This window comes from Bidens hawaiensis, unplaced genomic scaffold (genome assembly GCF_021521415.1).
Source record: "Bidens hawaiensis isolate Kalapana, Puna unplaced genomic scaffold, B.hawaiensis_p1.1 tig00044006_1, whole genome shotgun sequence".
NCBI lineage: Eukaryota > Viridiplantae > Streptophyta > Magnoliopsida > Asterales > Asteraceae > Bidens > Bidens hawaiensis.
Window position 1 is genome coordinate 1 of NW_027497791.1, and position 71,739 is coordinate 71,739.

At 37.6% G+C, this 71,739-nt stretch overlaps 5 protein-coding genes and 1 pseudogene across 9 annotated transcripts in view; all 6 read left to right on the forward strand.

Annotated features, from left to right (window-relative positions):
- Nucleotides 1-2,567: 2,567 nt before the first annotated feature.
- LOC143594608 (protein DETOXIFICATION 16-like) lies at nt 2,568-6,708 on the forward strand (annotated as a pseudogene). The gene is made up of 8 exons (XR_013146365.1): nt 2,568-2,830; nt 3,899-4,441; nt 4,925-5,011; nt 5,259-5,315; nt 5,849-6,087; nt 6,148-6,266; nt 6,334-6,420; nt 6,512-6,708. The product of XR_013146365.1 is annotated as a protein DETOXIFICATION 16-like (transcript).
- A 643-nt stretch (nt 6,709-7,351) lies between these two features.
- On the forward strand, nt 7,352-12,235 carry LOC143594609 (protein DETOXIFICATION 16-like). 3 transcript variants are annotated; one of them, XM_077073870.1, is made up of 8 exons: nt 7,352-7,782; nt 8,709-9,253; nt 9,338-9,424; nt 9,493-9,549; nt 10,561-10,799; nt 10,892-11,010; nt 11,914-12,000; nt 12,085-12,235. In XM_077073870.1, the coding sequence occupies exons 1-8, from the start codon at nt 7,531-7,533 to the stop codon at nt 12,145-12,147; spliced, it is 1,449 nt and encodes a 482-aa protein (XP_076929985.1). In that variant the 5' UTR covers nt 7,352-7,530; the 3' UTR covers nt 12,148-12,235. The 3 variants fall into 3 exon arrangements, with proteins under 3 accessions (XP_076929985.1, XP_076929987.1, XP_076929986.1); XM_077073872.1 differs by having other exon boundaries at nt 7,352-7,656; XM_077073871.1 differs by lacking the exon at nt 11,914-12,000.
- Nucleotides 12,236-14,557: 2,322 nt separating this feature from the next.
- On the forward strand, nt 14,558-19,615 carry LOC143594615 (protein JOKA2-like). 2 transcript variants are annotated; one of them, XM_077073878.1, is made up of 7 exons: nt 14,558-14,730; nt 16,036-17,177; nt 17,262-17,391; nt 17,501-17,752; nt 17,823-17,972; nt 18,079-18,726; nt 19,485-19,615. In XM_077073878.1, the coding sequence occupies exons 1-7, from the start codon at nt 14,704-14,706 to the stop codon at nt 19,581-19,583; spliced, it is 2,448 nt and encodes an 815-aa protein (XP_076929993.1). In that variant the 5' UTR covers nt 14,558-14,703; the 3' UTR covers nt 19,584-19,615. The 2 variants fall into 2 exon arrangements, with proteins under 2 accessions (XP_076929993.1, XP_076929994.1); XM_077073879.1 differs by having other exon boundaries at nt 19,495-19,615.
- A 2,759-nt stretch (nt 19,616-22,374) lies between these two features.
- On the forward strand, nt 22,375-24,652 carry LOC143594610 (serine/threonine-protein kinase STY13-like). The gene is made up of 6 exons (XM_077073874.1): nt 22,375-22,764; nt 22,867-22,999; nt 23,094-23,289; nt 23,369-23,493; nt 23,571-23,729; nt 24,294-24,652. Exons 1-6 carry the CDS (start codon nt 22,634-22,636, stop codon nt 24,606-24,608), a joined length of 1,059 nt encoding a protein of 352 aa, XP_076929989.1. The 5' UTR covers nt 22,375-22,633; the 3' UTR covers nt 24,609-24,652.
- Nucleotides 24,653-56,961: 32,309 nt separating this feature from the next.
- Nucleotides 56,962-61,745, forward strand: LOC143594611 (pachytene checkpoint protein 2 homolog). Its single transcript, XM_077073875.1, has 14 exons — nt 56,962-57,146; nt 57,224-57,287; nt 57,913-58,019; nt 58,245-58,312; nt 58,661-58,764; nt 58,861-58,965; nt 59,464-59,553; nt 59,658-59,733; nt 59,821-59,890; nt 59,995-60,065; nt 60,140-60,230; nt 60,378-60,505; nt 60,597-60,725; nt 61,411-61,745. Exons 1-14 carry the CDS (start codon nt 57,008-57,010, stop codon nt 61,549-61,551), a joined length of 1,383 nt encoding a protein of 460 aa, XP_076929990.1. The 5' UTR covers nt 56,962-57,007; the 3' UTR covers nt 61,552-61,745.
- Nucleotides 61,746-69,452: 7,707 nt separating this feature from the next.
- The window catches only part of LOC143594612 (protein DEHYDRATION-INDUCED 19 homolog 5-like), a 2,358-nt gene continuing 71 nt past the window's right edge, over nt 69,453-71,739 (forward strand). Inside the window, exons 1-5 of the mRNA XM_077073876.1 lie at nt 69,453-69,709; nt 70,291-70,424; nt 70,493-70,570; nt 70,632-70,813; nt 71,568-71,739. The exon at nt 71,568-71,739 is cut by the window's right edge and continues 71 nt beyond it. Of these exons, the coding sequence (XP_076929991.1) occupies nt 69,622-69,709; nt 70,291-70,424; nt 70,493-70,570; nt 70,632-70,813; nt 71,568-71,658 (573 nt within the window). The 5' untranslated portion in view covers nt 69,453-69,621 and the 3' untranslated portion in view covers nt 71,659-71,739. The remainder of the gene's footprint in view (nt 69,710-70,290; nt 70,425-70,492; nt 70,571-70,631; nt 70,814-71,567) is intronic.

A 71,739-nucleotide genomic window follows, 5' to 3' on the forward strand; every position in this document is an offset into this window, starting at 1 on the left:
TTTCGTCATTCATTTCGTTAATTCATATCGTAAGAGAAATTGAGAGAAAATCAAGTGTAAATCTATAATGATTATATATATAATTGCTTTTGAGAACGAAGTTGAAAGCACATGCATCATTGATTAAAGTGACAAATGTATAGATATAGATAAGGGGGTGTTTGCCTAGCTTTTTTTATTTTAGCTTATACTTATATTTTAAAGTAGCTTATAGCTTATTTTCTATTATTTGATAAGTTATTTTTAAGTGTTTGGATTAGCTTATATTCTACAAGTTAATTATGTGTCTTAATAAGTTGTTAAATCCAACATTCTTTAATTTGTTAGAGTAATAAGTTGATTCAGTAATTACTAATCCATCACCATTCAAGGGAAAATGAGTAACATACAACCTTAAACAAATAAGCTAAAAAACCATCTTCACATAAGCTTCTCTAAATGAGCTTATATAAGCTCATAAGCATAAGCTTAAAAGGCTAAACCAAACACTAAATTAAGCTTATTTGTAAAAAAAACTAAAAAAGCTATAAGCTTTATTAAAAAAGCTAGGCCAAACACTCACTTAAAGGAAAAACTACATATTGTACATGGTAAAATTAACTTATTTACATGTGTATGCTTTAATTTTGGTAAAAAAGAAAAGTTGATAGTAGCCGAACCTTCACTCAAAAACAACCTGGTCGACCCAGGGCCGGACCTATGTATTAAGTTGGGGGCGGTCGTCCACCTTAAAAAAATTTTAGTGTTGTGAAAAATCCGATCACCCCCTTAAAATTAGTACTAAATCTCGATGTCGCCCACTTAAGAAATAATTTATGTGTTCGTCACTGGCTCAACCCCTTTCATAGTAGGTGAAATTAATTTGTTTTTTCTTTTACGGGCTTTACGATTTTTATTGTTTTATTCAGTCGGTTCATTTTGTTCGATGACATTTAATAACACACCCAACAAACGGTGTTGATTTTTTTATCTCGAAATTTAATTTTCACCTCCTGACACAAGTTTTTATTGTTTTTTTATAAACATTTAGTCATCGAAAGATTACATATTTTTATTTGGTATTTTATTTGTAGCACTCTTTTACATCGTGGGTTTCAGTATTTTTATAGTTGAGATTGAAGCTAAAAAAATGAATCATCCTCTGTTTACTTTTTTTTTTAGTTTAATTTTGGCTGATGTATGAACTTTTATTCGGGGACCAAGCCCTAAGATTCCATACTTGGAAAATTATGATGATCGGGTGGGTCAATCGTTACGAAAAACAAATTTTGATACTTAAAAGTGTTATATACTTAATTGTTTTTTAAAAGCTACTATAAAATCAAGAATTTTATTATTTTAGATGACCATAGTATTCATTTTTTAATATTGATAAACAATTTATTATAAGTTATAGCGGTGTGTGTAAACTAGTCACAACAATCGCTTTAAACACAAAACAATGTGTATAACTTTAAAGAACATGTCTAACTTGTTCACTAACACATGAAGATTGGTTACAGGAAACAGGAAGTCAGATTCATGTTCGCATACATAAGAAGTATATAGATGAACTATGTTATTATAGTAGCACATCCAAATTATTACAATTAAAACTAACAAACCGGTTGGGTAGAACCGTTACACGTAAGCGGCACCAGAATGCACATAATTGATGTTTGAACACGCGTAAACATGCCAAAAACCATAAATAAAGTTAAAATATTTAGTAATTTCCAAAAAACCCATTTTGACCCGAAACATGTTTTGACCCAAAATTGTCCCAACCCGAACCAGTTCTATATCTTGCCCAAAATACTCACCTCACTTATGTACGCTTCTTACCAACAAGGTCGACTCAATTAAAGGGTGAGGAGGGCGACCACCCCATGCCCAGTGCCTCGAGAGACCCATGTCAGGCTTTGAAAATGCAACCTAATTAAGTTTAAGTCAGATTATCTATCACATAATTAAAAACATAATTTTAGAGGTCTTTTTAACTAATCTGAACCTCAGAATTTAAAAAAAAAATCCGGCACACCATCACTTACCAAAATAATCACCTAGTACATTAACTTATACGCTTGAACGCTTGATCATGTAAACATATAATTGATATTTATTATTATTATTATTATTATTATTATTATTATTATTATTATTATTATTATTATTATTATTATTATTATGAGGTGGAATCAAGTACAAATAAAAATAACATACTAAACATACAAATAACTAGAATAACTATGTTATAAAAAACAAAATAGTGTAATAATAATTACTCTAGTTATTTTTACATTTTTTCTCATGATAAAAGTTATTTGTATTTAATAAAATCTATTATTATTATTATTATATTTATTTTTTTGAAAGTCAGTAATTACAAATAAAAAAAATGACATTGGACAGAGTCTCTGATCTTATGACACACTTTCAGCATGGCGTGGTTAAATGCAATCGGTTACATATTTGAAATAATACACGTAGTGGGTCAACCTAACCCACCCCCCGTACAACATTTAATCAAACAATATATTCATCTCAACAACAAGACTCATACTTTGAGGTTGCACTTGCACTTGCACTTGCACTCATCATGGATCAAGAAGCCTCAAGAAGTCTTCTTGAAGCTCCTATTATTGTTAAGAAATCGAGTATCGGTTCTTCAGAACCGATACCGGAACTTAAACACCAGCTAAAGTTAGCTGGACCTCTTTGTTTGGTCAGTGTTTTGCAGTATAGTTTGGAGATCATTTCTGTCATGTTTGTGGGTCGTCTTGGCGAGCTTTCGTTGTCCGTTGCGTCTATGGCGACCTCGTTTGCTTCGGTCACCGGCTTTAGCTTCATGGTATGTATTATGGTACTCATTTTCATGTGTATATAAACCTGTCTTTGATCATTGGTTTATTGTATTATTATTGAGATTATTTGAGCTTGTTCATTAAATGCTAAATATGGTCATGGGTTGTTGCAAGACTGGACCCACTATGATTCTATCAAGATCCGAAACAAATGTGTGTATTGACCACAATTTAACTTTTTTTAACTTCGTCCACCCAATTATCTTCGTGTCCCGGGTACAAAACTGCGTGATGCTAAGCTGACCACAATTTTACCATGATAATTTTTTTCAATTTAACCATATTATAACTTTTTTTTAACTGCTCCCACCCAAGCATCTTCATGTCCCGTGTAAGGAACTGTGTGGCGCTAAGCTGACCACAATTTTACCATAATGATTTTCTTCGGTTTAACCATATTTTAACTTTTTTAACTGCTCCCACACAGTCATCTTCATGTCCCGTGTACGGAACTGTGTGGTGCTAGGCTGACCACAATTTTACCATAACGATTTTCTTCAATTTAACCATATTTTAACTTTTTTTAACTGGGCCCACCCAATCATCTTCATGATGTCCCTGGTACGGAACCGTGTGGTGCTAAGCTGACCACAACTTTACCATAACGATTTCTTCAATTTAACCATATTTTAACTTTTTTAACTGCGCTCACCCAATCATCTTCATGTCCCGGGTACGGAACCGTGTGGTGCTAAGCCAGTACATCCCCGAAGGGAAGCTCACACATTAGTCCCAATCCAAAGTCAATCCTTAGAAGAAAACCCCATGAGCCAATCTGAAACACCTATTTTGTCACAAGTGAGATTTGAACCAGTTTGGCCGGAGAACATTGGCATTTAACCATTTTAATTGAGTGCTTTACTTGTAAATGTATATATATTTTCCCTATAAAATAGGCATAATGAATATATCATTTAAAAATTTATTAACTCTACTTTTAAAAAGTACCCTCTTTTTTTTTGTGTTTTCGCTTTGCGTCATAAAAATGATTTGGTTATGAGTATCTCCAATGCTTAAAAACTTACTAATTGTTACAAATTATGTGTAATGATTAGCTTGGAATGGGAAGTGCACTAGAAACATTATGCGGACAAGCATACGGTGCAAAACAGTACCGTAATGCTAGGCGTACACACGCAAAGAGCAATGCTTGTACTCATGCTCATGGCCATTCCTATATCCATTACATGGACCTTCACGGGCACTATCTTTACATGGTTCAGTCAAGATTTGGAAATCTCAACTGCTGAATCATACACTCGTTGGCTCATTCCAAGTATCTTCCCTTACGGGATTCTCCAATGCCAGTTCAGATTCTTACAAACTCAAAGCAAAACAAAAGTGTTGATGATAAGCACCGGATTCACAAGTTTGGTTCACATTCTAGTTTGCTGGATTCTGGTTTTTAAGATCGGGTTAGGGTGTCAAGGGGCTGCACTTGCGTGCGCTATTTCGTATTGGACTAATGTATTGGTTTTATCGGTTTATATCAAGTTTTCATCTGATTTTGAGAAAACGTGGACGGGTTTTTGTAAAGAAGGCGTGACTAATCTTGGCGAGTTTCTTTTGTTGAGCATACCATCTGCACTTATGGTCTGGTTAGTAGATTATATGATCGTATTTGATATCACATAATCACTTATAATACTAATTGTTTTTGGTTATAAAAGAGTAAACTGCGGTTTTGGTCCCTGTGTTTTGTCCAAATCTACAGTTTTAGTCCAATAGTTTCAAATTTCCGATTTTCGTCGACGTGGTTTCAATTCACTTGCAATTAAACCCCAAACACACTAACGCCGTTAAGTCTGATCGTTAAACCCATCGGTGTGCCCCTCACGCGAGGGGCAATTTTTTCCTTTTTCCCCCAAATACACCCCAACCCTCTGTGAGGGGGCTTGCGGACTACGGTTGGGGTTTATTTGGGATCGAGTTTAATTGCAAGTGAAATGAAACCATAGGGACGAAAATCGCAAATTTGAATCTATTGGACTAAAATCGCAAATTTGGACAAACCACAGAGACGGAAACCGCAGTTCACTCGTTATAAAAAACTAACATTACTATTTTTTTATGTGGTTTAGCTTGGAATATTGGTCCTACGAGTTCCTAGTTTTCATGTCCGGTCTTCTACCAAATCCAAAACTTGAAACCTCAATGATGTCTGTCAGGTACGTTACTAACAGTGACGGATCCAGGAAATTTTGTCAGTGGGGGCCAAAAATGTGTCGGGTAAAAACAATCTATACTAATTTGCTTCACAATATTGTAAAAATATTCATTATACTTATTCACTTAACGAAATGATATTTTTCGCAACTTCTTTTGATCAAACTCTATTGTGTATTGATATTTGATAATAAATATGACTTTTTTGTATAATTTTTTTTTGTTGTCTAAAAGTGTTTTCTTCTGCAGTCTTACTACAAGTTCACTGATCTTCAGAATCCCTTATGGTTTAGGGAGTGCAGTAAGGTACATATAATACAATACTTTTCTTAAATATATTTCTTTATAGACATAATTACAAATTTTGTCCTTTAAATATATACGATTTATGGATCAGGTCCATTAAAAAGTTTATTTACAGGCGGTGTTCTTTATATGACAAAATACATTTGTTTTTTGTCCTTTACACTAATTGCCATCCAAAAATCAGTTAAAATCCAAACATGCCAAGACTGAACGGGGTTTTTGGTTTAACATATTTTATTTAGTTTCTTTTTGTAATAATATATTTAATTTGTTTTTTAATTATAAATACTTAAATAGTATGCGTAAAAAGACTTAAATGCCCTCACATGCCAAGACTTAACGGGGTTTTTGGATGCCAGTTAGTCAAAAAGACGAAAATCAAACATACATGCCATGTAAAGGACACGGGCTGTAAATAAACTTTTTAAATGACCTGATCCATAAACTACATTTAAAGGACAAAATTTGTAATTATGTCTTCTTTATATTGCATTACCTTTTGTTATTTATATGTTTATCTTATATACGTGAAGCACAAGAGTTTCAAACGAACTAGGAGCAGGGAAACCACGGGCTGCACGGCTTGCAGCACAAGTTGTGTTGTTCCTAGCTGTTACAGAAGGCGTATTAGTAAGCGTGTTTTTAGTATCCATCCGACATATCTGGGGATATTTATTCACAAATGAAGAAGAAGTTGTGAGTTATATGTCTAAAGTCATGCCGGTTCTTGCATTATCCAACTTCATGGATGGAATCCAGGGTGTTTTATCAGGTAAAGCTTCAACTTTCTTATATTTTATTCACTCAAAGATATTGATGCATTGTAATAAAGGTACTGTAAGAGGATGCGGGTGGCAAAAGATCGGTGCAGCCGTAAATCTTGGAGCTTATTACATTATTGGTCTGCCTTGTTCAGCCCTCTTGACTTTTGTGTTGCATTATGGAGGAATGGTAACAAGAAATGTCATATTTTGTTACAAATTTACAAACTTTTGGTAAATTGTTGTTTTCGATGCAGGGACTATGGATGGGGATAATAGGCGGAAGCGGGTTTCAAGCGATACTTCTTTTGGTTATTACTATGCGCACGAACTGGGAACAACAGGTGTGTACATAAACTCTATATAAATTCATTTATTTATGAAACTATTTGTTGGTTTTTATAACGTCGGATTCTCATTTCATTTTTTTTTCAGGCTATAAATGCAAGACATAGGGTGTTCGATACGAGTTTACCCAAGTGATTCATGGGTTTTGTAGATATAATGTTATTGTGTCTATGGACTATGGTTATATTGATCTTTATTCTTGAAATGGAGCAGAACCTAATTATAAAAAATATGTAAAATTAGGAACATTTTGTTTGTGGCATTCTTAAAGATCGGCTTGTTGCAATACCCCGGAGCGAAACTAGAAAGGGGGGGGGGGGGGTCAAGAGGGTATACTGACCCTCGGCCACAAGTACTTGTTGATTTTTTTTTTTAAGTTTTAGATTTGTCTAGACAGAAACATGATTTGGACCCTCCAACTAATTGTAAGGGTAGAGAAAACTGAAAAGACACTTGCTATTAATTTTTTTAAGAAGTTAATATGACCCTCTGGTATCGAAGTTCTGGTTCCGCAACACTCATGTGCATAAGTTACTAACCAAGATTGCATAATTTGATTCGTAACACGTGTTGTTTAATAAATTTTCATAATCAAATGTTCAAAAGAAACTTATAAATCGTCATCGATCCCACATTGGCGAATAAGAAAAAAAAATGTAAACTTCAAAAAAAAAAAAACACTTCTTCCATCTTAAGTTGATGAATTACAGAAATGCTAATAATTTAGGAGAAATAATGCCTAGAATCTTTTATAAGTGGATGGTTCTTTTCCTTTAACTTTAATAATGCAATACATATAGAAAAAGTTATAAAAGCCTAGTCATCTCATCACAAATCAGTAAAAGGTTATAAGATCCGTACAACCTAATGGCAAACAACCAATGTTATTGTTTTAACACATATGTCAAAAGCATTTGGTTGTTGCACATCTTTCTTAATATCATTTGTCATTGTTCACAAAGGTTTCACAACACAACTTGTGTGTACTCAGCCAAAATTCAAACATGTTATAAGCATTTTTTGGTAACCAATCAAACAACTCGCGCGCGTTCATAAATATCATATTTTTTACACAGATCTCACTGTGTAAAACCCAAAGTAAATTAATGGATCAAGAACAGTACTCGAAACCACTTCTTGAGTCAAGTTCCAAACATGTATTGGAGTTTGATGCGCACGATATTTTTGTGGAATTGAAGCTCCAACTGATGCTAGCAGGACCTTTTATTGTGGTTAGTTTTCTTCAGTATAGTTTTCTACTAACGTCGATCATGTTCGTAGGCCATCTTGGAGAGCTCGCCCTTTCTGGCGCGTCTTTAGCCACTTCTTTTGCTAATGTCACCGGTTTCTGCTTCATGGTAACTAAAAATATATAATTGTGTGCATGGTTCTTTAGTAAACATTCTTTTGAATCTTTTTAAGTTTCGAAATGTCGGTTTAAAGTACCTAACTTCCAAGAAATTTGACTATAAAAACATGTTTTTTTAAACGGCTTTTATTATTAAAAACTAGCGAGAAAGTTCTGTTTTTTGATCCACTCGTTCCAACTAATAGTATTTCTATTTCTAATCCACGAAAACTAGTTAAGAAGATAGTCGAAAATAAGATCTTTTCTTCTATCTTCTCTAGAGATAACCTCTTCATTCCGAGCCTGCCAGATGATCCACCTTACTAGTGACCGAAAACCGAAAAAACCTGCATAAGAGGCAAATCAATATGCTTTTTTTATGGGAAAATTCCCAAAATAGCCCTTTTTAGGAGAGAGAATCCCCAAAATAGCCCTCCAAATTCAAAATTCCCAAAATAGCCCTCGAAATCCGTCTTCCACATGACATTGGGAAATTCATCTTTGGAGATGAATTTCAAAAAAACTCAAAAAACCACATTTTTGAAAACCCACGTGGAAGATAGAAACCGTTTGAAACATCACTTTAAAGATTGTATTCATCAGGTAAGTTTTCATGCGAAATCAAATGTGTAAGACGGATTTGACCTGAAAACTCGCGTGGTAGGTGGGGAGCATTGACATGTGTCAGTTTATGATTGGTTGCTGAAAACTCACAGGGAATTTCCCAATGTCACGTGGAAGACGGATTTCGAGGGCTATTTTGGGAATTTTTAAATTTAGAGGGCTATTTTGGGAATTTTCCCTTTTTTTTATTTCTCTTGAATGTGATAAGTTCGTTACCGAAAACAGTTATTTTTCTAAGTAAAGTTGGTTATTTGATTCTTGGTCTCTCGGGTCAGTTTCTCTTAAACTAAAGTTGGTTGCTTTATTTATCAGATGGGCATTGGAGGTGCACTAGAAACATTATGCGGGCAAGCTTACGGCGCAAAACACTATCAAATGCTTGGAATACACTTGCAAAGAGCTATGGCTGTACTAATGCTAATATGCATACCAATATCCATCATTTGGGCATTCACAGGACAAATCTTGACAATATTCGGACAAGATTCCGAGATCTCAAAACAAGCTGGAAACTATGCACATTGGCTGATCCCAAGCATCTTTCCTTACGGTCTACTTCAATGCCAGACCAGATTCTTGCAGACCCAAAAAAACCTTAAGCCGTTGATGTTAAGTACGGGTTTTGCTAGCTTGTTTCATGTTGGATGTTGCTGGCTCTTGGTTTCAAAACTCGGGTTTGGTAGCTCGGGTGCTGCTCTCTCGGTTGCCATCTCTTATGCGGTTAATGTGGCTATATTATGTTTGTATATCAAGATGTCACGTACGTGTGTAAGAACATGGGTCGGGTTTTCTAAAGAGGGTGTTGATGATCTCGGGGGGGTTCTTGCTTTAGGCGTACCTTCGGCTCTCATGGTCTGGTTAGTTTAATTCTTTCTTCCATGTTACTTGAATCTTTTTAGCTTCTTAATTAATTTGTAGCTAAAATATTTTGAATGTTTAAGCTTGGAGTTTTGGGCATATGAAGTTATAGTTTTATTGTCTGGACTTCTTCCAAATCCAAAGCTAGAAACATCCATGATGTCTATCAGGTGCTAGATAGTTAGTTTACATTGTTGTTCTTCCATTGGCATACTAACTTTGAATCTACTATTCGCAGCCTAAGTACGATTTCGTTGGCCTACAGAATTCCCTTCGGTTTTGGGAGCACAGTGAGGTACGATTAAAGTTAGGATTGTAAACGAACCAAACGTTCAGTGAACTGTAAGTGAACCGTTTAGCAGGAAGTTCATTTATGTTCGTTTATTAATAAACGGGCAAAAATGAAAAAAAATTGTGTTCTAATTAAACGAACGAATGAACATTAACACATGTTCAGTTCGTTCATTTATGTTCATGGACGTTCATTTATGTCTGTTTATCTATGTTTGTTTATGTATTAATAGAAAATAATTAAAATTTTCCTGGATGAGTCATCTGCTTAAAGGTTTTATTTTTGTTAATTTGTGTTCATTTAAGTGCTTTCATTTATGTTTGTTTGTGACTTTGTGTGCATTTGCATTTGTTCATATATGTTCGTTTATGTTCGTTTATCTTTGTTCAGTTATGTTTATTTAGTTTCAAACAAACGAACATAAATGTTCATTTTTTAAATAAACGAACATGAACGTAAATATTTGTTCGAGTACGTGTTCGTGTTCGTTTAAAGTTAAATGAACGAACACGAACATGCACTTGTTTGTGTTCGTTCAATTCGTTTAAAGGCTTTCATTATTCTCATTGATGAATGCATCGGTCTCAATCTTTAGGCTCTGCCGATTTTATTTGTGTTCGTTTGTGTTTGTGAACCGTTCGTGAACACATTCATTTCCTTAATGAACTAACACGAACATAAAATCTCGTTCGTTTTGTCTACAGCCCTAATTAAAGTTAACTAATTTATCTCTCTTTCATGTACATGACCCAATTTTCACACCCGTTAGCAACACAAACCAAACCAAAGTATTTTATTAAATAAATATAACTTGTGATTATTATTATTATTATTATTTTTTGGACTAGCCACTAGTGGTAGTAGTCTTGCATCGGTAGCGAACTGTCTAGAAGTACAACAAGTTTAAAAAAATAATAAATAAATAAATAAAAACACCTTAAATGACTAGTCCAGTTCCTAAAGCACCTAGTGACACAAAAAAAATGTGTGACATATTTAATAATCAATCCACAGCACAAGAGTTTCAAACGAACTCGGGGCAGGAAAACACGAATCTGCAAAACTAGCGGTTTGGGTGGCCTTATCACTAGTCATCACAGAAGTACTAGTTGTTGGACTGGCTCTAGTGGCAGCGCGTGGGGTTTGGGCCAAGTTGTACACCAATGAAGCTGAAGTTGTTAGTTATGTATCGTTAGTTATACCAGTTCTCGCTATATCTAATGTCATGGATGGAGTTCAAGGTGTGTTATCAGGTAACTAGAGCCTGCTCATCAATCTCATTGAGTCATAACATTATAAATAATATTCGTGTGGGACGTAATTAATTAATTATTAACACGTTAAGGTGTTGCAAGAGGCTGCGGTTGGCAGAAGATGGGCACGTTGGTGAACCTCGGAGCTTACTACCTCGTTGGTCTTCCTTGTGCCATCGCTTTAACATTCGTGTACAATTTTGGAGGGAAGGTACTAATGCTCGATTGCTCGGTTTGTTCTTGTTCTTTTTTAACATTCGTGAACAATTCGCTTTAACAAAAACAAACATATCAAATTACATAAAAAAAAAGCAAACAAACCAAACTTATTTTTAACAAAAAAAAACACAAATTGAACTACTTTTTTTTTAACAAAATTAAATGAACCAAATTTTTTTTAAACAAAAATAAGCTAACCGAACTTGTCTTTAACAAAAATATCGCCGTAGCCTGCTAAGGTGGAGTTCGATTCAATTACTTATTTTAGAAATAGTTACGTTCGTTTAGTTTAGTAAAAAATAGTCGCTTGTTTTTGTTAAAAAGGTAGTTCGGTCGTTTATTTTTGTTAAAAAGGTAGCCTGGTTCGTTTATTTTTGTTAAAAAGCAGTCCGGATCGTTTATTTTTATTGAAAAATAGTTCGGTTCGTATTTTTGTTAAAAAAAAGTTTGGTTTGTTTATTTTTGTTAAAAAAAATTAGTTCAGTTCGTTTATTTTTGTTAAAAAAAAGTTCGGTTCTTTTATTTTTGTTAAAATAAAGTTCGGCTCATTTATTTTTTATTGAATATGGTTTTGCTGGTTGATTATGGCTTGATTGGTTATAGTTTGGTGGTTAATTATGTAATTTGGAGATAATTTTTAAAGAGGGACTAAAACTGAGCACTCACTTAACCACAAGGACTCATATGGATCATAAAAAGGGTAAACTAGTAATTCCACATTTGTAGTTAACGGGAAGGACTCAAATGGTTCATTTTTGAAACCACAGGGACTTAACCAGTTCAAATTTTTGTTCGGGAACTCATTGTGCCTCTGCCCTAAAACCACTGGGACGCAAACAATAATTTTCTCTTTTTTTATTTGTGAAATTGAATTTGTTAAATGTCTACACTGCAGGGTTTGTGGATTGGGATCATTTTTGGTAGTGGGCTTCAGGCATTGCTGCTTTTAATTATCACAACACGCACAAACTGGGAACTAGAAGTAGGACATCGAGTCATTTCTCTCGTTTATGTGTATTTCAAGTCTATCCTTTAGCAAATCTTACATTGGCTAATGTCGTTGCAGGCGAAAAAGGCAATGCATATGGTGCATTCTAGCACTATTCCAACAACCATCGCGGTGTCATGAAGCCAACATTGGCATATTGTCGGTTATGGCTTGACTCATTTACTAGTATCCTAATTTGGTTGCTTGTTTTTCCTATATTATATAGAGTGGATATAAAGAGTAATATGATGTTAATCATGTCTTTTAGATACTAGTGTGTGAAGTTTATACTTCACACATCTTTTAATCATATTCTTTTAGGTGTTAAGGTGTGTGAACTGTGAAGTATATATATCTACATCTTATAATAATGTATTTTAGATGTTATGGTGAAGTTTATACTTTATAGTTCACATCTTATAATAATATTCTTTTAGTTGTTAGGGGATGTGAAATCATGTCTTTTAGAAGTTTGGATGTGTGCATATTAAATAAATAAACTGATCCAAATAAAAGAAAATCAAACCTTAGACCTCATTAAAAAAATACTGAATTACATTTTCAAATAACATTTTCAAACTACAATATTATCTAACTAGTGATTTAACCGGCGCAACGGGGCAAGTTGGTAAAACCTTGATGGTGCTAAAACTAAAGTGTTGTCGGTGCCAAGCGTTGAGGTGGTAAGTCGTCGCGATTTCAATCGGTTTCGGTTACATGTGTTAGGGTACCGTGACTAAAACAAAAATATAATATAAAATTTGAGGTGGACCAGTGGGGTGGTGTCGGTAGGTAAAACTCGAACGTTGGTAAAACCCGACTTTTGTCTATCTCGGGCATTGAGGCCGTGGGCTACGCAAATTCGGTCGGTTTCCATCACGTTCTTTACAGTACAGGAACTAAATCAAATAACAAAATCGGCATTCAGTCAGTTTTGTTATATTTGTTACGGTACTGGACCTAATATATAATGCGATGAGTCTACACGATTCAGTCAACTTCTGTCTTGTCCGTTACGCTACCGAAACTAAAATAAAACCCAAAAAAATGAACAAAAACAAATATTATTGCATATTTTATGAATCATCAACGGCCTCCTAAGAAAGAATTTACAATAGGCATGCATGGCCCACACTAAAGATCCTATAAAAAAACCAAAATACTATATTCCTATTTCCTAGACAAGAGATGTCTTAAACTTTTGCATCCTAGCAATTATCAACACAACACCACCACCATATTTACCACCCCACCATGACCAAAGTTATGTTTTGATACCACAAACATATATAATATATATTAAAGTTCAGTTCTTAACTTCTGCGGCGTTAAGCTTCACAATTATACTTATTTTTCTACTGTTAACCAAAGTGGTCTTTCACTTAGCGATATCAGGGAGCTGCCGAGCTAGATAAGGTAAGGTTTTGCCTTTACAAGGGGTGTGGGTTCAAGTCATGTGGGTTGTCATAAAAAGTGCAATTTAAAAGTAGGGTTAGAGAATCTAAGAGTTGCCGTTCAAAATAAAATCTAACCTTAATTAGCCATAAAATATGAATATTACTAATAATAGTTATAGTATTTGTTATACGCCATATTAAATGTGAAGATCGGTTGCTACATTAACTACGTGATCTTGCCATTAGGGCGAAGACAGTGAAAAAAGAGCACGCCGGTTTGAATTTGGAAGAAGTCCGTTTATTTATACAAGTTTGCTCATTTGGCAATTTCAGACTTTTGGTCTTTAAGTCTAAAAAATTAGCTAAATTTCTCACAAAGCTGAATTAAGTATATAATAAGAATATATAATAATTAATTCAGATGTAACATTTAACCAAGAATTTACTCAATAAACACTGTATAATCACCGATACCAAGAGCATGGACACAATCTATTTTTTACTTTCACAAATCCTTGACTTAATTGTTGGTTTTTTCCCATCTTTCAATGTAATCACGTGACTCAATAGTTGTGGCATAAATAAAACAACTCAAACTATTCAGGTATCCACTTTCCACGTAATTTTTAGAAACCTTTGTAATTCCTGAATCATATTTTCACGAACAGAAGATCTATATAATTGAAACCGAGATTTGTTCATGAATTGCATCGCAGTAGGCTTTCACATTGCAGTTCAGCAATCAGCAACAAACGTTGTATGTCTTCTTGCTTTAAATATGAAAAAGAAAATTATTTTAATTCTGATATAGACCGTACTTCATCTTAACTCGCTATCGTAACACTATAATTTACCACCGAAGTACTATAACAATTAACAAACGTAACCGTCGTAACACTACGTTGAACTTGGCCAACAAGACACAACGTACACAAAGTCAACAAAACAATTAATTCTCATCCGATTATATTAATTAGAAAAAACGAAAATTGGTTTTCTTAGTGCACTAGTTTTCCAAGCTTTCTTTGGAAGAAAGATAAGCCAAGCCAAAAGATATTATTATCATACAAGATATTATTATTATTATTATTACTATTATATTATTATTATTACATAACAAGACAAAGTCTTTATATACATACCTCTAGTCTTCACCTCATTTCATAACCATAACCATAACCTCACTTGCTGCTATTGCTAATCGCTTCGCGGCTTACGGCTACGCGTAACGATTCGTTTTCTAATTAATAATATTCTCTTTAATAATAATAATCGTTTTAACGAATTACTGTTGTTCACTATGGCGTCTTCGTCAATTGTAATCAAGGTTCGTTCGTTTGTTCGTTTTCATGCTGTTTATTGTTTTAATTTCGGTACGATCGTGTTATTAGGTGTTAGGTTTATTGTTGTGTTATAATTTGTGGTGTAATTTGTTTGATTAATTATGTTTCTAGATTATTATTAGTATTGAAGCTAGGGTTAGGGCTTTTGTTGATTTACTTTTGATCAGTACTGTTTTTACTGTAATTAGTGTTATTATAGTGCTAAAACCTAATTTATGCTTTAATTATTGTATTAAGTTTTCATTTTAATGCGTTAGTGTAAGTTTTGTTTAGGTAATTAGGATTATAACCAATTGATACGTGAGTCGAAGAATTGATACGTGTTTTTATGTTTCCGCGACTCGAAACGAGTAAAATTGGAATGTATTTTTTGTTTATTAGGTAATTTTAAGTGATTTTTGTGTGAGGGTGTAAACGAGCCGATACGAGCTTGGCTTGCTTATTATTTATTTATTATTTTTATATTTTTATAATTATTTTATATGTAAAATACGAATTAAATTAACGTGCTAACCGTATGAATCAAGTAGTGTAATTATATTATGTATACAATATAGTGTAAGTATAGTGTAATAATGTAATTATAGCATAGTGTAATTACATAAATACACTACTTGTAATATAATTACACTACTTGATTCTCACTTACAGTTAGCATGTTAATTTAATTTGTACGTTAATTTTCCCTATTATTTATATGTAATTTTATATATAACATATTATGTATTAGTTAGTTATTTTAATCGTTAAAATTTTATATATAATAGTTCTTATTAAGTAAATGTATATAAAATTAAAAGTTATAAAAATAATAGGTTTGTTAAGTCTTGCGAGCTGGCTTGTTTATTAAACAAGCTTATTTTTAGGCTCGAGTTCGTTTAAGGTTGGCTTTAGAAGACTTTTTCGTGAGCCGGCTCGAGCTCAATAAGTGAAGCTCGGGCTCAGGCTTTTTTGTTAAACAAGCTTGTTTTTAGGCTTGAGATTGTAAAGCTCGGCTTGATTCGAGTTTTTTAGCCAATCTTGAGTAGCTTGCGACCGAATTGGCTCATTCACATTTGCCTGAAACTTCAGCTTTGAGATCACGATTACTATTAGACAAAGCCTCAATATTTTACTTTAGATTTTTGTTCAAGATATGTGGCTTGTCTATACCGTAGCTAAATCTTTCACCAATGCCTCATTGTGATGACAAATCAATGCAAGTTTGGACTTGCTAATTTTGTGTGATTTTTTGTTTAAATTCAGCTTTCTGTTGAAGGAATTCTGATAAACATGTGGTGATTTTGCAGGTTAAGTTTGGGGAAACACTCCGGCGCTTTAATGCTTCTGTCAGTGACAAGAAACTTGCTCTTGACATTGTTCAGCTGAGGGAAAAGATTCGCATGCTCTTCAGCTTTGGTTCTGATGTCGAGTTTACTATGACTTATGTTGATGAAGATGGTGATGTGGTTACTCTTGCTGATGATGATGATCTTCATGATGTTGTTAAACAATCTCTTAACCCAGTGAGGATTACTGTGAACTTGAACGGTACCGGTTCTAATGAATCAAGTGGGAATTCTACTCCCTTGAGATCACCGAACCCGCTTCCGTTTCAAGCTTTGAACTCTGGTGTTTCTGAGATTTTGAAATCTGTTCCTGAGCCGTTTCGTGAAGTTCTTGTGAAGCTACCGCAAGATTTGGCGTCTAAAGCGACATCTTCTGCTCCTCCAGCTGTTGCTGAGCTTGTAGACAAGATGAGGGCTTTGTACTTGAGCCAGCTGGCTAGCCAGAGGGTGAACCCTCCTACTCCTGGTTCGCCAAATGTGAATCCTGAACCATCGGCTGTGGACGGTAAGGTTCAGGTGAATCCTGCAGCTGAAAGTTCAAACTCAAAGAAGAAAGAAAAGCAGGTTCAGAAGGCGACTGAAGGTGTTAAGTTCAAAGAGGTCCAGCTTCCACGAGGCGTGGATCTTAATGTTCCTTACATTGAGAATGAATCGTTTCAGGCTCCTGTTAGCTCAACAAAGAGCGTCGGTGAAGGGTCTACTAGCAAAAACAAGAACACTGCTGATGCTGTTGAGAAAAAGAAAGATTCTGTCTCTGAGAAGAAAGATGACATCACCAGTGGATCTTCGAAAGCACCGTTGAAGCCTGATGTTTTGTATCCTCCATATGTTGAACCAATCAACAAAAGTAATGATTCTGGCAGCTCTTCAGCCTGGACTCTGGGGATGTGGAATGAAACTAATAAGTGGCCATTTATCGGGTCTCCGTTAACGAATGAGACTGTTTCACCGGGGCATCCAGGGCATCATCGTCATTCTCGCAGCCATCATTGGAAGAGGCACGGTCTTGTTAATAATGGCATAGGCACTATTTTTCATATGGGTGTTCGTTGTGACGGCTGTGGAGTTCATCCCATAACTGGACCTCGGTTCAAGTCAAAAGTGTAAGTGAAGTTAAACTTTTGATCTTGCAAACATGTACACAAGTCACAGGTACGCTTTTTTTGAAACTTGTATTTTTGTTGCAGGAAAGACAATTATGACCTTTGCAACGCTTGCTTTGCGGGAATGGGAAGTGTAGCCGACGACATTAGAATTGATCGCCCAACAACTAGTTCTAGGCGTCATCATATGCCCTTCAAGGGATTCTATGATCCTGTATGTAGTTTGAGATGAGTTGTATTTAACACAACTTACAACTATTTATGATGTGATTTAGTTTCATGATATTAATCTATTAGCTGATGTTTGTTTTATGCCTTTACAGTCTTTCTTTATTCCGCCTCCAACGCTACCGCATGCCATGCGGGCTCCTGGGTCAAAGCTTTCTCGGTCAAAGCTCGATAGCCGATTCATACTTGATGTTAATGTTCTTGATGGAACCACCATGGCTCCATTCACTGCATTCACCAAAATATGGAGGTTGAGGAACAATGGTACTGTCATCTGGCCCCATGGCTCACAGCTTCAGTGGATTGGAGGAGATCGGTTAAGTGATTCACATTATGTAGATGTTGAGGTTTGTAGTTTTGTCACTCCTGGTTTGAAAATTTTTCAGAACTGGTCCGCTAACTTTCATCTTTTGTCAGATCCCGGTGGATGGTTTGCCTGTGGACAAGGAGCTTGACATTGCAGTTGACTTTACTGCACCAGAACTTCCAGGTCGATATGTCTCTTACTGGCGGATGGCGTCGCCATCAGGACAGAAGTTTGGTCAACGTGTTTGGGTCTTAATCCAGGTAATTAATTTTAATTGAATTATATATTTATATTATTAATTATATTAATGTTTGGATATTATTATATTAGTTACTGAGTTTGTTTATTGTTCTTATGTTTTTGCAGGTTGATGCTTCTATGAAGGATTTGGGTGAAACCTCCTCGATCAATCTAAATCTGCCACCTACCGTGGGGGACTACGAAGTAGTTAATCAGGACCCTTTAATGGATAACATCCTTTCTGGAAATAGTACCATTGATGTCACTGGTCCTGGAAATATGTTTGCTGATCCGATACCTTATGATGATGATACGACTTTCCCGATTAATGACTCGTTGATCATTGATAATGGTGGTTTGAACACTGTGTCTACTTCATCCGCTCCACCAGTGACCGATAGCTCTTTGGGTTTTATTCCTACAGAAGTGGGTGCCGCTTTGGGTTCGCTTCCAGTGGGACCTACAGGTTTGTATCCTACTACAGTAGGATTGGACACTAAGGTGGACTTTTCCGTAATGCCGTCTGCTATCGCCAGTGGTGCACCATCATCACCGGCCACAGCGGCGGCGGTGAAGCCATCGGGTTCTGGTAAGCAGGTGGTGAGTGCTGAACAGGAGCATGCTCTTGTAAAGGAGCTGGAAGAGATGGGATTCAAGCAGCTGGATTTGAACTCGAAGATCTTGAGGATGAATAATTATGATCTGGAGAAATCGGTTGATGAACTTTGTGGTGTTTCGGAGTGGGATCCAATGCTTGATGAGCTGCAGGAAATGGTGAGTCTCTATATATCTATCTGAAACCGAAAACCTGAAAATTCCAAACCGAAATAACCGTGCTGAAACAAAATTCAATGGTTTGGTTTCATGTTTATGTAATGTAGTAAAACTGAACCAAACCGAATTTTGATTTTTTTTTTTACTTTTTATTTTAAGTAATTTATAAGAATTTAATAAATATGTAACTCAAATATTTTTGGCCAAATGTATAATAATTAATTACTTAATAATTAAGAAAATTATTTATACGTGAATTCATTATTTTTTAACTATATTTTGTATGGCATGTAATTTTTAAGCTCAAATGGCAAAAACTGAAACCGATCGGTTTCAAAAATCTAAAAACCTAAGTTTCTGTTTTAGCTCAAAAACTGAACTAAACCAAACGGTGCACATCCTTATCTGGTGGTTTTTAACAGAATTATTTAGATTTTTTTAGATTTTTTTCTACTTTTTATTTAGAAAATTTATAAGAATTTAATAAATATGTAACCCAAATGTATAATAATTAATTAGATACTAATTAACAAAATTATTTATACGTGAATTTATTATTTTCAACTTTTTTATGGACTCAAATTCTTTAGCTCAAATGGCAATAACCGAAACCAAACGGTTTCAAAAATTTAAAAACCGAAGTTTCTGTTTTAGCTCAAAACCGAACTAAAACCGAACCGTGCACATCCCTATCTGGTTTTATGCATGCTTTAAAGTTTAAATGCTTGTGATGTTTATTGACTAGTGGTGGTGATTAGGGTTTTACAGATGAGGAAGCCAACAGGAGGCTGCTGAAGAAGAACAACGGGAGTATTAAGCGCGTGGTCATGGATCTGATCAACGGAGAGGACGCTTAATCGGAGAACTCATGTGGATCTGAACAATGGAAGCATATTATGTGATATCTAAATAAAGTGTGGGTGTTGTTATCTGGTTCGAGCCTGTGACGTGTGGGTGTAGTTACCTGGTTCGAGCTTGTGGTGTGTGTGTTTGTGTGAGTGAGTGAATAATGATGCACAACTCTGTTGGGTTGATGCTGTGTCTAATATTAACGTGGTGGTTGTTTTCGAACTATGATGCTGTATGCATAACTTATGTTATATAATTTAATGTTTTTGTTTCAGTTTTCTATATTTCTTCATTTTTATATAGTTTCCTGTTATCGCAATCTAATTACTTCACTTATCAACATTAACATAATTATGTTTAAATTTTGAAATCATGTGTTGTCTTAAAAAAACCTTGATTTTATATACATATCTTGTATATGGTGAATCAGATGGGAGTGTAATTAAAACAATATGAAAATTCTATAGTTTGTATTGGTTCTTATTAATCCCTAAACTATAATCTTTTGATCCCTACAATCTCAACTAATGAATTGGTTACGTGACTAACAGAATGCTAACGTTGTTAGTTTCAATGCAAGACATCGGAAAACGTTTTTGGCTAGAATTCTCACAACCTTTTTTCCGGAAAACTCAGCATTTTCGTTTCAAACATCTTTGCAACTTCATATTGGACTTTTATAGACCTTTTTCCTATAAAAGCCCCAATTATTGAGGTTGCCGAAACCCAGGAACCATCGTCTGAATAGGTTGGTGACGCTCAAGTGACGGTGGTTGGTTGGTGATAAGTTAGTTGGTGTTTGTGGTGGTGTTCAAGTGAAGTTTCCTGACAAAAAAATGTGACTTGTCCGGCCACAAGTGTTTTTCCGGCAACATGCCGCTAATGGCGTAAACATTATATTAGCCGTAGACTGTTGGAAACAACAAATATGATAAACTGTGAGATCATTATCAATTAATTCATTAGTTAAGACTGACACAACCAAATAATAGTATTTATAATTAATAAAAAACAATGCACCTAAAAGAACGAGTTCAATAATCACATAATCATAAATAGTTGGGATGGATTTTCACACTTGGTGGGGGTATAACAAGAAGATAAGTCCCGTGACATAGTCAACTATAGAGTTGCAATTTGTTGTGGCTTTATGTTAAATAATAATAATAATAATAATAATAATAATAATAATAATAATAATAATAATAATAAGAGTGAAACCTATCAATAATTGACCTTTTGTTTCTTACGAGATTAAACATGAGCTTGAAGCTTGGCAAATCCTTCACTAATGGTTACCAAAGCAAACTAAATAAGCAAACATCAAAAAGGAATTGTTGTGAGGCCATAAACATGTACTTACCCGTGATTGAACCTTGTCTTGACTTTCATCAAATCTCATAATCGAAAACTGCCATTCGAAAGTTACTCCACATGGTATACAGGTTCTTTTTAAACGACTAATTCACACACCCTCTACCGCTACTCCTAAATCTACAATCATCTCCGCCATGAATTATGAAACTCGCAGCCATTTAGAAAAAAAATATTTTTTCCGCATACCTTGGTAACACCTTTGACTCAGACGTTTTTATGGGTTACAAATTAGTAGGTGGGACCTTTTCCCACTAAACATAACATGTATTCCGATCAACTCGAGCCCTGACGTTACTATAGTTTCCACCGCCGCCATCAATCCACAACATATTTTTCCTTTCAACAAACTTACAAACCCAACATTATTATTTCATCAACAAAATCGCGCAACTTCTATATTGTATTCCTTTTTTTTTCAAAAAGTTTCAATTTTAAATATATTTCGTTTTAAACTTTCAATTATTTTAAAAGGTTAAAATTTTATTAATAAAACTTGTTGAATATCCTAGTAGTCCTTTTATATGTGACTGTATGACGTGACCATTTTAAGCATGAGAATGGAAATATTAAAATCCAAAATCTCATGTCTATAATAACAAAATTTTACATCCAACTCAACAAGTAGTTGAAGGAAATCTCAAATTTTGTACAATATGTGATTAGTTAACAATTATTTGGACCACATACTAAAAAACAATTCTACCAATTTAGTATCATACATATTTCTATACAATTAAAACACCTAAACTAATTTTATCATTCCAATCTTGCATAGACCAAACAACTCGTAACTTGACAAACACCGTTTGATAACCAAATAGATCATGAATTCATACGAATTTTGCAAATCCAACCAAATCAAAACCGTCTGTGCGCGTTTCCACACACTTTTCGCGTTCCCGATGTTTCACAAACAACTCAACAATTACCTTGACATGTTATGCATCATCCACTATAGTACTAAATTAAGAAAACAAAAGATAGTTTTTTTTTGTGCCCAAAAGAAACCTATCTTGGGGGCATGATCTAAAGTCTCCATTCCATCTCCTCCCACATGTTAAAGGGATCAGTTTCCATGTGCAACTTTTTTTATTTTATTCATTTATTGCACTATTTACCCAAAAACAAAATTCAAAAATTTGCCTCTCTCATGCCTTGTTTTGTTGTTTTCTCACCTCATTAAGACAATCACCCAACCTCATTAATGATTTTGTCTCCTCATCAACAATTCATGTAACCCCCATCATCACTTGTTTCCAATCTTATTTTCTAAAAAAAATTTGTAAAATACATTTTATAACATAAATAAAACTTTAAAGAAACCAAAAAATGAAACTTTTTTGCATAATAAAAATCAAAAAATTGGTTTTAATTAGTTTTAACTTTTAATTAGTTTTAATTATAGCATGTATCCCCAAATGTTGGATCTAATCTTGCTTCATTGGTTGATAATGAATGATCTTGAATCTTGCCATCTTATGAGTACAATAAAGTACAATAGTGTCCTTTGGCCTTTGGTTACATCATTCCATGTGGCATTAATTTAACCCTTTAGAGAGAGAAAAAGTGTCTCCTAAGTGAATATAAGTATATAACTCAATGTTACATGATGCCTATATTAATAATATGCTTATGAAACTATTGTCTTGAAGTTGACTTTATATTTTATGTATCTAAAAGTATGGGAAGTAGGGATAGTTTCTCTTCATTTGATGAGTATAGATTTGATCCCAAATGGTTGATTGATCCTCAACATCTTTTTGTTGGGCCAAGAATTGGTGAAGGAGCCCATGCCAAAGTTTATGAAGGAAAGTAAGTAAAAATTCAATCTTTTTTTTTTCATGAATATTGATTCTTGATTTACATTACATCTTGTTAAGAAACTTATTAGCAAAATTGGTTTTTTTTTTCAAGATACAAAAACCAAAAGGTCGCGATTAAAATCGTTCATAGAGGTGACACACCCGAAGAAATTGCTAAAAGGGAAGCGCGGTTCATGAGAGAAGTTGCAACATGGTCTAGAGTTCAACACAAGAATCTTGCAAAGGTTTGATCTTTATGGTTAACTTGAGATTAATATTAATCAATGTTAAAGAGTAGAATTTAACAAATTGGTATCTTTGTTATGTTTGTGTAAACAGTTTATAGGGGCATGTAAAGAGCCTATGATGGTTATTGCTACCGAGATTTTAACAGGTGGATCGTTGCGTAAATATATGTTAAATAAACGTCCCGGTAGCTTAGATTTGCAAGTTGCTATCGGTTTTGCACTCGATATTGCTCGTGCAATGGAATGCTTGCACTCTCATGGGATTATTCACCGAGATCTAAAACCGGGTAATTATTTTTTCCCAAAATCAAAATATTAAGTTCTTTAATAAGTAGAAATTAACTTTGAACTTCTAATATTTTGTAGAAAACTTGGTCTTGACTAAAGATCAAAGAACACTTAAACTTGTTGACTTCGGATTTGCTAGAGAAGAGACAGTGACAGAGATGATGACAGCTGAAACCGGAACTTATCGTTGGATGGCTCCCGAGGTAATTACACGATTATTTTTTCTTAATTTTTTTAAATCAAAGATGAGATTTTGAACCTTTGATGTTTTTTTGAATAGTTATACAGTACTGTCACACTAAGGCAAGGTGAAAAGAAACATTACAACCAAAAAGTAGATGCTTATAGTTTTGCTCATGTATTATGGGAACTTTTACACAACAAGTTACCATTTGAAGGCATGTCCAATCTACAAGCTGCATATGCTGCAGCCTTCAAGGTAAATTAATAATATCCTTATCTCATAAAGGGCATAATATCAATTATTAAAGGAGTGAACTGCAGTTTTCACCCTGTGGTTTGTCCAAATTTACAGTTTTAATCCGATAATTTCAAACTTGTGATTTTTGTCTATGTGGTTTCATTTTACTTTCAGTTAAACCCAACCCCACTAACCCCGTTAAGCCTGGTCGTTAAACCTATCAGCGTGTTCTTCACGTGAGGGGCAATTTTGTCCTTTTTTTCTCAAATACACATCGGCCACTCACGTGAGGGGGCTTGCAAATTAGGACATGGGATTTTTTGGGAAGAAAAGGGACAAAACTGCCCCCTCGGGGCACACTGATGGGTTTTACGACCAGACTTAATGGAATTAGTGTGGTCGGGTTTAATTGCAAGTGAAATGAAACACATGGACGAAAATCGCAAATTTGAAACTATTGGACTAAAACTGTAGATTTGAACAAACCACAGGGACGTAAACAGCAGTTTACTCGGCATAATATTAAAGTTATGATATATGATACTTAATAACAATAATAATAATAACAACTTCATGGTTCAGAATGTGAGACCAAGTTTGGATGATCTACCAGAAGATCTAGCAATGATATTGAGTTCATGTTGGATGGAGGATCCGGATGCTAGACCGAACTTCAGTCAAATAATACAAATGTTGTTAAACTGTTTATCAAATATAACACCGTCAAAACCCGTGATTCCTTCTAGGCTTTTCGCAGCTGAAAACGCTCCAATGTCTCCTGAATCACCGGGTACAAGCGCGTTGATGGCAGTTTGTAATTACACAGGGGATACACCAAGAAGTGAAATGGAACACAAGCCAAAAGGCTTCTTTTTCTGCTTTAACCAATGCTATTAATGAACATGTCACAAGGTGAAATGAAAACTTGTAATTTTTTAAAAAAGTGTGTAGTGTTTTTCTAAGGAAAATGCTATATTTATCATCTTGTAAATTGAGATATGTTCGTCTAATGTAGATGTTATATATTATTAATATTATTATTCCCTTATGCAATGTAACCTTGAACCTATGTTCATTAAGATGTTAATACATTTTCATATGAACTAAAGTCTAAAGTTCATATTTTCTAACACAACTTGTTTTGACCCGAACCTGTATTGGCTCATTAACCAACCAACTCAAATTGTTCGTTTTACTGCTTAATTGTATCTAATATTGTATTTATCATATAATAAATAAATAGATAAATATGACAAAGTTTTATAGATTTTTAAATGAGTTAATGGCCATTTTCGTCCCTATGGTTTGCTACTTTCGCCACTTCAGCCCAAAGTTTGAAATTTTGTCAATTTAGTCCTCATAGTTTTAAAGATTAGCTAATTACGTCCCATTCGTCTAACGGCATCCATCTATGCCGTTAGTATAAGGGTATTTTTGTCTTTCTCCTTTTTTATTTTGAGTTAATTGGTCATTTTCGTCCCTGTGGTTTGATATTTTTGTCACTTCAGTCCAAAGTTTAAAAATTTGTCAATTTAATGTTCAATTTAATTCAGTTTTTTTTCTATAACCCTGAAGAACATAATTCAAGCTCAAAACCATCGAGCAACCTCCAATACTGATATGCATTTACTCTGTTGACAATAGTAATCATAACCCCCATCCTCGTATTTAGTTTCTAGACATTTCCTAAACTCTCCTCCATGGTGAAATTCAATGGTAAAGTGGTCAAGGTAGTTCCCTGAAATCGATGGGGAGAGTTTAGGAAATGTCTAGAAACTAAATACAAGGTGGGGTATGATTACTATTGTCAACAGAGTAAATTCATATCAGTATTGGAGGTTGCTCGATGGTTTTGGGCTTGAATAATGCTCTTAAGGGTTATTGAAAAAAAACTGAATTAAACTGAACATTAAATTGACAAAATTTCAAATTTTGGACTGAAGTGACAACAATATCAAACCACAGGTACGAAAATGACCATTAACTCAAAATAAAAAAGGAGAAAGACAAAAATATCCTTATACTAACGGCATAGATGGATGCCGTTAGATGAATGGGACGTAATTGGCTAATAATTAAAACTATGAGGACTAAATTGACAAAATTTCAAACTTTGGACTGAAGTGGCGAAAACAGCAAACCACAGGGACGAAAATGGTCATTAACTCTTTTTTAAATTTAACTAGAAAGTTATAAAAAAAAGTCTAGTAATTTAAATACATAGGTGTTGTTTTTATCTATTACTAGACCCAAACCAGCTATGCTACTAAGTACTAAAGAACCTATGACATACCGGTACTAAAGTATTGAATAAGAATTTGTCTTTTCAAACAATGAATATTTAAATCACGTGATTGTAAAAAAAAATGTAATTTAAAAACAGAGTTAAAGAATTCATGAATTTTTTGTTATATTTAAAAAATTGTTACTTAAAATAAAAAGTAATGCTGGGTGGATGCCCCTAGCATTAACGAATGGTTTTTTTGAAAAAATATTATTAAAGACATGAAAGTTGAAACCTTTTTACAAATTAAACAAGTATAAATTACATGCACGAATCAAATTATTATAAAATATAAAGTTCCGTTTTAAAGTATCAAAACATATGGTTCATTCAATGCGTCACCACTTTTTTTTTGAGGAATGGATAAACATTAAAATATTATGTTAAGTTATGTAACATTGTTTTTGTAGTTTTCCTCTTTGGGTGTGTTTGAGACTCCTTAGGTTTATCTTCTTGTGATTTATTTGTAAGTTATAAGTCATAATTTTGTGACTTATGTAACTTTTTTCATTCACATATTAAGTAATTCTAAACACTTTTTTTTTTACTTTTTAATAAGTTATAAGTAATAAGGAGGGAAAAATAAGGAATCTCAAACAAACAACCCCTTTGTCTTATAAGTAAAGGGAGAAAAGGTAATATAACACAATTTAACATAGTTCTTACATTCATCAATCCATCATAGTCACGAGATCTTGATGAAGTCTGGGATATAAAACTCATTAGAGCACACATAGCGGAGTCTGGGACGAGCATGGGAGAAACTGGTACCCGGGTGTCCCCAATTTTTCCCGTGTCAGCAATTTCATTAGAACACTCTCCGTTTTTGTGAAAGAATGAAAAAAATAGGGGATGTAGGGGAACAATTGAAGAAAATGGATTATTATTATTATTTGGGGGGGGGGGGGGGGGTTATGAGAAACAAGACAATTCCGTGTGTTTTGTAAGTTTATGATACGATTAACACTAGAAAAATAACTAGCTTTTCTATTTCTATAACATCTTCAATCTATTTTTAATATATTAGAAGTTGTAAGCTTGATTACTAACATAATCTTAATATGTGCAGGCTATATATCTATTTTTATTGACATAAATGTATGCAGACAATATTGTTACACTAACTTGTTAAATTTGAACTATATAAGGTTAATAGTTAATACTCCCTCTTTATGATAATACGATTCATGCCAAAACTTGTCTATTTAAAGTTCTTTAAAAGTTTGTACATAGTAAATACGGATTTAAATAACAAAAAGGTGTATGCTTAATAACATGACAAGTGACAACTATATAATTTTAAAAATAAAAAGTATTACTTATTTAATAAAATTTTGTTATACTTGTATTCTATTTCCAAAATGACTTGAAACATAAGAAATTGTTTGTTGTAAATAAATTTTAAGGTGTTGTTTAAGAGATTCGTATGCCATGGAGGGCCGCCCAAACCGCTCGTCGCTCGAACTTGCTCGCCGCTCGCTCGGAAGTTGCTCGGAAAATGCTCGCTCGTTTTTTCTCTCGATTGTAAACAAGCCGCTCTGCTCGGTTCGGTTTGCAAACGAGCCAAGCAACGAGCAAAGGTCTGCTCGGTTCGGTTCGGTTTGGCTCGAATATTTTTAATTTATTTTATATATAACTATATATGAATAAATATATAAATATATAGACAAAACCAATAAATATAAGCTTACAATTTTTTTAACCCCTTCAAATTTTTCCTATTTCATCAATATTATAGTTTTATTTGTTCCCTTCAAGTTTTTAGAATACTAGAAGTGTGTTTACATGATCAATTTATCTCACTTCAAACTTACTTTTAATAAAAACTTGTAATGTATTACACGTTTGTCTAAAAACTACTAATTTATTTATAAAATATATAATTTACAACCTTTAAACTTGTTTCTTATTGAAAATATTAAAGTGAAAAACAAATAAATAATGCTCGAAATCGCTCGATATTCGATCGAAAAATGCTCGATTCGATTTTGGCTCGTTTCGATTTTCGCTCGGTTCGAATTTCAGCCGTTCGGTTCGGTTCAGTTGTAAACAAGCCAAGCAACGAGCAAACCTTCGCTCGGTTCGGTTCGGCTCGTGAACAGCCCTAATGCCATGAAATGTTATAAAAGGAGACAGAAGACCGGGCCAAGTCTAGCTTATCAGTACCGGGCCGGTCATTAAATTAAAACCCGTTGGGCCCAAACCAAACTGAAAACTAGTTAAGAATGTGATTGAATAAAATAATCAAAAGACACCAACTTTGTTAAATTTATTAGAGTGATCGGGGTTTTCGTCGGTTAAGGCGTCGGGTAAGTCGGGTCTTTTGGCTACACTACCCCTTGAGTTAGGTCTTCGATATGTTAATACCCTGAGTTAGGTCTTCGGTATGTTGCATCGCGTATGGAAAACCGAATGAAAAGTGAAGGATGATGGATGATCGGGTACATTTTGTAGTTCAAGTAGATACATTGGTAAAATATGAGATGTAGGTTGGTTTGAACGGGGAGTTCCAAAATATTGGGGAACACCCCGAATACCCTATGACCAAAAATGCCACGCTTTTTGACAGTTTTATTCTTTTTCCGTAGTTTAGGCACCATCTTTCAGATAAGCATTTGAATAGCAGTAGTTATATTCAAATTGGATTCTCTATATATAAAAAACAACTAAAACACCATTACATTATATTCTTCTTTATAAAATCTTTAAGGCTTAGTCTTAACATCTATATTTTGTTGTGAGTGTATGAAATAAAGATAAATAAAATAAAATAAGTATTTGTCAAATGTAAGAGGTTTTTGAAAAGTAAATATTTTATTTTTTTTAAATCATCGATATAGACGTGAAAGCTTCAATGTAAATGCTCTTAAGTTGCAAATGTATGTTTTATTTATCCAATCCAACTATCTTCCTGAACAAGAATATCCTCGTGAAGAGGTAGGTCCCCGCAAAGCCCAGTTGGACCCGCAAGACACACCTTGATGAGGTACGTCTGCGCATAGACCAACTGGTTTCGCAGGACCCACCATGCTCAGAGAGATGAAGACCTTACACGCAGTAAGCCAGCTGTTCCCGCATGAAAGCCTCCCTTGGTACAGTACCCTGCCTGTTCCCGCAGCTATGAGTACAAGACAAGAAGGAAGGCTACCCGCACTAACAGTAAGGCTACACGCATAAGGCACTAACTCTTATACTTCAGCAATGTCACCTGAAGAAGGAATGAGCAAGGCGGGAATATTCCCGCCCAAAAGAGCCAGTCCGTACGCTTCTGGAAGATCTTTTGTACTATACCTGCCAAGATATGGACAAAATAGACAAGATCTGACCAAAGCAGCCCATGAACCAATCACAGGGTGACAGCTCACCGACAATAGTACGAGGAGGAGCACGCTCTAGTACAAAATGTCACTATCAGCCGCTGCCTACCCACCAACTCCCATCGTGGCACGTACATAGCCCGTAGTTGGTGGAAAAGGAATATTATACAGCTGGCCGTACCTGCTTGGAAACCTACCTTCGGCTATAAATACTCCAACACCTTGGAACGGTATCGGCATCTTATCTTATCTTCTCTAGCTATTTCTCTTAATATACACTTATATTCAGAGCAATCTAGTCTGATTCTCACGCCGGAGGGTGGTCACAAGGAGGAACCCCCCCCTTCTCAGTGACGAGCTCACGGTGTCTGTTTTGCAGGTCTAGAAGAATAACCATCTTCGCCGGACCTAACCCTCGTGGGAAACATCTACTTAACCCTAAGATTATCCGTAATCTGCCGGGGTCACCTAGTGTTTCTTCATTGGCGCCATCCGTGCATAAAGCTAGAACTAATTCTTTTTCTCAGTTTTTTCAAAAACTCTGGAAAGATGGTTAAGGTTACTCCGATGCCAAGGCCACCGAGTGACCAAGAAACTCCGGTAACCACAACCCCAGCTACTGGGGGGAACACCGGCGAGTACACAATTTTACGAACACTACCCCGGCTACCCAAGCGGGGGCAAGTGCAGTAAACAACCCTCCCCTGGGATTCATTGATACCCAGTTGGAGAAACAACAAACAAGGCTTCCCCGCCAAACACTGGATCAAGTTAAAGCTTGGGCGGAAGCACATCAGAAAGAATTCCAAGCTGAGTTGGATGAACGTTTACGTTCACTCCAACAGGCCAATGACGAATTCGGAAGCACTCGACAACAGCTCAACATGAGCAATGATTGCGAGTACTTGGACGATGATTGGGAGGAGTCCGACAGTGAAAGGGAAGCGTAAAGAAACGGACTTCCAGCCGAGAAGAAATTTTGGAGAAACCTTTAAACCAAGGAACGCGGGGGGAAACCCACGTGACTTCTCCAAAACTTTCAGGCCAACTGTTGCAAATGCGGGAACGTCCAAGTTTGCAAGGGACATTGCGGAAGCAATCGCTCCGAATAGTGCCAAACAGATGTCCAACATCGGCACTTATGATGGCATATCCGACCCAGACGATCACTTGAACAGATTCATAGCGGGGGCAACCGTCAGCAACTGGACGGAACCCACGTGGTGTTATATGTTCCAGATGACGCTGGTCGGAGCGGCCAGGGCGTGGTTCGATCGTCTACCGGTCCACCACATCTATGATTGGGCGGACTTCCAGCACAAGTTCAGCCAGCACTTCAGTCAACAGAGAAAATATACTGAAGAGCAGTGGACGATCCTCAACTGCGTTAGAGAGGAGGATGAATCTTTGCTAGACTTCATCACTCGCTTCAACTCAAAGAAGCTGAGTCTGGGCACCATAAGTGAAGATCTCGTTCGCGCCGCTTTCATCCAGGGCGCCGAATACCCAGAGCTTATCCGCACATTGACGGGTAAAGATGGCATGCCATCCACATGGGATACCATCATGACGGCAGCTAACGCTTTGCCGAAACGGAGAAGCAACTGGGTAGGAATCTTCCCCAGAGTACAAACCTCTACACGCAAAGGACCAGAGAGAATAATGTCCGCACCGCCCGACAAAACAAAAAGAGGAAGCTTGGTATTTGGCAGTCAAGGGTAAACTTTGGCACCTCATCTAGCTCTCGCCCTCTATTAGGCGGAAGGGATAACACGCACTCATCAAACCGGAACCCTATATGGACGCCACTCACCAAAAGCGTCACAGAGATATTTGCCACCGAGAAACTCCCATGGCCAAAAGCTCCAATGATCCGACAGCGCCATAACGCTGATCAGAGCAAATCCTGTGACTTCCACGGGACAAAGGGTCACACCACCGAGGAGTTTACATCTTTGAAGGATATTGTCGAAACATTCGTCAAAGATGGAAAACTTACACACCTCGTGGCATCAATCAAGAACGGAGGGAGGAATGATAATCGGTACAAGGGCAACGGACGAAAGCCCGTCGACATCAGCATCCATATGGTTCATGGCAACGTCAGAGGAAGAAAACGACGAACGACAGAACCATGTGCGTGGAAGGAAGCTGAAGTGCGCTTCCCGCGAGTGCCAGGAGGGCCCAACAAAGAAGGCCCTATAGTCATCAAAAGCCAGCTGGGGCACTACATCACTTCCCGCACTCTTGCTGATAACGGCGCTTCGTCAACGGTCATGTACAGGCAGTTCTTCGACAAGCTAGAAGACGAAGACAAAGAACGCCTGGAAACGGTCTACGCCTCGATGGAAGGGTTCGATGGCAGCACAAACACCCCCCTGGGTATCCTAACTTTCCCCGTCACTCTCACGGACGGGAAACACTCCCGCACAGAAGACGTGGACTTCGTCGTAATGAGGAAGCCACACCACACATACGACATTCTCTTCGGGAGAGATGGGATGGCAAGATTCAATGCCGTGGTGTCTTCAGTCCACGGCATGATGGGGTGGCCAACAGCTGAGGGTGTAGCGATGATCACCGGTATTCCCCAGGTATGAATCGCATCTGTCTCATCTAAACCCAAACCAAAGATGGCTAAACCAACCATTACCGAACCAGAAGAATGGGCCTTCAATGGCAAATACCCTGACCAGGCTGTTACCATTGGTCCAACAATCACCGATCCCACACGCACCTTACTCAAACGCTTACTGCAGAAAAACGCTGACATCTTCGCGTGGACACCAGCTGACATGACTGGTGTACCTCGAAATAAGGCAGAACATAAGCTCAAGTGTGACCCGCCTTTTACGCCTGTTATACAAAAGCGTCGAGTAATGGGAGCGGAACAGGCTAACGCGTGTAGAACCCAAGTCAAGGAACTCCTTGACGCAGGCATCGTACGCGTTAGTAAATATCAAACATGGGTTGCAAATCCCGTCATGGTACCGAAATCTAACAAACAATGGCGCATGTGCATAGATTTCAAAGACCTAAACAAAGCATGCCCCAAAGATTGTTACCCGTTACTCGAAATTGACCTTAAGGTAGATTCGTTAGCACCGTTTCGCCTTAAATGCTTCCTTGATGCGTATAAGGGATACCATCAAGTCCACATGGCCGTTGACGATCAGGACAAAACCGCAATTCGGACGCCCCGATGGCACGTTTTGTTATCAAATGATGCCATTCGGACTTAAGAATGCCGGGTCCACATACCAACGCCTGATGGACAAAGAGTTTCATGCCCAAATTGGGAGAAACTTGGAAGTTTACATGGATGACCTGGTTATCAAAAGCCTTGAGCCAGAAGCGATGTTGAAAGACATCGAGGAAACTTTCAACACGCTCAGAAAGATAAACATGAAGCTCAACCCGAACAAGTGTTCTTTTGGAATGGAAGAAGGGAAGTTCTTAGGAGTCATCGTTACCAAAGATGGCTTCAGAGCAAACCCTGAAAAGGTCGAATCCATTATCAAAATGGAATCACCTACTACTATCAAACAAGCTCAGACACTGAATGGACGACTAGTCGCACTTAACCGCTTTTTGGCGAATCATGCGAATAGGTCGTTCCCATTCGTGTCAACATTGAGAAATTGTTTAAAGAAAACGCACTTCCGTTGGACACCAGAAGCGGAAGCAGCTTTTCAAGAGATTCGGTCACGCTTGATCGAACTCCCAACGCTCACAGCACCAGAAGCGGGGGAGGAGTTAATCCTATACCTCTCCGCCACAGATAGAGCAACCGGGGCAGTCCTGCTAGTAGAACGAAAAGGCATCCAGATGCCCATCTACTATGTTAGCCGCGTCTTAACAGACGTAGAAACCAGGTACTCTACTTTGGAAAAATTAGTCTTAGCGCTCGTACAGGCTTCACGCAGGCTAAGACGGTATTTCCAAGGTCACCCAATCACCATTCTCACCAACTTCAAACTTGCAAACGTTCTAGGCAAACCCGAGTTGTCAGGACGCCTAGCCAAATGGGCAATAGATTTGGGAGAATATGCGATAAAGTACAAGCCAAGACCAGCCATAAAAGGCCAGGTCTTGGCCGACTTTATTGCAGAAGTCCCCGCTTCGCGGGAGAAAGAGTGCCAGGAAGAGGCTCAACCCTCTCCAGCACAGGACATTGATGATGTATGGCGACTCTACACTGATGGAGCAGCCAACAACGAGGGTTCAGGCGCAGGGTTAAAGCTAACCAACCCAGCAGGCCAAGAGTACACTTACACTATTCGACTGGATTTTCCAAGTACGAATAACGAAGCGGAGTACGAAGCATTCCTGGCCAGGTTGAAAATTGCGCGGAAGATGGGGGTGAAAAACCTGGAAGCCCACGTGGATTCCATGTTAGTAGCCAACCAGATAAACGGGACGTACACGGCCGTTAACGACACAATGGCCCTGTACCTCGCACAAGCAAAAACCCTTATGCGCGATTTCAACGATTGCAAAGTCATGCACATCAAGCGAAGCGAAAGCAAATCTGCGGATGCGTTAAGCAAGCTTGCATCGTTAGCCTTCACCCACTTGGGAAAGGACATCCGCGTTGAACTCCTTGGAGCACCGTCAGTCCCGCACAAGGAAATTTGTGTCATCCAAACCGGTATGGAAACGTGGATGACACCAATCATAAATTACCTTGCGGCGGGTATACTACCAGAGTCAAAAGCACAGGCAAGAAAGATACGCTGTGAAGTATAACACCCCGACCAAAGGCGGATTATACATCGGGGCGCCACATATTGTTTCATTACTCGTGACACTATTGGGTGTCAATATTTAATAAATACATTCATTCGCGCAGGCGCAGGGTAAACACAAGATATAAATAATCCAACATAAATTAATATATTATAAGGCAAAATATTCGAACAACAATAACTTGTCTTGATACATTTTAATCTAGGTCCAAAATAAAGAAAACTTCCTACGTGTCCACAAGCTCCAAAACAGCTACTGCAAACCTGAACATGTGTTAAAATAAACGTCAAACACTTGCGTGTTGGTGAGAAATCAAGTTTAATACAATACATAGATATTAATAAATCTGCGCGCAACATGTGTATGTCTGGTTTTCAACAAGGGTGTAATCTGATCGGGACCAACTCTAAGATTCATAAGACTGCCAGTGCTCACAATTGAGCTCACAAACAAGACAAACTGTGCATGTGTATACAAAAGAGAAAATCATAAACGATAGTTCTCCCGTGTTCATCTAATGGTACCATGAAAACTGCGGAATAGACCGACAAGACGGTTAATGATCCACACATACAAATAAACAGCCAAGTCTACGTCCTCAACACATGGGATACTGCGCGACTAAAGTTCATAAACAAGTTTAAGACTCTAAGTTTGTATGAACACATGAACATCCCAAAACATTAAAAGCAAAAGGGATTAGGTACGAGATTACTCACTTGATAAACGATGCGGTGTAAGATAAAGCAAGAACCAACTTTAAATAAGCACAAGTTAACCTATAATTAAAGATTATTGTTTTAACGATCTGTTTTAAGTCTTGATTATAAGTTAGCATAAGTAAATTATTATATATATATATTACCGGAAAAGCAGGGCAGAACAGGGAGGAAGACGGAGGCAGAGAGGGAGGCGGCAGAGAGCAAGGAAAACAGGAGAGATTAAGTGTTTTGTGTGTGTAGTGTTATGAAAATATTATTATTATTTATAGGAAAACCCTAGGAGACATAATCCCTAGAAAAAGGGGAAAAGATCTTTAACAGGATCAAGCAAAAGATATCAAAAAGCATAAGAATCCAAAAGCAAAAGATATGGAAAGATATGGCAGATGCAGAGGCAAGATAAAGCTGTCAGGGAACAGTAAAAAGCATGGGCGGGTCAGATAAAGGTACTGGTCAAGCATGGCAAAAGCAGATCTCAAAAGATAATGTCAGTCACTTTATCTGCCAACCAATGGGGTTGGTGCGCATGCTGCGCCGAAAGTAACTTTTCAGACATAAAGCAGATTAGGTCAACAGCACAAAAGATAAGACAACACAAAAGCAAACGGCTAGATTCAACAGAAGAAACTCAAAGGGTTTAGCGCGAGAAGGCTAAGGCGCGAAGGCAGACACAGAAGGTCAAGAGAGCGCGAGCGCGAAGGCAGACAGAAACAACCTTAACGCGTCGCGGAAAGAACTATATTTCTAAGCGCGCCGCGGGAAGAATCACATTTCTTAGCGCGCCGCGGGAGGAACTAGAATTCCTAGCGCGCCGCGGGAAGAACTATAATTCTTAGCGCGCTGCGAGAAGAGTTCGTCTCGCGTATCGCTGAAACAGGTGGTCTTCACGCAGGATTCCTTGTAAGGGGTCTGGCGCGTGGAGCTGCGCAGACAACCTTAGGCGGGAAGGAACAAAGGACAAGCAAGGAGTTAGAAGAAAAAGAGGGAAACAAGGCGTAAGGGCGGGACGGCGACAAGAGGGAAAAGAAGGCGGAAAGAGAGAAGGAGAGGGACGGCGGAAAGAAAGAGAGAGAGAAAGAGGCGGGAAGGAAAATATTTTATTATTATTAAAAATAAAATAAATATTAAATCATAAAAGAAAGAGATCGGGTCAGAGAAACGGGTACCTGGGTCGGGTCAGATCGGGGCAGATGTCACATGAAGCACTGAACTATCAACTCGTTGATGACATACTTTACAGGCGTAATTTTCTTGGCCCACTCCTAAGATGCATGGACGACCAAGATTCTGATTACCTTCTAAGGGAAGTACACGAAGGCATCTGTGGAGTACACGCAGATCCACGCGCAGTTGTAGCTAAGCTAAACAACGCGGGATACTTTTGGCCGGGGATGCATACGAATGCACTGGCATACATCAGAAAATGAAGGTCCTGTCAGCTCTACCACCCAACACGCATCGCCCGAAAAATGAACTTGTTCCAGTCACTTCTTCATGGCCATTTCAGAAGTGGGCCATCGATGTGACGGACCCATTTCCCACAGCAGCAGGGAACGTTCAGTTCCTAGTGGTAGCTATCGATTACTTCACCAAGTGGATAGAAGCAAAACCCTTAGCTCAAACAACCGCAAAACATATCAAAAAATTTATTTGGGAATTTATTATTTGTCGTTTTGGACTTCCACAGAATTTGGTGAGCGATAACGGCACCAACTTTGCTGACAAGAAGCTACAAAAGTGGCTGGAAGAAATTCAAATCACCCACACCTTTACCTCAGTGGCACACCCGCAGGGTAATGGTGAGGTGGAAAGAGCAAATAAGAGCATCGTAGACGACATAAAGAAAAGACTCTTGGAACATAGATCCGGATGGGTGGACGAAGTTCCACACGTTCTTTGGGCAAACAGAACGCTAAACACCTTTCCAGGTTATCGAGGAGCAAGCTTACCTTTCTTGAATGGTCCAACATATCGAGGAGCAAGCTTACCTTTCTTCCCAAAGCGGACAACACCTTTCCAGGGCGACACTTTGAGGAGAACAAGATCACCAACTTGAAATTCGAGAGGCTTCCGCCTACGATCTGCTTAACTTTTCTGTCGGCTTCTGGCAGTCAGCAGATGATCACGGATCTTGGCGATCTTATCGGTTGTCTCTTGAACAAGTTCGGGTCCTGTGATTTGAGTTTCACCCACTTCGCTCCAACAAATCGGGGAGCGGCACTTACGACCGTAAAGTGCTTCAAATGGGGCCATACCGATACTGGAATGATAGCTGTTATTATAAGAGAACTCAATCAAAGGCAGGTGTGAATCCCAATTACCTCCAAAATCAAGAACACAAGATCGGAGCATATCCTCAAGAGTTTGGATAGTTCGCTCAGACTGACCGTCAGTCTGAGGATGATATGCCGTACTCATGTCCAAGCGAGTTCCTAGCGCAGATTGGAGAGATTTCCAAAAGCGAGATATAAAACGGCCATCACGATCGGATATGATGCTCAAAGGAGTACCATGGCGGCAGACAATTTCCTTCACATAAAGCTGCGCGAGATGCTCAACACGGTAGTTTTCACGAATGGGCAGAAAGTGAGCAGACTTAGTCAAACGATCCACTATTACCCAAATGCTATCATGTTTGCTTGCTGTCAAAGGTAACTTGGTAATAAAGTCCATCGCTACACATTTCCATTTCCACGTAGGAATTTCTGGTTGTTCGAGCAAACCAGATGGGCGTTGGTGTTCAGCTTTCACTTTAGAACAAGTCAGACATCTAGCTACGAACACAGCAATATCCTTTTTCATACCGGGCCACCAATAAGTAATGCGCAAATCCTTGTACATCTTATCAGCGCCGGGATGAATAGAATACCGAGATTTGTGCGCTTCACTCAGGATATCAGCGCGAAGATTCTCATCAAAGGGAATCCAGATGCGATTAAGATAGCAGAGAATTCCACTCAGATTAGGCACAAAATGCGCTTCCGCGCCACACGCTAACTCGGCGCGAAGGTTACCATTACTGATGGATGCGCGCTGCGCGTCACGAATACGCGATTCAAGGTTGCTTTGAATCGGCGCGAAGTGAAGCTGGGTGCGCGGCAAGATACAGTTAAGCTGGCAGGGTTTTCGGCTGAGCGCATCGGCTACCACATTAGCCTTATCAGGATGATACCGGATCTCACAATCGTAATCGCTGATGAGTTCGTTCCATCGGCGTTGCCTCATGTTAAGTTCCTTCTGATCAAAGATATGCTGAAGGCTTTTATGGTCGGTGTAAAGGATACACTTAGTACCATAAAGGTAGTGTCTCCAGATCTTCAAGGCAAATACAACTGCACCAAGTTCGAGGTCGTGAGTTGTATAGTTCTTTTCGTGAACCTTGAGTTGCCTTGATGCGTAAGCGATAACCTTGCCTCGTTGCATAAGAACACAACCGAGACCTTGGTTGGAGGCATCGCAGTACACGACAAAATCATCATTACCCTCAGGTAGCGCAAGAACAGGAGCTTCACACAACAAACGCTTGAGCGTTAGAAAGGCTTCTTCTTGCTTCGAGCCCCAAATATACGGTTTACCTTTGTGCGTTAGAGCTGTTAAAGGCAAAGCGATCTTTGAGAAGTTCGAAATGAAACGCCGGTAATAACCAGCTAAGCCCAGAAAGGAACGGATCTCAGAAGGAGAGGATGGCGTAATCCAGTTCTTGATTGCTTCAATTTTGGATGGGTCGACATGAATACCCATCTTGTTAACAACATGGCCAAGAAACTCTACTTCATCAGACCAGAATTCACACTTGGAAAGCTTAGCAAAGAGCTGCTCGGTTCGAAGCTTTTGCAATACCAATCGGAGATGATGCTCATGCTCGGCCTTGGTCTTAGAATACACCAGAACATCATCGATAAACACAATCACGAATTTATCCAAGAAAGGCCTACACACCCGATTCATTAGATCCATGAAAACGGCGGGTGCGTTGGTTAAACCGAAGGACATGACCAAGAATTCAAAATGGCCATAACGAGTTCGAAAAGCAGTCTTCGGAACATCTTCATCGCGGATGCGCAACTGGTGATAGCCAGAGCGGAGATCAATCTTCGAGAAACAAGAGGCACCTTGGAGTTGATCAAAGAGGTCGTCAATACGTGGTAAGGGATACCGGTTCTTAATGGTGAGTTTGTTCAACTCGCGGTAATCAATACACATGCGAAACGATCCATCTTTCTTTTTAACGAACAACACCGGAGCACCCCAGGGCGAAGAGCTAGGGCGAATGAATCCTTTAGCAGTCAACTCTTGAAGTTGGCTTGCCAATTCTTGCATCTCAGCGGGTGCAAGACGATAAGGAGATTTAGCTACGGGGGAAGCACCAGGGACAAGATCAATACGGAACTCGACTTCACGAGCGGGAGGGATACCAGGAAGATCATCAGGAAAAACTTCAGGGAAATCACGCACAACAGGGATATCGCGAAGCTTCTTTCCTTCATCGGGTTTAACCACATGGGCTAGAAATGCAATACACTTCTTCCGCATGAGTCTTTGGGCTTCGGCGCAAGACATAAGCTTAAGACCACTGGAGGGTTTTTCGCCGTAGATGTGAAGATCACCATTTTCTCGAGGAATGCGAATCAACTTCTTGGCGCAAATAACTTCGGCGCGATTATGCGAAAGCCAGTCCATACCAATGATAACATCAAAGCTCCCAAGAGGCATAGGGATGAGGTCAATCAGAAAATCGTTTTCGTTAAGGTTAAGCGTACAACCTTTAATCACTGAGTTAATTAAAATAATTTCACCATTAGCCAATTCAACTGAAAAATTCTCTTTTAAATCGTTGCGCGGTCGCGCAAGCTTCTGCTTGAAGGCGCGAGAGATAAAACTTCGATCGGCGCCAGTATCAAAAAGTACAGAAGCATAAAATCCGTTAAGCAAAAATGTACCATTAACTACGTCATTATTCGCTTGCGCTTGGTGCGCGGTTATGTTAAAAGCTCGTCCACGCGTTACTTGGTTTGAAATCTGGTTCACCGGATTCGCTTGTGTGATTTGCACTTGCAGTCTCGGGCACGCGTTCCGGAAATGACTAGGATCACCGCAGTTAAAGCACGATCTGGGTCGTGGGTTTTGGTAGGTTGGTTGTGGGTTCTGCGGGTAGACTGGTGGTGTTGGCGCAATTGGATTGGCGAGAAGGACTCTACAGTTTTCTGCAAGGTGACCAGCGCGGCCACATCGGGTACAAAGTCGACACGGGGTTTGGGTTGGGTGGTGAAATCTACAGGTTGGGACAAAGGGATGGTTTCCTGTGTAAGGTTTCTTAGGAGGCGGGGCAGGGAGTGCGGGATTGGTTAAGGCATAGTTATGGACTACAGGTGTTGGGTAGGCTGACAGTGGGTTAGGAGCATGAACTGGAGGTTGGTATGCGGGTTGCTGGACAATGGGCGGGTTGGTAAGCGCATAGGCCTTGCGCCTGCGCTTGAGGTTGTTACGGTTTGAGGGTTCAGGTTTGGTTTCTGTTGGTTCAGGGGCAGTCTTGGGTTTGGTCTTTTCTGTTCCCCGCAGGAACAGGGTTCCTGCTCTGACATGGTTGTCGCTGAGCACAGCGGCCAACTCAATGGCGTCAGAGAGGGTTACTGGGTTTCTGGCCCATACAGAATCTTGAATTTCCATGGGGAGACCCCCAAGGAATTTCTCTATGGCTCGGCGGGAAGGGGTAACAAGGTGAGGGACAAGCAGGCTTAGTTCATGGAAGCGCGTCGCGTACTCGCGCGCTTCACCACTGTACTGCTTAAGATTCCAAAATTCCTCCTCCAGGCGCTTAACTTCGTTGGGAGGGCAGAATTCTCGCGTCAGAATTTCCTTGAATTCCTCCCAGAGCATGCTGGAAGCAGCTTCTGCGCCACGCGCATGAGCTACTCCATTCCACCATGTAAGCGCTCTGGATTCCAGGACACTGGAAGCATACAGGGTTCGTCTGTCTGAGGGGCATTGGGTGTGGAGGAAAGTGTTTTCTATCTTCTCAAGCCACTGGAGCATCACGGTGGCTCCTTCAAGACCTGTGAACTTTGGAGGGTTTCCCGCGTTAAAGGACTTAATGTTATAACTGGAGGTATTGTTTTGGCTCAAAGCTTGGGCTATTGCGGCGGCCATTTCCTGGGAACGTTGCTGCGAACGTCTGCGCGAGGCTTCTCTCCTCTGATGGCGGCGAGATAGCGGAGGCATTCTATAAAAGTTTTAATTTTGGTTAATGTCTTAGCGCAAAGTATAATCTCATAAAGCTTGGTTTCGCAGGGTTAGACACTATCAAAAGTTAAAGTAGATCTTTAAATGCAGACTTAATAAAGGTAACAAATTCGAATCAAGAATCGACAATTCATGTATCACCATGACTTTCCGAATTCTCAATTTAAAATATACGAGCAAACGAGTATTGGAGATTGACGATTCATGTATCACCATGACTTTTCAATCCTCAATATAAAATATACAAGAAAATGAGTATTGGAGGTTGACAATTCATGTATCACCATGACTATTCAAGTCTCCCATCTCAGAACATAATCGTAAATGGAAATTGAAAATCAACTATTCATGTATCACCATGACTTTTCGGATTTCCAAATCCAACAAACGAATATGTAAGTAAAATCAATAAAAATCGAAATTCAGCAAAAATCGAAATATCGCGAAATAAATCATAAAATCAAATACTGCGTCTGCGCCAGCATATTTATAAATAACGAGTAATTAACAATAAGCGCGCAAACATGAGATTTCTCTCATGCGCGAGAAGGGACTCCTAGGTATTCTAGGTCGTTACGTCTAACCACCTATCCTAAAGTCAACGCGCTCTGATACCAATCTATAACACCCCGACCAAAGGCGGATTATACATCGGGGCGCCACATATTGTTTCATTACTCGTGACACTATTGGGTGTCAATATTTAATAAATACATTCATTCGCGCAGGCGCAGGGTAAACACAAGATATAAATAAACCAACATAAATTAATATATTATAAGGCAAAATATTCGAACAACAATAACTTGTCTTGATACATTTTAATCTAGGTCCAAAATAAAGAAAACTTCCTACGTGTCCACAAGCTCCAAAACAGCTACTGCAAACCTGAACATGTGTTAAAATAAACGTCAAACACTTGCGTGTTGGTGAGAAATCAAGTTTAATACAATACATAGATATTAATAAATCTGCACGCAACATGTGTATGTCTGGTTTTCAACAAGGGTGTAATCTGATCGGGACCAACTCTAAGATTCATAAGACTGCCAGTGCTCACAATTGAGCTCACAAACAAGACAAACTGTGCATGTGTATACAAAAGAGAAAATCATAAACGATAGTTCTCCCGTGTTCATCTAATGGTACCATGAAAACTGCGGAATAGACCGACAAGACGGTTAATGATCCACACATACAAATAAACAGCCAAGTCTACGTCCTCAACACATGGGATACTGCGCGACTAAAGTTCATAAACAAGTTTAAGACTCTAAGTTTGTATGAACACATGAACATCCCAAAACATTAAAAGCAAAAAGGGATTAGGTACGAGATTACTCACTTGATAAACGATGCGGTGTAAGATAAAGCAAGAACCAACTTTAAATAAGCACAAGTTAACCTATAATTAAAGATTATTGTTTTAACGATCTGTTTTAAGTCTTGATTATAAGTTAGCATAAGTAAATTATTATATATATATATTACCGGAAAAGCAGGGCAGAACAGGGAGGAAGACGGAGGCAGAGAGGGAGGCGGCAGAGAGCAAGGAAAACAGGAGAGATTAAGTGTTTTGTGTGTGTAGTGTTATGAAAATATTATTATTATTTATAGGAAAACCCTAGGAGACATAATCCCTAGAAAAAGGGGAAAAGATCTTTAACAGGATCAAGCAAAAGATATCAAAAAGCATAAGAATCCAAAAGCAAAAGATATGGAAAGATATGGCAGCTGCAGAGGCAAGATAAAGCTGTCAGGGAACAGTAAAAAGCATGGGCGGGTCAGATAAAGGTACTGGTCAAGCATGGCAAAAGCAGATCTCAAAAGATAATGTCAGTCACTTTATCTGCCAACCAATGGGGTTGGTGCGCATGCTGCGCCGAAAGTAACTTTTCAGACATAAAGCAGATTAGGTCAACAGCACAAAAGATAAGACAACACAAAAGCAAACGGCTAGATTCAACAGAAGAAACTCAAAGGGTTTAGCGCGAGAAGGCTAAGGCGCGAAGGCAGACACAGAAGGTCAAGAGAGCGCGAGCGCGAAGGCAGACAGAAACAACCTTAACGCGTCGCGGAAAGAACTATATTTCTAAGCGCGCCGCGGGAAGAATCACATTTCTTAGCGCGCCGCGGGAGGAACTAGAATTCCTAGCGCGCCGCGGGAAGAACTATAATTCTTAGCGCGCTGCGAGAAGAGTTCGTCTCGCGTATCGCTGAAACAGGTGGTCTTCACGCAGGATTCCTTGTAAGGGGTCTGGCGCGTGGAGCTGCGCAGACAACCTTAGGCGGGAAGGAACAAAGGACAAGCAAGGAGTTAGAAGAAAAAGAGGGAAACAAGGCGTAAGGGCGGGACGGCGACAAGAGGGAAAAGAAGGCGGAAAGAGAGAAGGAGAGGGACGGCGGAAAGAAAGAGAGAGAGAAAGAGGCGGGAAGGAAAATATTTTATTATTATTAAAAATAAAATAAATATTAAATCATAAAAGAAAGAGATCGGGTCAGAGAAACGGGTACCTGGGTCGGGTCAGATCGGGGCAGATGTCACATGAAGCACTGAACTATCAACTCGTTGATGACATACTTTACAGGCGTAATTTTCTTGGCCCACTCCTAAGATGCATGGACGACCAAGATTCTGATTACCTTCTAAGGGAAGTACACGAAGGCATCTGTGGAGTACACGCAGATCCACGCGCAGTTGTAGCTAAGCTAAACAACGCGGGATACTTTTGGCCGGGGATGCATACGAATGCACTGGCATACATCAGAAAATGAAGGTCCTGTCAGCTCTACCACCCAACACGCATCGCCCGAAAAATGAACTTGTTCCAGTCACTTCTTCATGGCCATTTCAGAAGTGGGCCATCGATGTGACGGACCCATTTCCCACAGCAGCAGGGAACGTTCAGTTCCTAGTGGTAGCTATCGATTACTTCACCAAGTGGATAGAAGCAAAACCCTTAGCTCAAACAACCGCAAAACATATCAAAAAATTTATTTGGGAATTTATTATTTGTCGTTTTGGACTTCCACAGAATTTGGTGAGCGATAACGGCACCAACTTTGCTGACAAGAAGCTACAAAAGTGGCTGGAAGAACTTCAAATCACCCACACCTTTACCTCAGTGGCACACCCGCAGGGTAATGGTGAGGTGGAAAGAGCAAATAAGAGCATCGTAGACGACATAAAGAAAAGACTCTTGGAACATAGATCCGGATGGGTGGACGAAGTTCCACACGTTCTTTGGGCAAACAGAACGCTAAAAAAGGCAAGTACGGGAGAAACCCCGTTCAGCCTCACCTATGGCACTGAAGCCATGGTCCCGGTCGAAATTGGTCTGCCCTCACCAAGGGTCTTGACTCAACCAGAAGACAATGATGCGGAAAGACGGTTAGACCTTATGCTAACCGTAGAACGCAGAGACTTAGCCGCAGCGCGTGAAGAGAACTACAAGCGACAAATGCAAAAGTACTACAACACGCGGGTAAAACTCTGCAACTTCAATGTCGGAGACTACATGCTGCGTAACAACGAGGCTTCGAACCAAGAACGCCCAGGAAAGCTGGCCCCGGTCTGGGAAGGGCCATATATTATCAAAGAAGTTTTGGAAAAGGGCGCATACCGGCTCGAAAGGCTCGATGGCACCCCCATCCCAAGAGAATGGAATGGAGCTCAATTACGCAAATGTTACATGTAGATCAATTCCAAACTTGTAAAGAAAAGGCCTGGAGCCACTTCTAGTGGAAATGATTCTCCTTTATCACATTGTATTGATAGCCTTACCTTTATACTTATGAACTTTCCACACTGATATGCCGGTATTCACCGCATAAATAAGTGTGGAAAGAAGTAAGTCGTTGCGTGTGGAAGGCGGCAAAACCCGCATAAACATAAAAACGGTAAAAATTTCTAAGGAAAAGATGAGGAAAACCTTCACGCAGGTCAGATATAGGTAAAGTTTGGCTATCCTACTAAGTGAAAGTGACGGTCTTACCCACACAATCATGATAGAGGAAGCAAAACTTGAACTTATTATCTACCACGTTGACAGGTTAACTTATCCAAAACACTTAGTTGCTAAGTTAAACTAAAATATGCATGAGCAAAACATATAAGGTTTACAGGCAAGGCATTAACAAAACATTTATATTCCATAAAAATTCAAATATTACAAGAATAGTTGGGTATCTACCCGCCTACAAAAATATAAATCTATCCTAATAGTGGGAAGGGATCTCAATGTTCAAACTTCAGGACCACTCCCTCCATATCCACTTGAACCCGCACCATCAGTTGGTTGTGGCGGTTCAAGGAAAGCCTTGAGAATAGTTAGCCCATCATCAGCAGCAGCAATCTCGTTCACCTTCTCCACTACCGGATGCGGGAAGGCAGCATACTGGTTCACTGCTTGGTCGTAGGCAGCTTCAGTGTCCACGTCATATAGAGGAAAGTTGGAAGGCGGGATGCCCTTCTCAACAAACCCCAGACCAAGCAGGAAACCAGCCTTTTCCCCATCCTCATGAGAAGCGTTGAGGGCTGCGCTCATGGCATCGTCATAAGATGTGTTCATGAATATCCGATGCACAACCTACAAAAATATATATATATATATATATATATCAAAAACTTTTCTAAGTATAAAGAAAAGCGTAAAGAAATTATGAAGCTATGCATACCTGAGGCAACGCTTCTCGCAGAAGCCATTCCTTATTTGTCAGAGCCTCCTGAAGGGTAGCTTGAGCTTGATCACGGGCGCGTTCGGCTTCATTTTTGTTGAGGTTGGCAAGCAACACATCCTTCGCAGCAGCCTCTTCAACGCCCTTCAGCTTACGCTCAGTGCGATCAAGCATACCCTTCTGGTCCAGGAGCTCTTAGAGTTTCTTGCCATCTTCTAAGGCCAAAGCATCATGAGCCTGCTGAAGCCTCTCTAGTTTGGCTTTAAGCTCCTCATTCTCGGCGCGCAGAGGCTCAGCAATGGCTTCAGCTTTGGTGGCCCTCACGGTCGCGTTCCGCGCAGTTTCCTTAGCCAACCTAAGCTGTTCGTTAACAGCTTGGGTAGCCTTGGAACGGGCCTCATGCCTGGCCTGGACCTCGACCTCAAGGTCCTTGAATGCTTTCTCCTTCTTTGCAGCAATGGCGGCAAGCCTCTTATTCTCCTCCCGGATTGCTCGCGCCTGAGCCACTTCCAGGCTACGCGCCGTCTTTAACTTGTCGTTTTCACGACAAAGCAACTCGACGCGCGGCTGCATCCTAGCAAGGAGAATTCGGAGCTCATTGGTTAGCCTACCCTCCTGGTAGCCAGCCATTGCCTCCCACAACGCACCGCTTGGGGCGGCATGGCGCGCCCATTCGACGCAGTCCACAGCTGTAACGATTCCGACGAAACCAGGGATACCCTAACGGGTAGACAGTAGTTACGTTATATTTAATGTCGGGTACATGAATTACCATAATAATTATACGAGAATACATGGTTCACTGTATTGATTGTACGTGAATATATAACTTATCGTATTGAACATGCGATTAATCGATCGATAGTTATTGAAACCCGAACGAATCGAGGGTTCAATTATAGACGAGATATATGATATTTAGTAATGTTACGAAGTATTAAAGCTTCGGGATAAGTGAATTAAAGCACAGAAAAAGAATTTTCGATTTGATGGTACGTCGTATCATTAAACGAAACCTCTAATACCAAACCAAGCAAGAGACGATCGATCAAGCCGAAAAAGATGCGCAATTATTAAAAATATGATGTTTTAAGTAAATAAACGTCCTGGTTTAAGTTTTTAAAGTTTTTTAAGTGATTTTATATAAATTTCATTTTTAAGCCGAAAACGACCTTTTAGCCTCGTTTTAAGCCGAATTAAACATTTAACCGAAAAACGAACTGAACCAGATTATCCAAAACATTATCCGGATATCCGAAATCCAAACATGTGGCTAGGAATGGAGAGGTGGGTCCCACCCCACCCCCCCTCATATTCCGATCAGAAAAGGGGTATTACCCCATGCTCTCATTTCTTTTTTTTACATCAAACCATCCATGATCTTCAACTCTCTCCATTCTATGATCTAAAAACCCGAGTTTTTAGCAAGAAAACCGAGGTAAAAATTGTGTTATTTACGTTTCCATCTTCGTTTCTTGAGTTTATTTGCAAGAAAATGAGGTTTCAAAGATGAAAACCGATTCTTGCATGATCAAGTGATGTATACGGGTTATACAAGGGATCTTGGTCCAAGAAAGGAGTTAAACGAACCAAAAACGAATTTTTTCGGTTTAAACTTTAGTTTTGAAACAATAACCGAAACGATAGTGTAAGAGGCTTGATTGTGAGTGTAACTTGCTTGGTATTATGGTATGTTGGTTGTAGGTTCTGTATTTAGTGGTAGATAAGGCGGAAAGACGAGTTTGTAGCTTGTAATGGCGGAAAACAAAAGGTATATTCGGTTTATGTTCGGTTATGGATTTTTGGACAGATTGTGAACGGTTTAGAGTTAGATCATGAAATTTTACAAAGGTGTTAAATACATGAAAATAAGAGTTCTGTGAATTTTTGGTAATTTTTGGACAAAGGATGAATATTTGGTGAATTTAATGCTCGGTTTTGGCTAAAAATGGTGAAAAATAGTTTAATATCATGAAAATTCTGGAAAATTCCAGATAAGCTTTTTATAACATGTAAAAGTCACACACAAAATTTTAGGTCCGTTGGAGAAGTCTAAGTAGGATTTTCGGTTAAACGAGTTCTATGGTTTTCTAGCTCGGTTTTAGTGAAAATGGCATGTAAAAAGAGATTTTGGTTCTGGAAAAATTACAGGGGACTATGTGGATGGCAGGGGTCATCCAGGAAAAATTTGGGATTTTTCTAAGGTCGTTTGGTATTTACGACATATTTAGTGTTTAAATGGTGTTTAAAAATAGATAAATAAATTTTAAAATATAAAAATTAATTCTGGAAATATTTTTATAAAATTCCCCACTGTCAAAAAAAAATGATTTGTGCAAAATTTCAAGATCCGAGATTAAACGGATAATTATTTGTGCAAAAACAAACTTTTAAAGTTTAAAACGCGTAACCGGTAAAGTTCGCCTAAGCGAGCTGACTGGTGTATAAAAACCCTAAAAATGAACTATTTTCATATAACTTAGTTAAATGTAAATCATCCGAAAATAATTCGGATGATTTGAGTAATTTTAACCGATTTAACAGTTTCCGGTGCACTAAAGACGGAAACGGGTCCCGCGGCCAATCGGGGCGTCTAAACCGAGCTATAATTTCACAACTTTAATTAAATTATCAGTCAACGACTATTTTCGGGTCGTGTGTGATCAAACTCATTTTTGAAACGTAAAAACGGATAACCGTGCTAGGCACGCTAAACGGGGAAAACAAACTAATAGAATTTTGACTACTGAACTCTAAACGATATCACAATCTGAGTCCGGAGAAGTGTTTCCGGGTTAACATTGCCCCCGGAATGGGTACAGTACTGGGTTAACAGTGTCCCCAGATGTCCCTAGAAGTGTTTCTGGGTTAACATTGCCCCCGGAACGGGTACAGTACTGGGTCCCCAGTGTCCCCAGATGTACCGGTTAACACGGTTAAAGTTATATTAATAGTGATTGTATAGTAACGATCGTAGGGATCATATTACAGATTAGACGTGTTAACTGATAATGACTGTTGTTACCTGCTTGCATGTGCTGAGGTGAGTTTCACGAGCCCCTTTTTCTGAATTGTTTTTAAATATTTTCCCGGGGCGGAAAGCATGTTACTATTGAAATGTTTAAGTACATACTGAACGCATGGATTTGAGTGTATTTATAAATATTTGATTGTACGGGAATCGTACGGAATGGGTACAGTACTGGGTTAACAGTGTCCCCAGATGTCCTTAGAAGTGTTTCTGGGTTAACATTGCCCCCGGAATGGGTACTGTACTGGGTTAACAGCGTCCCCAGATGTCCCTAGAAGTGTTTCTGGGTTAACATTGCCCCCGGAATGGGTACTGTACTGGGTTAACAGTGTCCCCAGATGTCCCTAGAAGTGTTTATGGGTTAACATTGCCCCCGGAATGGGTACTGTACTGGGTTAACAGTGTCCCCATATGTCCCTAGAAGTGTTTCTGGGTTAACATTGCCCCCGGAACGGGTACAGTACTGGGTTAACAGAGGTTTCACTTGTGGGCTCAGCATAATTACATCGCTAATATATGATTATTATAATGATTTGTCACAGTTGTTTAAATTAGTGAAACTCACCAACTATTCGTAGTTGACCCGTTTTCTCACATGCTTTTCAGGTACAATTAAGATGAAGTGATTGCTTACGTGCTAAGTGCTTGATGTGTGTAAGATTTGCGTGTGGGATGTTAGGATACATTATATTACATAGAATTATGTATCGTATTGTATGATGTGTGTATCACCTAGACGGTAATGAATTATGAGATAAAGTAATTTGAAGTATATTAATGTATTCAGTTTTCTTTATAAACAATGTGGTTGATATCAGACGTGTCTGTTGCATCCCGTTTACGTTTACGCTGCGGTTACGGGGTCTTACAACAGCCGTTTGAAGGGTTGTTCCCCGGCGGATGTTCCACCTTGGAACATACACCTCATTGGAATCCGAAACTGCAAAAAAAAAAAAACAGTTAGGAACAAATGATAAAGTAGATAATAGGCCAAAAGAACCCCACGCACCTGTAGGGTCGGTAACAGGCCGGTAGCCACCAAACCCATCACCTGAACCTAAGGGATATCCATCCAAGAGGTCAAAGAGATGGGAATGAGGCAAAGATTGGCTAGAAACCCCAACCCTGAACATACCTGATGAACCGGCCATGGACGAGGTAGTCGCCGGTGCCGGAGAAGGCATGGTAGAACCCGCCGCGGTAGAGACCATCGGAGGTGAACTCACTGGAGGTGAACTCACAACCGGGGCCGCCGCTGCGGAGGAGCCCGCAGAAAAAATCACCGCCGGCTCAGTGAAGGATACGGTGAAGATGGCACTGACAGCCGCGGAGATGACGACACAATTGGAACAGTTGACTCAACGGGATGAGCAACTGAACCAACACGGGAAACACGCGCAACCGCCTGGGTCATCGCCTCGGATAGGTTGACCAAACCTACCGTCATGGGTCCAGAACTGCTTCCGCCCACACCACTCTGGAATGCGGTTGCATCCACGCCTGCATGAAGAAAATATTAGAAACGGCGGAAAGAAATGCAGGAAAGATAAATAAAATTTATACTTATGGGTTTTCTTAATCTTGAAGGTTCTGACGGGCGGGGACGAACCCGATGGAACTGGCCTCTTCACGCCAGTCACCGTCGTAACGTTTGGCTGCTCGGAGGTGACAACTGTCCCAACCTCCGAGACAATGGTCTCACCAGGGTTCCCCACCGCCTCCTCGCTTTCGGTCTCCGAATCAGACCGATTTCCCTGATCGGCGGTGGAGGTAACCTTCGCCTTACCCTTCACGCCGGCAGCTTTCTTCTTCCTCACGAAGAAAAGACTATCTGCGGATTCCTCATCAGAAGATGACAAAATTAGAGAAACTCCAGCAGAGGTTTCAGCATGAAGAGGGCGAGGGTTAAAGAATCCCTTACATTGCCGCGTGGCGCTCAAAATCTCGTGGCCCGGCGGGTAGACCTCCACGAACCTATCCGCCGTTTGCTCCAAAATGGGCAACTCGTTCTCGTCGAGATCACGAGTACCCAGTCGAGCGGGACCACCAGTCTCCCGCGGTTGCAGAAGCGATTGTAAGTTGTTTCCCTCTGAAAATAAAAAGAAAGAAACAGTTAGAAGAAAGATAGGTACTTGCGGCGTCCCAGAACCGGCATCCTTCCATACCCGGCTCATCCCGAGCATCACCATCCCAGACTCCGCAAAACGGTAAACCGGAGTCTGGATCTGGGAGATCTTGGTAAACCATTCCGTCTCCTGATAGTTGGAGGCGTGAAGGTTGGGGAGTGCTCTCCCGTTCTTGAACGTCATCGCAATGGGGACGACGCGGGCAGAGATGTAGAAGAACTCCCGTTTCCAAGACCGAAGACTGCGCTCGGTAGCGCAGATCTTCAAACCCTTGATCCGAGTGACCAAGGTATACCAGCCCTGGGTGCACCTCCAGGAGTAGAAGGTCATCAGGCGGTTGACACGGGGCTCGATGCCCAGAATGTGGCACACCCATTTGAAATGGCGGACCTTAGCGATCGCCATTGGGTGTACCTCCGTCAAGTGTACACCGTGTTTCTCCAAAACACGGTATACAAACTTCGTTAATGGGAATATGAGATTCCCATACATGAAGAATGAGGCATAAACCCCTATCTTGCCCTTGGGGGCATCATGCACCGTCTGGTGAGGCTCCGGAAACTCAGGCTCGTAAGGATCGAGCATGAACTTCTTGACTATATAGTTGTATATATCGACAGAAATAGCACACTGGCACTCGCCAGCAGTACTCTTGTCGTCCTTGTCAGACGCGGACATCGGGTTCTCGGGGTATACATCGGACTCCTCCGCAGTAACCTCAGGATCATGAATAGAAGACATGTTTTGGGTATGAAAGAGAACGATTTCAGGAGAATGCTCGACAGAAAAGTTAGAGTATTCGCCGGAAATCGCTTAGAAGAAGAGTGAAGTGAAGGTGTGAATTGAAATGCACCCTCTCCCCCCTTTATATACTCATCGCAATGAATGCGATGAATTTAATGCGGAGAGAGAAAGCGCAGGTGCAATAAAACGGCGACACGTGGAAAAGAGCAAGCTGGCAACAGCTGTCGAAAGGACGCGCGCCCGAAAACTCGCGCCCACGCGCCTGAAAAAGCGTCTGGAATGACCATATACCGTCACGTCGCCATAACTTCCTGCACGTCCTGAAACTGTCAGAAGACGCCCAGTTGGACCCGCAAGACACACCTTGAAGAGGTACGTCTGCGATAGACCAACTGGTTCTGCAGGACCCACCATGCTCAGAGAGATGAAGGCCTTACACGCAGTAAGCCAGTTGTTCCCGCATGAAAGCCTCTCTTGGTACAGTACCCTGCCTGTTCCCGCAGCTATGAGTACAAGCCAAGAAGGACTGCTACCCGCACTAACAGTAAGGCTACACGCATAAGGCATTAACTCTTATACTTCGGCAATGTCAACTGAAGAAGGAATGAGCAAGGCGGGAATATTCCCGCCCAAAAGAGCCAGTCCGTATGCTTCTGGAAGATCTTTTGTACTATACCTGCCAAGGTATGGACAAAATAGACAAGATCTGACCAAAGCAGCCCATGAACCAATCACAGGGTGACAGCTCACCGACAATAGTACGAGGAGGAGCACGCTCTAGTACAAAATGTCACTATCAGCCGCTGCCTACCCACCAACTCCCATCGTGGCACGTACATAGCCCGTAGTTGGTGGAAAAGGAATATTATACAGCTGGCCGTACCTGCTTGGAAACCTACCTTCGGCTATAAATACTCCAACACCTTGGAACGGTATCGGCATCTTATCTTATCTTCTCTAGCTATTTCTCTTAATATACACTTATATTCAGAGCAATCTAGTCTGATTCTCACGCCGGAGGGTGGTCACAAGGAGGAACCCCCCCCTTCTCAGTGACGAGATCACGGTGTCTGTTTTGCAGGTCTAGAAGAATAACCATCTTCGCCGGACCTAACCCTCGTGGGAAACATCTACTTAACCCTAAGATTATCCGTAATCTGCCGGGGTCACCTAGTGTTTCTTCACCTCGAGTTTATACTATAAATCCCAGCACAAGATTCTTGTTCAAACACAAACGAATCAAACTGACACACAACATTAAATACTAAATAATTATAAAGGAAAAAAATACATATATCGACAAAATTTTAGAATCAACTCGACCCATCTTTATAAAACTCTTAAGCAACATTATTAAGGTACAGATGCATAAGAATTCATGCATGTGACAATTTTTTACCATTCAATATTATTCCTTAATCTTTAGCATATCACCACTATAAATTAGAATCTCATTCGGTTTTGATAACCTCATCTTCATGTACTAATACTCGAACAAAATATCATAGTCTATAAATACATTATGATAGTGTTAAACCAAATTTATACATTCCTCAATCAAACAACAAACATAAAAACAATGTCTAGAGGCTTACACTTCGGTAATAGTTATGACAACCGTCCATACGGGTGGGATACTTCATCTCCTCAATATGTTCATAGTGATCATGTAATCACCTATGACGTTCCTCAGCCCCAAAACCATGTTGTGGTGGTGGAGGAACATCCTGTTGCAAACTATTACCCTGAAAACGTTGTCTTTGAGGAACAATTTCTGGTTCCCACAAATAGAAATCCACTGCGCCACTCAAGACGGCCACGTAATCAAGTCCACTTTGTCGAGCATGACGAGAAGGTTACTGAATCTGTCGATAGCTTTGGAAACCGTAAAGTTTATAAAGAGAGTGTTGATACTGAAGCTGACGAGTTCATTAAACATAAGCATCATAACTTTGAGACGGTCAAGTCTGGTAATTTCAACTCGTTCTACTAGTCATCACACGTGGATCGTATTCGCGCATGGGTATGGATAATATCATATTTGCTTGCATCGTCGTTGTTCTAATGATGATATAAATAAGATAGGGAAAAGTGTACCCATTATTATGTTTGTTTAAATTCCCATGTTGTTTCTTATCATGATTGTGTATTGTAAGATGTTTCTTATGAATTTCAAAATAATTTATTAGTATATAGTTTTATGAGGTTTTCGAACATACAACGTTATATCCTAGACACATTATACAAACCCATAAATATGTTATATTTCATAGTACATGTTTTATGTTCTTAGTTGACTACCTAAAAGAGCCAAAATAAAAATCGTAACCAAATATTAATATTTTGTTTTTATTGAAGTCACTTAAAAATCAACATTAAAAATTTCATTTGATTTAACTGGTAGGAACTCTTTAGTCTTTATGAAAGGGGTTCAAATAAGAATAAGGAGTTTCCTATGAATGGTAAGAACCAACAAAATTTTGACATTTGGCATTACAAATTATGGTGAAAGAACAATTCTAGGAAACTATATCGGTTATAATGATGAAAGAGTAATTCTAGGAAACTATGTCAGTTATTGGTAATTTTAAATCTCAACCATTGATTTACATGATCCAATGACTATGATTTATTCTTAGTATTCCTATAAAACTACTTCTTTTTAGAATAACCCTCCCCTAGTCTTTATAACCGAATATAACAAGTGAACCAAAATAACATAACTAAGTTTTATATTGTTAATATATTCTTTCGTTAGTTGTTTAAAAAATATATATTAATTTATATTAGTTGAATAAAGACTCAACCTACATATGGCTAAAAGGAATCACTAGACAACCGGACCAAAATAAGTTGCTAGGAAAAGAATATTGGAATCGATCTTTGATGTTACTGTCTTTATTCGTCTATATCAGTTTGGAACAATAACTTTGTTACAAAAGCGTATCACGCCTTGATCTTTTTTCTTCGTTGGCACGAGCACGGCTCACTTTGTTAGTCATCACCTTACTAACTTGCACAGATTGCCTATCGACAAGTATAATTAAAATTATTGTGCGTCTCAAGAGGGCCACATAATCAAGTCCGCTTTGCCAAGCACGAGGAGAAGGTTTACAAATCTTTTGATAGCTTTGGAAACCATAAAATTTATAAAGAGTGTTGATACTGAAGGTGACGGGTTCATCAAACTTATATGTTTCGTAATTTTTTAATTGATATAAACTCTTTGTGACCGAATAAAGCAAGTGAACTAAATAAAATAACTATGACCGAAACTTTGTTACTATATGGATTAAGTTACTTCAATAAAATGATATTGGAGGTGTGAAACATGTTATTATGAGATGTTTGTTGAGAATGAGAGAACATATACACTATTATGCTCATATAAATATATATTCTCATATATTTGTATACTCTCATAGAATTGTATATACACTGTCCTTTTTGAAGCACGTAAATGTTTACAGATTACACGAATCCAATTTTAGAGTTCTTTCACAGTATCAGCACATATTGTCCATTGATTAGGAATTATATCTTTTGAGAGAACTCTTATTTTCGTTCACATGTTTTGTTTTTTTCAACATTTTCGTCCAAATTTTTTTTTTGTTTCTTCAAGTCCTCGTGGTTTCATTTTCTTGTTGTTTCAGTCAAAATCACTAACTCCGTTAGTTCTAGTCTGTTAAGTTAGCATGGAAGGACAAAAATACCCTTTTAATTAAATATAGTAAATTATCATTTTCGTCCCTGTGCTTTACTCACTTTTGCCAGATCCGTTCAAAATAAACTTACTTTAGCCATTTCCGTTCTCATGGTTTCTAAAAGTCGTAATTTCCATCGTTGGCCATTGTTAATCAACATACTGTAATTTGACAAGATTGCCCTTACTAACAACATTTTAATATATTGTCGGGATTCCTATGCAGGTGTTTACAAAATCAATTAACGCAACGAAAACAAATAAATGTACGAACCGATCCAAATCTGCAACTTTGTTGGGATCTGTATTATTTTAACAAAATCTGTAACTTTTGCTTGACTTATTGTGACAAAACCTAAAACATAATTCTTTATGAACAACAGTTGTTTGTTTTTATTTACTAAAACCCCCTTTTATCGTGCACGAAATAAATAATTGTTGTTTCAGTAAAACCACTAGTGTTGTGAGTGTATAAAAAAAGGGAAATATAATAAAATAAGTGTATGTGACTAATGTAAAAATAAAAATAGAAAATTTGATGCCATTATTTTTAAAACTAAATAAAACTGAAATAAAACATTTTTTTAATCATGAATAAGATTTAAAAAGATCCTGGAGTACCATATAAATCCCGACACAGGACCCTTGTTCAAACAACGACGAATCAAACTAATATACCACATATTAAATGGTTATGAGATAAAAACAACTACACATCAACTCGACTCATCACTATACGAATTCATATATGCATGTGATTTTTTTTTCCCAGCCAAAACTATTCTCCAAACTTTAACATGCCACCACTATAAATTAGCATCCCATTCGGTTTTGATAACCTCGTCTTCACTAAATAATATTCGAACATAATATCATGTCTATAAATATATAACAATAGTTGACACCGATCACCGAATTTTTAGACCTTATGAACTTTTCACACAAATTTTACAAAACAAGAGACTACTAAAATTGTACATTATAATTCACTCAGACTACCGCATCGACATTGTCTTTTAATGTTCCAGGTAGCGCTGTGAAATGTGTAATTCGGTATGGTTTTAGGCTAAAACCAAACTAAAAACCAATATTTGTTGAAACTGTTCGATATTGTGTTTTCGGTTTGAGTTTCTCGGTTTTCGTATTGGTTTTGGTTTTTTCGGGTTTTGTCATTTGAACTTAAAAATTCGTATTGGTTTCACCTTTAGTCATTTGAACTTAAAAAATTTAGGCCGAGAAAAAAAGTTAGGCCGAATGAACTTAAAAATTTTAGGCCGAGAAAAGATGTTAACCCGAAAATAATGACTTTTGGTATTAATAATTTTGTTAATTATCAACCAAGTGACTATTACATATTTGATCAAAAATATCTAAGTTATAGAATTATTAAACTCTTACAAACTATTTATAATAATCATAAAAAATATTCTAGAAATTCGAGTAAGTTCGGTTTTTCAGTGTGTATTACATGCAAAATAAAACCGATCCATAATAGTTTTTACAAAAACATAAAAACCAAACCATCAGTTTAGATTTTTCGTTTCCGGATCGATTTTTTCGGTTTATTACCCACCCTCTCATCCGCCTCATTTCCCCCGACGCTTAAAACTTCCCGCCTCAATTCAAACAGCACAAAAAGAGTGACTTGGTTTTATTATTATTATTTTGGGGAAAGTATTACCGATCTAGGGTTTCACACCACCATGAGTGTTCCAATGGAGATCTCGGTTCAAACATTGACCAACGGCGACGACGTCAACCACCACACCACCACCGTTCCTACGCCGTCCGCACCTTCTCCTCCGCCACCGGCCGTTGCGGAAGACAAATTCCTTGTTTCAGGTATTACAAACCCTAATGTGAGTAATTGTGCGTTTGATTATTTGAATTTGAAGTTAATGTGTTTGTGATTGTTGTAGTTGAAGTGTGTTTGAAGCCGTCTAGCACGGCTCGAATCGAGGATGTGAAGTTAGCCGTTGAAAGGTAGTTACTTTAATCTTATGTGAGTTTGTTAATAGTAGGTTAAAGCTGAACAAATGCTCTTTATAACTGAACACGAACACGGACACGGACACGGACATATAGTTGCGAATTTTTTTTGTCATGTTCGTATGTTTAAAAGCTAAACGAACAGCTCGTGAACGTAAATAAAGTAATAAGCACATATGGACAAAAACATACTCAAACGAAACATGTGTTCATGTTTGTTCGTTAAATTAAACGAACAGAATTTTGTTTGTTATTTTTTGTTCGTTTGTTAAATAAACAAACTTTCAGCCGAACAGTTCATGAATGCTTGGTTTTTACGGTTTTTAGGTCAAACCGTATAATCGTTAGTAACGGTTTTTGATAATCGGAAACTGAAAATGAATTGTTCAATATGAAATCAAACCAAATGAGTTTTGAAGGCAAAAAATTGGGGAAAATAGAATTTAAGACTATATGTCTAATTTTTGAAAGATTTAAGTGTAATGTAATCAGATTGAAAGAATTGATTTTACGAAACCTAATTTTGTGGGATGGGGAGAACTATTTTGACTTATGCAGTGCCGATGATGTGAACTATTGTAGAATTCAATTTATAACTGTCTATTTCATTTATGTTCAGAATGCTGGAAAAGAGGAACTTGAGCTATGTTGATGGCCCGATTGATTTGCCTCTTGACGATGCTTTTATTCTAGATAACGTGCAAAGAATATGTATATGTGACACAGGTATACCTTTTGGCTTTTACCATATGTATATGTGTTGTTAATCATGTAATCATGGTTCTCAATTCTTTACTGCATACACATATTTAAGTTATGTTCTGGCTTTATATAATTATATCTACTGCAATAAAATGAACTGCGTGTGTTTGTGCTCTGTGCATGTCTAAATGAACTGCAACAAACAAAATGAACTTCAAATTAAAATTAGGTTTTTTGTTTTGTTGGCAGAGGAATGGGTGGCAAACCATGATATTTTGTTGTTTTGGCAAGTCAAACCTCTTGTGCATGTCTATCAGGTAATTTAATAGTGTGTTTGTTGTCTATCTATACACCATGTGGACAGTGCTACTAAATGTAATCTAGCAAGAGATTTATAATTATATTAGGCGATATTCTGTATTTACAGTTACAATTGTTATTTGTCTTACATTGAGGCTCAATGTAAATATAGTACACTTGTTACTGCTCTTTAACAAGAATACATGATGTTTACAACACTTACCATTTAATAGGAACAAAAAGTCACGTGGCTAGTGCATTTTAACTTTGTGTTTGTCATTTAGTAGTTACAGTAGCTTCTAACATATTCAGTTACCTTTCACTCATGAATTCATGATGATGTGGATATTTTTGTTACTTTTCAGCTAAGTGATGAGGGTCCGTGTGAGGATTTGGATGGGGATAACCAACTTTCTAGCTTTAGTGAATGGAGTCTTCCTGCAAAGGAGTTTGATGGCATGTGGGAAAGGTTAGAAACCAACTGTTTTTTTTTCTGTTTTTTTTTTAATTTTTATTTAGTATAGAATGGTTTGATTTAAAGCTGAAAAACAATACATTTTTGCAGCTTGATCTATGAATCTGGTTTGAAGCAACGGTTACTGAGATATGCAGCAAGCGCTTTGCTATTTACTGAAAAAGGAGTTAACCCTTTTCTTGTTGCTTGGAATCGGTATGTTTTTCTTTCCCGTGTAGTCATGTATTAGTTAACCCTAGTCACTAACACTAGTATATAATTTAATATATTATCATCTTGCACTTTAAGAGGGATCCTAGTCGTTGATTTGTATGTTCATATACAAAGCATTAATTGTTTTTAGCCTCACACTTGATAATGTAGCACTTTTATTTCAACCAATGAGGATGAAGAATTCCCTGTTTTTTTATTTTTGGTTGCACATGAAAGATCACATTCAACAGAATTATGCAATATCATTTTGAACTGATCAGTTATTTGTAAATTGTAATGTTCATTCTGTAACTTTCTTGATATCAATCATTTTTCTGCAATTTCTTCTTTATTGTGGCCTTGTTAAATTGTCAATTGAATTGGTTATTCATGATTCTTGCTGAACAGATAACCATATAGCTTCAGAGATCATGACATTTTTTTTCACAAAATTCAGTTTTGTTTTTATCCAATCTGATACTATTCTTATAAACCTTGCAGTATTGTTCTTCTACATGGTCCTCCAGGAACAGGCAAGACATCATTATGCAAAGCATTAGCGCAGAAACTGTCAATACGTTTTAGCTCTAGGTGTGTAATGTGTACGTGTATATCGTCAATTGGTGCCAGCATGGCATCAGGTGTCATGATTGCATATATACTAAGATGACTTTTCTTGTCTGTAATGGTAACAGATATCCACATTCTCAGCTGGTTGAAGTGAATGCACATTCATTGTTTAGTAAATGGTTTTCTGAAAGTGGCAAACTGGTAATATTTACAACTTGTAGTCCTTCAATAGTGACCAACAAGGTTGAGACCATAGTTAGTTAATCCAACTTATATCCGTGGTTTCAGGTTGCCAAACTTTTTCAGAAAATTCAGGAAATGGTGGAAGAGGAGAACAATCTGGTATTTGTTTTGATCGGTGAGAAATTCGTGATCGCCAAGTTGTTTCTTATTTTGTTATTTTCTTATCATTATAGAATTTCAATTAAGGTGAAAAGATACCATCATTTTTCTAATCTGCAGATGAAGTTGAAAGCCTAGCTGCAGCAAGGAAAGCTGCTTTATCTGGTTCAGAACCTTCAGACTCTATAAGGGTGATTTGATAATTGTTAAATATATTTTTCCCACATTTTTTTCAAAATCTAAATGCTAATTCTTTAAGCAACAGGTGGTAAATGCTCTACTGACACAAATGGACAAGTTAAAATCCTCACCAAATGTGATTGTTCTGACCACATCAAACATAACAGCTGCTATCGGTCGGTTTTCTTTTGTCTAATTTATAAATCCTTGATCATTTTGTGTCTTTTGATCTGTATTACATCATGTATAAAGTTGTTCAAAAATGTTTCTTTAAACTCCTACTAGAAGAATTGAAATCTTACAAATAGCTTTGGATTTTGTAGATCTTGCATTTGTTGATCGAGCCGATATAAAAGCATATGTGGGCCCTCCTACCTTACAAGCACGTTATGAAATATTAAGATCCTGCTTGCAGGAGCTTATAAGAACCGGTATCTTGTCTAGCTATCAGGTATTTTATTCTAATACTGTCACAAATCTTCATTAATAAAACACATTTCCTTTTCGCTAAATACTTAAAACAATTTGTTTGCTTATTATAGGATGGTGATCCCTTGATTCTTCCAAACTATGCATCTTTAGTAGGCAATTTGGCTTCAACAACAGCAGAAAACTCTTCATCCTACTTGAACATATGCAAGCATTTACTTGAAGCTGCCCAAGCATGTGAGGTGAGTCAACTTTGACTTTTTCTTAATTCAATTAGGCTGTAAACAAACTGAACTGAACAAGGCCTTGTTCATGTTCATCAATTAAGCTTTTTATCGGACAGGCGAACTGTTCACAAACACCTAACCGAACACAAATGAATGACCGTAAATGAACACATTGTTCATCAATTTCTTGTTTGTGTTTGTTCGTTAAGGAAAAGAACTTGTTTGTGAACGGTTAACGAACACAAATGAATGACCGTAAATGAACACTAACACTAACAATAACAAAAACAATGTTTTATTTGATTTGCCAAACCAAGAATGGCCAGTTTCAATATTCACATGTTAGTCTACATATAAATTGATCACGTAATAGTATTATACTCATATATTTTTGTTTTACAGTTAGTAATTTCGCCTAAATCTATATGATAAGATTAGAAGCCATTAAAAAATATTAAAAACCTTTAATGAACAAACAAACATAAACACACATAATTGAAAGAACATAGCCTCTGTTCATGTTCGTTTATTTAGCTAATCGGACGGAATCCCTTGCTCCTGCTTGTTCATTTGTTAAACGAACAAACATGAACAAACTTCCACAGAACAGTTAGTCCAACATTCAGTTTGTTTACATCCCTAAATTCAATACTCATTATCACATGATCACTTTTTTCATCTCTTTTACTTCATGATTCAGGGATTGAGTGGAAGATCTTTAAGGAAACTTCCATTTTTGGCTCACGCAGCACTCGCCCATATTCAATGTCGGGACCCCACCAAGTTCTTGCTTACAATGATCAACACGATTAACAGGGAGCGGTCTGAGATACCCGATTAGGCGTGCAATATGTTTGGTTACTAAAAAGTTTGAAACCTTGATTCAAGGTGAATGTGAATGGAGATTTGCTGTCTTCATACAAGCAATATCTTTTTAGTGATAGGTACTAATGAGCTTTTATGTTCATGTATGTGGGACTTGTGAATATAAAAAGTGCCTTTAAATGTAAACTTGAATTAGTATTAGTGACAGTATATTGAAGCAACTTTTTTAGATATCAATTTCATCTCACCAATTCAATGATGTCTATATCATGTTTGTCATTTCTTTGATTTACAACTTACAAGTAGAGTTGGCACAAATTTGGCCTTTATATGTGTTAGGGTTTTGAATACACAAGTTGTGTCAACTGTTTTCTTCGTGAAAATATGAAAATATTATAGTTTTAAAGTTTTAATCGTAAATTTATAAACAAAAGTTGCATCTTTATTAAATATAAGAGTAAAATGCGGTTTTCGTTCTTGTAGTTTGTTTAAATTTGCGGTTAGTTCAATAGTTTTAATTTTGCGATTTTTGTTCTTGTGATTTCATTTTACTTGCAATTAAACCTTACCCACTAACCCTGCTAAGTCTGGTCATTAAACCCATCAGCGTGCCCCTCTCGTGAAGGGCAGTTTTGTCCTTTTTATACCCCACAAAAACCCCCAACCGTAATTCGCAAGCCCCCTCACGTAAGGCGCTGGTGTGTATTTGGGGAAAAAAAGAATAAAACGCTGATGAGTTTAGCGACCGGACTTAACGGGGTTGGTGGGGCCTGGTTTAATTGCAAGTGAAATGAAACCACATTGACGAAAATCGCAAATTTGAAACCATTAGACTAAACCCGTATATTTAGACAAAACACAGGGACAAAAACCACAGTTCACTCTTAATATAATAATAATAATCTCTTTGTAATATATCAAAACGATTTTGTAGATTTTAAGCATTTTAGTGCACCTTAAATAACATTTAATGTATTAAACCGCTTGACCCATTTGACATTTTTCTCGATAGTTAAGCACTTAAGTGTTCTTTTTTACCAATTACTATATATAATTAAAGAGTTTGGTGCGCAAGTGGCCTACTGGCGGCACCGTATTAGTCAGTGATTTTTTTAGTTCAGTTCCAAAATAAACATAATCAAAACCGACGAAACGTTACTTTCTTTTTTGTTTTAGTTATGGTACCAAAACAAATTGGAAAGAAACCGACCGAGTTCGCGCAGACTCGCCGCCTTAAATAAAGCCCATGACCGACAGCGCTACCGCCCCCCCCCCCCCAAAATAAAAAAAAATTGGTCGTTGGTTCACCTCAAGTTTTATATTTTTTTCGTATTTTAGTTCCGGTACCGTAAGGTACGTAATCAAAACCGATCGAATTCGTGTCAAGTTATCGCCTCAATGCTCAAGACCGACAATGCTTGAGTTTACCACCGCCCAGGTTTGCCAAACAAATAAACATCATCTTAATTATTTTATTTTCTTATATGTTAATTTGAGAATTAGTTTTTTGGGTTATAACCCTCAAATTTTACCAATGGTGTCTACATCATAACAAACGCAACATCGACCGAATTCATGTTAACTCATTGTCATAACGCTCGGGTTTTACCAATGCTCGGGTTTCAACGATGGGGTTTTGCCAGCTGCCGGCGCAACGCGCCAGGTAGAAAAACTCGTTATTACTAATATACAATATAAAATAAGTCGACGGATGTTTAAATTAATGAATAAAATGTGTTCTTTAATTACAGGGTGAACTGAACTCAAAGTAGTTGTGTCATGAGATGCACATATGACTTGGGTTGTAATGCTTTAATCGTGCCTTTTTGGACTAAAACCGGACCATGTTTAAGCGTTCCATAATAAGTTGATTATTCAGTATTAATCCCTGTGAAATGGAAACATTGGTGACCATTAGAGAAATGTGATATTACACTTTTACTATTCATATTCAAATTCATTTCATAAGTTTATTTTATTGACACCTCAGTTCAATGAAGTCGACAAAAATAGTTAATTCACATGTTATTATCTTTAGGCATGATCATTCAAACCCTTCACGGCTTCATATACAAAGCATATTGTGCATTTTTGCTAATATCTTTTTGATAAAGTATGTGTAATATTTTTGAAAATATGCACACCACCACTTCATAAAAGAAACATACAAATCATATAATTAAAAACAATTAAAAAGTAGTAGACCCTCCATGATAACACTTTTTGGAAGAATCATAAAAAAAAAAACCCTTGCATGTTAAGAAACCTAATATTAAAGTTCTAAAAAGTTGAAAATACAACATTCTTCACTTTGTAAAAGATAGAGAATGAAGAGAATTTAGGTGTGCCTAAACCACCTAAGGCACTTCATATTATCTAAGGTTCATATTATGAAAACGTTACTAAAGTAAATAAACGAAACTTAAAAGTGTAGGTGTAGATTAGTCGTTGTTCGAGAGGGGACAAGAGGCTCGGCTGAGTTTAACGCCTGCTTTTGACGGGTGCCTGCTTTTTTTTTTATAAATATTAAATCAATAAAAGATTAGACACTTATTAAATTTTAGACAGAATTACAAATTTTGTCCTTTAAAAAAAGCCAAAAATCGGTTCGTGTCCTTTTCTAAGTTTCCTTGCAGGCGGTGTCCTTTAAACTTTTTTTTTCTACACGTTATGTCCTTTACGCTAACTGGGTTAGAAAAACTCAGTTAAATGCCCTCACGTGAGACGCATGTGAGGGCATTTTTGTCTTTTTGCCTACCCTGCAACAACAACTTCTTCTTCTGCTGTTTCTATACCTTCACTAACATCATCACCTGCCATCACCCTTCCTCAACCACCACCCAACCTTAACCATCACCTGCCACAATCGAATCTAGCACCACCCTCCCATCTCCGATTAACCACCACCGGTATGCATCGTGACCACCACTGATTCACGGCCACCAGAACACCGGAGCTACCAACCACCGTCACCTAGGGTTTCCAAACAGAAACCCGACCCAAAATTAATCCCCAAAATTCCCCAAAATTAACATGTAACCCTTAAATCCCCAAATTGGACTTCACCTCGAACAATCTGAGTTGATAACTGAGTTGTCGTTTAGAAAGAGAGAAAGATCACGGATAATCCACAACCAACGAAACCCCCTTGTTCTTCTACACACCACAAATTATTATTATTATTATTCAGTAAACCATGGTGGCCCGATCACTTACTTACTCTTGATACTTGATATGATACTGACCGATTGATTGATTGATTTATTAATAATGGCAGGTGCTCAACGACGTCGTTTATCCGTCATCGGTTCTCATCTTCGTCCAATTACAGTCTCACCATCCACTTCGATTAATGTTTCTTTATGTTCTGATTCCGAGAACACTGATTGCGTTTTCTGCAAGATTGTTCGAGGTGAAGCACCTGCTTTGAAGGTATATTAAGGGTTACATGTTAATTTGGGGATTTAAGGGTTACATGTTAATTCAGGGTAGGCAAAAAGACAAAAATGCCCTCACATGCGTCTCACGTGAGGGCATTTAACTGAGTTTTTCTAACCCAGTTAGCGTAAAGGACATAACGTGTAGAAAAAAAAAGTTTAAAGGACACCGCCTGCAAGGAAAGGACACGAACCGTAATTTGACTTTTTTTAAAGGACAAAATTTGTAATTGGGTCTAAATTTTAAGTAACACAAGCCCAATTAAAATATAACATATATGAATAATTTATTTATTATCCATGGTCTATCTTAAATTACGATTATAATAGGATTTTGTTTATTGTTATCACAATTATCTTTAATATCTGAGAAAAGAATTACATATAAGTGTCACTTTTTTGTACTCATGTGAGGCGTCCGAGATCTTGGAAACGACTGCCTGTATAGGAACTATCTGTAAAGTTTACTACATGTCTTTCCGGCCAAGGTCAATTTGTTATGGCATGCCCCTTTAGTTTCATTTACTAATCTCATTTATAAGTAATATGTATTTCAATTTTCATGTACGGATTTATATATATAATTAAAAATAAGTATGAATTGTGAGTACCTAAAGTAATAAATAATGAACTTTTGGTTATTACCCAAATCATGTAAGACCAATGATGCCATGTAAAAAGTTTTTGTATGCTTGTAGCATATAATATTTAAATTGGAAAACAAGTGTTTTACAAATAGTTGATCGATGAACTATTTACAAAAGTTCGACCGATACAAAAGTTCGACCGATACAAAAGTTTTACAAAAGTTCGACCGATACGTGTCACAAGGTCTTAAATTCGAATCCGATTTAATTTATTTGTGAGCCATTAAAATAAAGAATTAAGGATGACTTTATCCTACAAGTCATCAAGCTATATGTTATCCCATTAAAGGAAACTAATAGGCACTTAGAGTTAGGTACATATACATTTATTTGACCTTGTGATAGTAGCCATGAAAAGTCATAAGTACCCTTTGGGTATGACTCAATTTATAATTATTGTTATTCATATTATTTTAACGGTCTTAGCATAACTGGCTATTAAGGGTTGTCCCTTGATTCAACCACACTTTACCCAAGCTTGGGTCCTCCTTAAAATAATGGTATCCATATTTCAGAGCTCGCATATGAGCGTGAATCCAAATCTAAAACTCTAAGAAGGAAACCGTAAGTAAAACCTTAAAACCTACTGACAACCCATCAAAGTAAGAAATATTAATATTATTATTGTAAATTACTAAAGAAAAGTTATCTTATATACTATTTCTGTAAAAGTGTATAGTTTTATATAAGTATATAGTGAGAAGAGATAATTTAAGAACTTGTTAAGTTTTAAAACGTTAAGAACCTCATTCTTAACCACACATTTAATTAAATATTTAGATTATGTGGTTGAGATTAAATCTAATTAAAAAATTAAGTGTGAAAGAGAATAAAAATGCACAATGATCACACTAATTTAAACGTCCGTTACACCTATGTAAAAAGTTGATTCGGTGCGTTAGAAATACTGTAATTTTTCTACGTACATATAACCTACATATATTACATATATATACAAAAATTCAAAAGAAATTGTTATGTTAAGTTTTTTCGAGTTTTTAAAACTCAAAGCGGTTTTTAAATGAAATCAACTCTATATAGTTAATAACATATACGGTTTTGTTAAATTTTTTGTAATAACAAAACGGTGCACATATTTATTTCCTTTTATGTTTGGTTGAGTTGAATTATCTTATTTATTTATTTTATTATTATATAGAGTCTCGTTGAAACTGTACCACCAAGTTTATTTCAATTAAATTAAATATTGCACTTTGAAAATAGTCATCTCCATTATTTGTGGCTAGTTTCCAACATGGAAATGTTGGTGAGCCTCATCAAACACCTTTTATTTCGTTGTCATAATAACTTTACCCATTCAAATATTTTATTTTATTTTATTTATAAAAAATTTAGTATAATATTTTTGAGGTTATAAAAGAAAAAAATTAAGAAATATTAAAGCAAAACACTCAACTAAATCTTATATCTATATTTTATGATAAACACATACAATATTTGTATTTGTCACTTATACATTAATCCTCGCACTATAAAACCAACTAATCCATAAAATCATTCATTATCATTTGTTTATATTGATAACTATTAAATACTAATTTGAAAATGAAAATAACTAAATAAATAGCTAAATTGTTTTAAACACTACTATCAACGACCATCTTTTAGAAGTGTATGATAAACTTATTATATTTTGTGTTTTTCTCGGTTATTGAATATAATTTTTTTCATCAATTATCCGCGTAATAAATAAGGAAAAATCCTTAAAATGACCAATTTATTAAAAACATGTAGTGGTCAAAACAGGCAGGCCATGTCATGTGATCAGTTAAAAAGTAGGTCACGACGCGTTGGTAATTAAAATAAGCAGACCACGACAAAATAGCTTGGGGACGGTCAATAAATGAGTTATTTTGAGAGTTTTTTATTATTTTATTATTATGTTCATTTTATAAAATAAGAAAGGTTAAAAAGGAAAGATTTGTGAGGTATTTGGATGGTTGTGCAAACCTGACTCGACAGTGATGTGTACAATTTTGAGTATGACAAGGCACAGCTTAGAAAAGCCAAACACACCCACTATCTATCTGCCACGTGCCATAAACCATCATCTTAGCTTTCCTTAAAATAATAATAAAATACCACACAAACTCAAAATACATTGCGGGCCCTAAAATAAAATAAAGCAATAAACAATCATTTTATAGCTATTTAAGAATATTTCACATGATTATTTTATTAACCAAGTATTAAACTTTTAGGTGTACGGAGTTGATAGCAGGGATGAACATTTTGTCCCAAATACCCGTACTCGTATCCGTACCATACTCGTACATGTATATGTATCCGTACCGATTTAGCTTATTCGGTACGGGTATTGGTACGCATTTTTGTTGAATTTTGGTACAGATACAATCGGGTACAGGTACGGGTACATTTGGTATTTTGTACATGTTTGGAGTATATAAAGGTTTAATTGGGATTCTTTATATTTAGTATATAAAATAAATTCTGCAACCATGTTATTATTGAACAAGTATAAAGCGTTTCTTCAAAATTAAATAATATATCATCCAAGACTCAAACCAATAAACAAATCACTTAAAGTCGGCAACCGAATTAGTGTTCTTCAATACTATCTTATCATTAAATCGACGGCCAATTTGATACATGTACTAATTTGGTACCCGCCATATACCTGTGAAAGTACTTATACCCGGACTAATTCAGGTTGTTTTATACTCGTACCGGTATCAGTTTCAAGATCGTCGAAGATTTGGAAATAAAAAGACAAAGTGGTACAAAAACGGGTACTTTACCGAATTACCCGTACATGTACCCGTACCATACCGAAAAATTTGGTACGAGTATTGGTACGTGTTTTTATTGATTTTTGATATGAGTACAATCGGGTACGGGTACGAATACGGGTACTGTCCCACGCTCATCCCTAGTTAATAGATACTGAAACCAATATTTTGGGATTTTCATATCATATATTTAGAATCTTACGAAAAATTTATTAGGAGTGTGTGAAAATAATGCAGATTTATAAACCAGTTAATCAAAATACTTAATTACTTTTAACCAATTCGAATGGTGGAACTTGATTTGATATAGAGAATGGCTAACCTGTTTTGATAGGAGTGTCTTGGAGTATGGTATCGTTTGACCTCGAGTATTTAACCCCGAGAGTGATCCCTTACCCTAAGAAGAAATAATCGAAATCAGTATTAGACCAATCAACTTTCATGTAATAAATAAACATTTACTTTTTATTTGATCAAAATGCGTATAAACAACATAGAGAGTAGATACGAAGGAGAGGGCCTTTGTTCTTTTACTGGTATCCAGAAGTTGTATAATTTTTTAAAAATTGGGCGTTCAATAACGTGAACTTGTAAGTTTAATATACTGGATTAATAGGGAAGTATGAGGTGTATTTATTTTGGTGAAACATAAGTGAATATGTATTCTGTTTTTTTTGAACGGCAAATGAATCCTTTAAATAAGTTACTGATTAAATTCAGTGTATCGAAATACACTCGTCTTTCGATCCGGGAAATAACCCCCACCTAAGACTAGCGCCCATGAACAATTGCCCAAAGTCACGACAATGCGATGAGATAAATAACGTTCAGTTCAATGATCCAATTAGTGTACACCACCTACTCGCATAGTCTCTATCATCACCCTGAAACCGCTAAAACTAAATGCCAAGGACATGAATCGAACATGAGTCACGTGGAAAATCAATTCTCTCCCTCACAAGTTACAACTCAAACACAAGCTCATCGAATATATATTTTATAAAAATTAATAAGCTAGATATTTATTTTTCCTAATATTAATATGTGACCATTAAAACCCTCTGCATCACTTCTCACACACACTACAAACACACACTAAATACTCATCAAAGTACACTCCACCATTCAATCTCTTTACAACAACAAAAAAGAAAGTATCAAAATCTGTTCTTTAACTCTCAAAGTTCAGCTTTTTAAACAATAATAATAATAACAATAATCTTTTCTTGTCATGGAAATGGACTTCTGGGGTTCAAGAACTCACTCAGCAAAACACCATCATTTTCACACACTCCAATCTGGCCGTCACAACAACTCTGGTGACTTAGTCAACTTTTTTATTTTTATTTATTTTTTTTAATAGATTCAAGTTTTTGTACTCAGTGAGATAATATTTTGATCTGGGGTTGTTGTAATACTAATCATTATTGAAGAAAAATCAAATCTTTACTGGAAAAATATAGTCTTTTTGATAATATTCATCTTTTCAAGATTTTCTTGACTGTGTGTTTACTGTTGAGAAAAATAAGATCTGATCATCCATTTTACTGTTTTAGTTATGAAACATAATAATCATAATATTTTGATGTATGAAATTTATAGATAATGAAAATATAACTTTTAATATTTACCTGTCACTCTATTGTCTATTGTAAGATCCTTTTATTGCTGTTAATAAATGAATTATTTGATAAAATAAAATAAAAAAAAACTTTTTATATAAGTTTGTTTTTGTGGTTCTTGACAGACTATGGAAAAAAATTGGTTCATTTTGATTCTTTATACAAAATTTCATATTGTTTGTGTTTGACTTTGACCCTCAGTCAACCATATTGTAGTTTCATCCAAAATGTTTAATAATCTCAAAATCTAATGGTGGATTGTTTATATCTTGATGCAGATAATCATCTAACAATGCATGGAGATGATGATGTTAGAGCTTGGTTTCCTTGTCCTTCTTGTTACTTTGAAATTGAAATCCCTGTGCTTTGTTGCCATTTGCAAGAAGAGCATTGTTTCGATGTCAAAAACGCGGTATTCGTTTTTGTTTATTTGAGATAAGTTTGAATCAATTGCTTATTTGAGATAAGTTTTTGTTTTAGGTGTGTCCAATATGTGCAGCAAATTTAGGCAAAGATGCAATTGGTCATTTCACATCCCACCATGTCCATTCAATAAAGGTAGTACACACATATATAATATTTTGTAACAAGTTTTAACACATTCATTGGCTGGTTATAGAGAAGGAGAAAGTCACACAAATCAGGGTTGTGGAGTAACGGGGCGGGCCCCACACGAGAAACGACCGACAGGGGAAACGTTAACGAAACCACACCCGATCCACTCTCGGCTTTTCTAGGCAACGTTCCGTTTTCAGATGTTCAAGAAGAACATACATCAAGTGCAACTTGTCAAGTCAAGAGGTATATATTATATAACACATAGTCAAGTAGTCAACAGTCTTTGTTAATGTTATTAGGGTGTGTGTAATGGTGGGCGATAAATGGGATCTGGGGCGAAAACACCCCCCCCCCCCCCGGGCGACAAATGGGCGATTTGTGTGTTTGGGAGAGGGGGGGTTGCAGTGGTCGCTGGGTGGTGTTGTTTTATTGTTATTATATGTTTGTGTGATATATATATATATATATATATATATATATAAGGGAGAGATATTTTGAGAACTTGATGAGTTGTAAGAACTTTGAGAACTCAATTCTGGACCACACATTTAATTAAATGGTATGAAATATGTGGCTAAGATTAAATTTAATTAAAAAATGAATCATGAGATAGAATAAGTATTTTTGATGATTACACAAGTTTAAATATTAGTTACACATGTGTAATAAGTTGATTCGATGTGTAAGAAAATAGTGTAATTTTTTGTACATTACTTACACTTACGTATTACATATGTGTAAAAAAAAATTCAAAAAAAATTTTTTGTTACGTTGAGTTCTTTCGAGTTCTTAAAGCTCAAAGCGGTTCTCAAAAGAAATCAATCCTATATATATATATATATTGGGCTATCACACCACTAAAACAAAAACCACCTCTTTGCCGATTGGGTGCCACATGATATAAAACGCTGAAGTTTGTAGCCCTTCCACTACACATAGCCTTATGGTAATATAACTAATATTGACATAGGTGGCTCACTATATGTTACATGTGCAGCATAAACGAAGAAGACGAAGTCGAAGATCATGAAGAGAAGACGTATCGCGCAGCATTCGTTCAAGAACTCGTGTACTCAACTGTCTTCTAAAGTTTAGATAAACACCATATGTTAGTAGAGGAAATTAACATAGTATTACTTTTATGTCTTTTGCTACACTTTGTGTTGATC

Bases quoted from the DNA above. Each gene is read 5' to 3' on its own strand.
- LOC143594610 (XM_077073874.1), top strand. From the start codon at position 22,634: ATGGGAAGTAGGGATAGTTTCTCTTCATTTGATGAGTATAGATTTGAT. The intron at 23,494-23,570 runs GTAATTACACGA...TTTTTTGAATAG, and splicing joins ATCGTTGGATGGCTCCCGAG to TTATACAGTACTGTCACACT. The intron at 23,730-24,293 runs GTAAATTAATAA...TTCATGGTTCAG, and splicing joins CATATGCTGCAGCCTTCAAG to AATGTGAGACCAAGTTTGGA.
- LOC143594615 (XM_077073878.1), top strand. From the start codon at position 14,704: ATGGCGTCTTCGTCAATTGTAATCAAG. The intron at 17,753-17,822 runs GTTTGTAGTTTT...ATCTTTTGTCAG, and splicing joins CACATTATGTAGATGTTGAG to ATCCCGGTGGATGGTTTGCC. The intron at 17,973-18,078 runs GTAATTAATTTT...ATGTTTTTGCAG, and splicing joins GTGTTTGGGTCTTAATCCAG to GTTGATGCTTCTATGAAGGA.
- LOC143594611 (XM_077073875.1), top strand. From the start codon at position 57,008: ATGAGTGTTCCAATGGAGATCTCGGTTCAAACATTGACCAACGGCGAC. The intron at 58,765-58,860 runs GTTAGAAACCAA...ACATTTTTGCAG, and splicing joins TTTGATGGCATGTGGGAAAG to CTTGATCTATGAATCTGGTT. The intron at 59,734-59,820 runs GTAATATTTACA...CCGTGGTTTCAG, and splicing joins TTTCTGAAAGTGGCAAACTG to GTTGCCAAACTTTTTCAGAA.
- LOC143594609 (XM_077073870.1), top strand. From the start codon at position 7,531: ATGGATCAAGAACAGTACTCGAAACCACTTCTTGAGTCAAGTTCCAAA. The intron at 10,800-10,891 runs GTAACTAGAGCC...TAACACGTTAAG, and splicing joins AGTTCAAGGTGTGTTATCAG to GTGTTGCAAGAGGCTGCGGT. The intron at 11,011-11,913 runs GTACTAATGCTC...TCTACACTGCAG, and splicing joins TGTACAATTTTGGAGGGAAG to GGTTTGTGGATTGGGATCAT.